The 70,909-nt window shown below is 51.2% G+C and overlaps 2 protein-coding genes across 2 annotated transcripts in view; both read left to right on the plus strand.

Annotated features, from left to right (window-relative positions):
- Positions 1-34,011: 34,011 nt before the first annotated feature.
- Positions 34,012-55,432, plus strand: LOC139828719 (olfactory receptor 14J1-like). The gene is made up of 3 exons (XM_071812857.1): positions 34,012-34,033; positions 52,360-52,939; positions 55,381-55,432. Exons 1-3 carry the CDS (start codon positions 34,012-34,014, stop codon positions 55,430-55,432), a joined length of 654 nt encoding a protein of 217 aa, XP_071668958.1.
- A 13,685-nt stretch (positions 55,433-69,117) lies between these two features.
- The window catches only part of LOC139828720 (olfactory receptor 14J1-like), a 3,044-nt gene continuing 1,252 nt past the window's right edge, over positions 69,118-70,909 (plus strand). Inside the window, exon 1 of the mRNA XM_071812858.1 lies at positions 69,118-69,668. Coding sequence (XP_071668959.1) covers positions 69,118-69,668 — 551 coding nt within the window. The remainder of the gene's footprint in view (positions 69,669-70,909) is intronic.

Below are 70,909 nucleotides of genomic sequence, written 5' to 3' on the forward strand. Positions count from 1 at the left end.
CAGAGGCAGCCGGGCACTCAGACAGCGTCACCCTTCCCCAGCTGTGCAGCCACCTCCCAGACACCAACATTGCCCGGCAGCTGCTCTCAGCCCCTGTGCTCTGCAGAGGAACTGGAGCTCTGGCTGCACAGGAGCTGCTCCATGCCTTGGAGCCCCCGGCCCTGAGGGCAGAGGCTTTGCTGGGAGGGACAGGAGGCCAGGGGGCTGCTCACAGGAGGGATCTGCACTGCAGGGGATCACAGGGACTTTTCTCTGTTCTCCCTCCCATAACAATTCCAGGTTTAGTTTCCTCTCATTTCTGATCATTTCCCTGCTGCCTGGAGATTCTCCCCCTGGGAGGTGTTTCCCTGTCCATGTCTCTTCCCTGTCAGTGCTCACAGACCCCATCCCACCCTCTGTGCCCTCCCCCTGGCCCTACAGATCCTGCCTGTTCACAGGGCACTGCCTGGGGGCATCTTCCTGTTTGCAGGCTGGAAAACAGGACAGGTCAGACTAGGCTGAGGGGTCCAGCCAAGGTGATGCAGGTGCTGTGCACAGGCAGAGGGGTGGTGAAGGGATGTTAGGAGCCTTCTGGCAGATGTGCTGATCGCTCAGAGTTGCAGTTCAGGAGTCTCAGTGACTTGTTTAAGCATGAGAACTCATTGTTATTTTATCCTTTCCTGCACCCCCCACCCATTGGGATAGGAAATTGAAAAGACAGGCTCAGGAAAGCTCCTTTTCTGTCTCGTAATCCTTGCATTGATCTTCTTGAGGCATCCCCTTGGAAAAATGCTGGGGGTGATCTGGAGCTGTGAGCAGTGCTGACCCACACAGCACCCTCTGCACAGCAGAAGCACCTTTCCTGCCCTGATAGGGGTCACTCCTTCCACCCTCAGCGCTGTGGGGATCTCCTTGGCAGGGACCCTGCTCTGCAGGACAGCCCTGGGCACCCCTGGGTGCAGAAACAGCTTCACACACCTGGAGTCATCCTCAGCAGGAGGCAGCTGCCGCTGATGGTTTATGGATGAATTCCCTGCTCTGCTGCATGTCCTCCTTAGCTATAGAAGAAAGTTTCTTATACTTTTACTTACCTGTCTCGTTTCTTGTACCAGCGTCAGGAAATCCCACCATGATTTGCAGATGCAATGACGTGCAGCCACAGACTTAATGTGTGTGAAGATTTTTCTCCTTGTGAACTCACAGCAAAACTCCCACCCAGACTGCATTTCCCCTCTCTCTGCCGTGCTCGTCTCCCATTGCAGGCAGAGCCCCCAGCCCTGCTGCGTGTGCAGAGGAGCTGCTCCTGGGCAGAGCTGTCTCTCTGCAGCGCTGCCGCTTGCCAGGAGCTCCCTCTGTCCCAGGAGCCCAGCCCAGCTCAGCAGCACAGGAGCAGCCCAAGGCCCTTTAAGGACCCCTCTGGTGGCTTTGGTGCTGAGTCCATGAACCTCAGACCCTGAGGGGAAGTTGAAGAAACTTCTGAAGAAGCCAAAGTCAGATTCAAACCGCAAAGTCTCTTGTGATGTTAATGGGTCCCACTGAGGGACACAACTGAGGAACTGACCCCAGGGTTGGTTAGAGCGGAAAACTGGAGGCAGTGATGACTGGTCAGGAAAAGCAAAGTAAATGTCTCTCTGATGCTGAATAAAGCTGGATGTGTTTCATTAACCAAAGGGCCAAGCCCTGACCCCCAGCCCTGGGAAGACAGATCCTGTCCCTCCCACGTTGCCCAGGGCCCTTCCTTGACAGTGTGATGTGGGGCTGTGCAAGGCCAAGGGCAGGACTATGGTCCCACACCTCCCAGGTTCCTGGCTGGGGACAAGGAGGCCATGAGGCCCCTGTGCTGGAAGGACAAGGTGTCTCCTCACAGGCATCAGAGGTGCAGACAACAGCCATAGCCAAGGGGAGAAGGAGCTCATGTCTGGTGGGGCTTTCAGCCTCTCTACATCCCTTGATCATCTCCACCACAGCCTGTCCTGTGCTGTGGCATCCCCTGCACCTCTTTCCCTGCAGGCTGCAGACATCCCCCCTGCTGCCCCACCTTGCTCTTGTCTGAGCATCTTCCTTCCTTTGCTGAGATCTCTGCATCCTCCCCAGCTGTTCCTTGGAGCACAAAGCCTTGGGCTGATGCAGACTCCCTCTGCTGACCTGCTCCACCACAGCACTGCCCTTCCAGTCACATTCCTTTCTGCTCATGTCCAGCCTGGACCTCCCCAGCTGCACTTTGGGCCATTATTTCTTTCTCATGCTCTTTCCCACTATGCAGAAAACCTCCACCACCTCTGAAACCACCCTTCTAACACTCTCAGGCTACTCCTGCACTGCTGCAGCCTCCCCAGCGCTGCTGGGCCAAAGCAGCCCAGGTCCCTCAGCATCCCACACCATGTGCACAAGGTGCTGAACCTGCCTTGGCAGAGCCCTGCACTCTCCAGTTCCTCCCTGCTTCTCCAAACTGGGAAGCCGCACACTGGCACACCCCCGTGTGTGTGGGGTCACACCAGTGCTGAACCGAATGGGATGAGAACTCCAGGTGTCTGGGTCCCCACGCTCCTCTTCATGCAGCCCCGTGTGCAGCTGCCTTGTTCATGGTGAGCGTGCACCACGGGCTGGTGTGGGGACCTTGGAGTGTCCAGGCCCTTCTCCTCTAGGGTCATTGCTCAGCGTGTCAGGTCCTGCTCTGTCCTGATGGACGGGGTTATTGTCCCACCCTGATACAGCACTGGTCACTTCTCTTTGTACAACTCCAGAGCTTTCTGCTGGTCAAATACCAGATATTCACAAGATCTGGACTCTCCCTGGACTGAAGCTCCATTTGCTCAGCTGTTAATGTTTTCATGCAGATGGTTTATCCTGATAAGGGTTTCTCTCCCAAAATAACAGGATAAGGAGTTACAGGACACTACAAATTCCATCTCCTGGAGAAACCGTGGGGTCTTGCGGGTCCGTTACTCATACTGTCAGAGATCTGGACTCACAGGGGTAGATTCCCCTCTTGTGAGAGAACAGCAGGAATGCATGAAATTCAGCCTGGGGACAGAAAATGTCAGCTGAAGGTTGAGGAGTCATCAGGAAAAGGCAGAACAACATGGACAATGTTGTGGTGACTGGACATCAGCTACAGACTCACTGATGAGGAAGATAAATTATATGAGGCCTCCTTCAAGACAAATGAAAGAAGCATCATGTTGTCGGGGCGGTGTCCTCGTGTCAGACCTGAGATATCCCAGTATCTGCAAGGTACCAGCCATCCAAGAGGGTTTGGAGTTCATTGACAACATCTTCCTGACACGGGTGACTGAGGAGTCAGTGGGGTGAGGTGCCCTGTGGGACTTCACACTTACAAACCACAAAGAGTTGGTCAGGATGGAACAGTCAGGGATGGGAAAGTGGAGCTGAGGCTCCTGGGAGATGATCACAAGGCCAAGAGCAGGATTTCAGGAGAGCAAGCTTTGGCCTGCTGAGGGACCTGCTTGGGTCCTATGGGACATGACCTTGGTGTCTGCAGTGCTTTTCTCTCACATTTCCTCCCTCCTCTCTCCCACCTGCTGTTGTGCAGCGTTTTTTACCCTTTCTCAAATACAATATCCCAGAGGTGCTGCCAACATCACTGAGTGGCTCAGATTTGGCAAGGCGTGGGTCCATCTTGGAGCAGCTGAAATTAGCTGACACGGCTTCATTTCCAGTAAAAGAACAGACAGGGTGAATGTGGAACTGCTGCTGAACTTTCTAAGAGTAGAATCAGACAGGACTGAGGTTCTTCATGTCTTCTCTGCCTCCATCTTCACCAGCAAGGTCTCCTGGGACTTTGTTCCTGAAGGCAGGAGTCTGGAGAACACCCAGCCGTGGATGGGGTTCAAGTCAGGGGTGACCTGAGCAAACTCAGACACCATTACAGAACAGGAGATGGGTCACTTGACCAGCTCCCTGAACACAAATATCACTGTGCTGTTCCACCTGAGATTCCCAGGAACACCCACCTCTTGGTCCAGAGTTGTGTGATTCCTCTTGAGGTGTCCTGGCCCGTCTCCTCGCTCAAGTGGTGATTTAGGCACCCACTTCTCTGACACATTCAGTCGTTCTCAGGAGATTCTCTACATCAATATTCATTGGAGATTGTTGATACCAGCTTTTGTGGAAATAAGGGTTTTGGGAGGGTGACGGAAATATTAGAGATTTGGTTTTATTACTCTTTATTATGGAAATGCTCACTGTTTGGCTACAATTCTGAAATCTCTGAAATCATCCACACCAGACTTGAAGCCTTTAGGAAAGTGCTGCAGAGAGCATCGTCTTGCAAGGGCATTTTGGATGATACTGAGCCCTCTGCTGCCACGATCCTGAACTGCAGGTACTGAAAGAATGAACAAACCTGACATGAACTGAAGGGCAGAAACAAACCCCAGGTTTCTGAGGGTGTTTGGTGTCGCGGTTGAGACGGACAAACGACATGGACCAAGTTCCTCCAAGATGAAAGTAGTAGATGCCATTTATTGCCACAAGTGCATTTTTATTTAGTTTTACCAATTCATGTGTCTCTTCACTATTGGTTACAAGTTACAGCAGTAACATCTCATTGGCTAATTTTGCTACCATCAGTGTTACTCTTCTACTCCCTTCTCTCTCACGGGTACATCCTTAATATCTCTGGATACTCCTTTACTCCCATCTTTCTCATGGGTAGGCCTTCATATCTTCAAGGCTAATTTCTGTTCCCATGCCCTCCGTCAGGGAATCCACGGACCCACCGTAGTCCCCCACAGTTTGGGACCCCGCAAAGGGCCATTGCTGACACAAGCAGTCCCTCTCCCTGGAGGCTTCTCAAGAAAGAGCCTGGAGACAATGGTCAGAGGTGGTAAAGGCGATGTGGAGGTGGCTCTGGTGCCACGTCAGCTCTTGATGTTGATTCATCATCAGAATGGCCAAGCCCTGACCCCAGGACCTGACAAAGGACACCTTTTCAGTCAAATGTTTCTCAGGCTCTGCCTGTGGTCACTGTGAGTGTTTTGTGTTTTGGGGGTGGGTTTGGTGCCAAGTGCTCTTGCTTTAACCACAAGGCTCTGGTTTTCTGAGGACTTGGCAATGCCTGTGAGGTCCCCCAAACCCGTTCAACTTCTTTTATAAACCTGGCAATGGTCACCAATCACCTGAGCTGTCCCAGTCCCAAACTTGCTTGAATCCTCTATTTGGATCCATACCCATCACTCCAGGAGGTTCATGCATCCACCAGGCTCATGGATGATTCCTTAGGTCCATCCAAGTGTGGGCAGTGTAAGAGAGGAGCAGAGCAGGGTCAGCTCATGGGCCATGACTGAGCACAGCCACCCCAGCAGCAGCCATTCCCCATCTCCCAGGCACAGCCAAGCCCACAGCATGCAAATGGCGCTGCCATATAGCATTAGTCCAAAAAAGCCTGCCTTCTTTCCAAAATCAACAACAATCTTTCTACCATTCCCCTTCGATCCCCAGATATCAGTCGCATTCCACTTGTGGCTCAGACATGGTTGTAAGGATTTGCTGAAGTCATCAGCCATTACCCTTTTCTACCCCACATCCCCTGACCCTCTCCCACACCACACATGGCCGGTCACTGCTGCTCAGGGCCTCGCACTCTACAGAAGAGGCCTCGAGATTCTTGGCTCTTCCTGGTGCTTGTTATAATCTTCCTTACTCCCTCCAGATCTCACAGTGAGATTTCTTGTTCATGACAGGGCCTTTGTAACCAACTCTTATGAAATGGTTGTCCTTCTGTGATCATCTGTGCAGAAGAAGTGATCAAAGCACCAAATATGTCAAATCTGATGCCGAGTGAAATGCAATAAAACCTTGTTGAGCCAGCCCCGTAGCTGTGTCTTTGCAGCAAGGAGTTTCTCCTGAGAAAGGGATCCAACCCCTGCCACTCTCTGCAGAGGCACATGAGCATTGTCCATGCACCTGGGGACACAAAGAGTGACTTTTGCAAGATCACCCTCTATCTGGACCATTTAGAAATGTACCTGTGGATGGGGTATCAAGCCTTATAGTACAGCAGAGACTGGAGTTCTGAGCTCCCTTCAACTCCCTGTGTGACAGTCTGTAAAATTAATTAACCCAGTGAAAAAGTTGGTTTTGATTCTCTTCACAGCCTGAAGCACCACATGGCTCAGGAGACAATCCAGGATACCCAACCAGCACTCACATGCCCTGAACTTAAAGTTCAGGTGTTCCCGGGAATCTCAGCAGAGACGTCACGCTGATATCGGGGTTCAAGGAGCTGGTCAAGAGCCTCGTCTGCATTTCTGTAACGGTGGCTTTGCTGCCTGACTGATGTGCGGACTCTGTACGTGGATGCTGACACCTCTTGAGCAACCTGCTCTGAAAGGATGAACAAGGTGGTGTTTTCTTTCTGGAAGGGTATTAGGACAGCAAACAAGAGGAAGCTGTGTTAGAGGAAATGAAAAAGGATACAAAGGTTGTGATTAGGGCTGTTTATGGTTACTTGTAAAGCAGCCTTCCACCTCATGTGAATTATTTCTGTGATCAGAGAGAACCTGAGAGCTTTCTCCAAATCAGAAACATGAAGGGGAAGGAAGGAAGGACAGTGTCATTCAGTCTCTAAGGCACCTCAAGAGGTGTCTTGACCAGCCTCCTCCTAAAAGCAGGGTCAGACCAGATTAGTGAGGGGTCTATACAAACACATCGTGTTAACTTTCTGAGGTAGAGTGGATGCGCACTGCTGGGAAACAGCTTCCAGTGCTTGACTGTCGTCAGGAATGGAAAGTTTCTCCCTTTATCTACTGTCCTTCTAAGCCAAACTATCCAGATTGCCTTTTACCCATCTACTTGCACACTGACACAGACCATAATATCCTACCTTGGACACAAGCACATTGTGGGGGATGACACTGAATGCCTTGCTGACTTCCAGGTAACAGACCACCCCTGCTCTGCCCACATCCAAACCCTGTCCTTTCCTCACAGAAAATAAAGAGGATGGACAGGCAGAACCTGCCCTGGGTAAACCCCATCACCTTCTCTTCCAGACACCCAGAAATGGGGTCCCAGTGGACATGTTCTGGGGCACAGCCCTTAGTTCCCCTGCTCACCCATTGGCCATTCTGAAAAGTGCACACACTGTGTGAGAGCTGCCAGTGGTCAGGGAGTCCCCCCAGTCTCCATGAGCTTTCCAGGATGGTGGAGAGTGGCCTCAATGTGACATCGTCCTGCTGTCTCAGCTCCTGGGATGCTGCCCCTGCTGTCCCATAGACTGGAAAGGATTGTGTTAGTTCCAGTGACCCCTGACTTGATCCCCATCCTCAGCTGATTGTTCTCCAGATTCCTGTCTCCAGTCACACAGTCCTGGGACACATTGCAGGTGAAGATGGAGGACAAGAGGACACAGGGATTCTCACCTCTTTCCCTTATTAAATTCATCAATGGCCACGCAGTGTCTTTGTTTCTCCTTCAACTGTTCCTGCAGTAGTAACAGCTCATTATGGGCCCTTGAATTGCCTTAGAGGTCCAGATTGAGTTCTGATCTGGGCTGTTCTGTGCTTGGAGGCTGCTGTCCTTGCAGACCAGATGGACTCACTTCTGCCACCCTGCCTGGCAGTTCATTCCACCCGTGTCACAGCTCTGTCTGCAGCACTGACAGCTCCAGCTCCCCAGTCAGGTCCCTGGCTGAGGCCATTGCCTCACATGTGGGCTGAACCACCCCAGCTGTGGCACCAGACAAGCTCTGACCTGCCACAAGAAACCTGGTACCAAGTGCCCAAGAGCCCATGTGTGCAAAGGCTTTGCCTCAGAGCACGGACATGACATGGCCAAAGACTGATGAATGTCCCTTTGCACCTTAGAGTATGAAACCAGAACAAAATGCCTAAGTTCATTCAACTGAAGATATTTCTCCCCCAGTTTGCAGAAATTAGATAATTTGCTGTAGCATTCCTCGTGTCCTATGTAAGGATGTGACAAGAAAATATGATTCTCATGGTGATTTATTTTTTAAAACTAAATATACGGTGCTGTAAAGAAGTGTCTCTGAAGAGGAGAGAGAATCAACATCACTGATTACTTCAACTTTGAAGATGTGCCCCTGGAGCCCCAGGGGCACCTGGAGGGAGCCCAGAGGGGACAGAGAAAGGGACATCATGGGCTGCTCATGTGCTGCTGAGCTGGGCTGGGCTCCTGGGACAGAGGGAGCTCCTGGCAAGCGGCAGCGCTGCAGAGAGACAGCTCTGCCCAGGAGCAGCTCCTCTGCACACGCAGCAGGGCTGAGGGCTCTGCCTGGAGATGCTGATGGGAGAGCACCCAGGCAGAGAGAGATTAAAGGTAATGTGGGGTGGTAGGTTGCTGAGGATCCAATGAGACATATCACAGGTCTAACACGGTAAGTCTCTGGCTGAAGGACAATGCAGCTGCATTTCCTGGAGGGAGACCCTAAGCTGGTACATCCCACAATTCACAGGATCTGTCAGGTGTCTCTCACAGTATCTCTGTTGAGGAGAAGAACACACTCCAGAGCAGGGCTCCCCTGCTGCACTGTCAGAGGGACAGTGAATGACGACAACTTCTGCTGAGAGTGAGTGCAGGGGGAGCACTCAGGGGTGCCCAGGGCTGTCCTGCAGAGCAGGTTCCCTGCACCCAAGGGCTGTGCTGGGGCAGGGACTCTGCCGCCTGCCAGGGTCAGCGCTCAGCCTGCCCGGGGAGATCCCCATGGTGCTGTGGGGAGAAGTGTGGGTGGAAGGAGTGACCCCCACAATGACAGGGTCCTTCTGCTGTGGAGAGGGTGCTGTGTGGGTCAGGGCTGCTCACAGCTCCTTATCACCCCCGAAATATTTACAAGACGTTTCAAGGAGAAAATCGAGACAAGGTGTCTTATAAAGTCAAGGAACATCCCTGAGTCTTTGTTTTCAGTCTCTTCCGCTTGGGGAATGCGTGGGGATAAATGCAAAAGGAGTCCTTAATGTATAACAAATATTTGAGAACTGCAACTCTGTGATCAGTAGGTCTTCCAGAGAATCCTCTCATGCCTTCAGCCACTCTGCCTATGCAACAACAGTATCACTTTTCCTGGACATCTTACACTTAATCTGACCTGTCCTGTTTTCCAGCCTGCAAACAGGAAGATGCCCCCAGGCAGTGCCCTGGGAACAGGCAGGATCTGTAGGGCCAGGGGGAGGGCACAGAGGGTGGGATGGGGTCTGTGAGCACTGACAGGGAAGAGACATGGACAGGGAAACACCTCCCAGGGGGAGAATCTCCAGGCAGCGGGGAAGTGATCAGAAATGAGAGGAAACTGAACCCGGAATTGTTATGGGAGGGAGAACAGAGAAAAGTCCCTGTGATCCCCTGCAGTGCAGATCCCTCCTGTGAGCAGCCCCCTGGCCTCCTGTCCCTCCCAGCAAAGCCTCTGCCCTCAGGGCCGGGGGCTCCAAGGCACGAAGCAGCTCCTGTGCAGCCAGAGCTCCAGTTCCTCTGCAGAGCACAGGGTCTGAGAGCAGCTGCCCGGCAATGTTGGTGTCTGGGAGGTGGCTGCACAGCTGGGGAAGGGTGACGCTGTCTGAGTGCCCGGCTGCCTCTGCCCTGGCCTCTCTCACACCCACCCTCACCGCATTGTCCTTCTTGCTCCCCTGCTCTGGGTCACTGCTGTTGGGATCTTGTTCTTGCTGTCAGGCTCTCTGGGGATGGCAGTTTCAGCTGCAGAGTCACAGCCTGATCTTGTGGGTCCTTTCCTGCAGCTGTGTCCATGGGAACACGTGTCCCAGCTTTGCTCTGCCCTGTGGGGTGTGGGCAATGCAGTCTGTGGGGCTGGGGAATGAGCTGAGTCTCCCTGAATGAAATGCCATCATTAGGACCCTTGACTGTTTCGTTGATGTTTCCTTCCAGAAGTGAGGTTCCATCCAGGATGGAAACCTGTCCTACAGCATCTGTGTGTTATCTGAAAGCCCCTCAGAGAAGTGCAGAGATGCTGCAACCAAGAAAATGCTTTTTAGGAAAGGATGAGACTTGTTTTGGTTCCATCCGACAAAGCTGAACCCCAGGACTGTCCCCTGCCCCCCGTTCCCATGCCCCCTGCTGCAGAGCAGGGCTGACTCCTCGGCAGCCAGCGGGCACAGGCCCTACTCCTCACGGCACCTCCAGCCAGCACCGCCCAGGGCTCAGACACGGAGCTGGAGGAAGGTCTGGGAAAGGACAAGGGGGTGTGGATGAGGGGAGGGTGTATGAGAAATGGCTTTGACTTTGCTCAGAGAAGTCTCCCCTAACTTGTCACTGCCTTTTCTTCTTTGGTCAGCGTCCTATGTCGAGAGGCAGCAAATGTCCAACAGCAGCTCCATCACCCAGTTCCTCCTCCTGCCGTTCACAGACACACGGGAGCTGCAGCTCTTGCACTTCTGGCTCTTCCTGGGCATCTACCTGGCTGCCCTCCTGGGCAACGGCCTCATCATCACCACCATAGCCTGGGACCAGCACCTCCACACCCCCATGTACTTCTTCCTGCTCAACCTCTCCCTCATCGACCTGGGCTACATCTCCACTACTGTACCCAAGTCCATGGCCACTTCCCTCTGGGACACCAGGGCCATCTCCCACACAGGATGTGCTGCACAGGTCTTTTTTCTCTTGTTCTGTGCTGCAGCAGAATTTTTTCTCCTCACCGTCATGTCCTATGACCGCTACGTTGCCATCTGCAAACCCCTGCACTACGGGACCCTCCTGGGCAGCAGAGCTTGTGTCCACATGGCAGCAGCTGCCTGGGCCACTGGGTTTCTCCATGCTCTGCTGCACACGGCCAATACATTTTCACTGCCCCTGTGCAAGGGCAATGCCCTGGGCCAGTTCTTCTGTGAAATCCCCCAGATCCTCAAGCTCTCCTGCTCAAACTCCTACCTCAGGGAACTTGGACTTCTCATGTTTAGTTGTTTTCTTTTTGAGGGATGTTTTGTGTTCATTGTGGTGTCCTATGTGCAGATCTTGAGGGCCGTGCTGAGGATCCCCTCTGAGCAGGGACGGCACAAAGCCTTTTCCACCTGCCTCCCTCACCTGGCCGTGGTCTCCCTGTTTGTCAGCACTGCCATGTTTGCCCACCTGAAACCCCCGTCCATCTCCTCCCCTATTCTGGATCTGCTGGTGTCTGTTCTGTACTCACTGATACCTCCAACATTTAACCCCCTCATCTACAGCATGAGGAACAAGGAGCTCAAGGATGCCCTGAGGAAACTAATGGCAGGATGCATTTAAAAAATAATAAAGTGTTCATCCTCTTCTCTTTAATGGATAACAGTTTTAATGGACCTTATTAGAGGCCCAGATCTGTGTGTGTGTGTGTGGTGGTAGTGGTTATTTTTTAAATAAATCCTTTTATATTTTTCATCCCCTTTCTAAATCACTGTCTGCTTTTCCTTCTCAACCCACTGGCTGTATAAATATGGAGCCATGCTCTCTGTGTATTTAAATGAAATAAAGGGCTCTGCAGTGATATGTTTCTCTGATATTGTTCTTCCAAGGCTTTTCTGGAGCTGCAGGGACAGTTACTGTGCGTGGGAGAAGGGTGAAAAATGTCCATCATGGCAGCCCTGCTAGGGAGCACCAGAGGTTGGTCTTCCAGAGCTGTTCTGGCTCCACTCACACAGTCCCCTTCTCATCCCGTGTGTTGGTGCAAGGCCTGAGTGCTCTGGCAGCTTGGTCCCCGTCCTGCTGTGTGTCAGTGCTGTGAGAGCAGGCAGGGACAGGCAATGGGCACTGCTGTGACAGAACTGGTCTTTGTAGAAGTACTTCTATAAAGAACAGTGATCTTCTTAGGGCAGTGTCAGAAGACTGAAGTCTTCCTGAAGTTTCTGTCAAGAACATGCCCACAAAAGTGGCCACAGATGAAACACGAATGTACATCTGAACAGTGTGTGTGTGCAGGCTGGCACACAGCAGTGTCCTCTCACAGCCAGGCCTCCTGCCAGAGACCTGCAGGACCAGCAGAGCAGGGGCTGGGCTGTGCCCCTGTGCACTGGACTCCCAGGGCAATCGTCATGGGCTGGCCCCTCACAACCATCATTTCACCCCTGGTCAGAGTTCTTTGTCCGTCCATGGAAGTACACTGAACGAACAGGTCTAAGGTCCATGTTTGCATTGTACAGACGAGATCTGAGCATGCATACCATGTACGTGAGGCGATATGAACCCAAGTCATTACAAACACCATCAGCTATCCCTTGTGGTTCCATGAAGGCCTGTGAGACAGAGTTTATTGAGGTCACATCATGTTGGGTTTCCCACAGGAAACCACCAGAATGCAGCACCTGGATGTGCTTCCTTGAGCCAATGTCCATTCCTGATGATGAGGGACATCAAAGATAAATGTAGAACATGGTGACACAACATGGGGCTGAGGTGCCTCCCATCCTTTGGGTGTAGGAACAGGAGCGCATAGGGACACTGTGACTCCTGCCTTTGTGTGTAAAAGGAAAAGTGTCTGGCCCTGAATATCTCAATGTGTTTAAGAGTCCATGAGGCCAGTTCAGATGTGGACACCTGACAGAACCCTGATATTTCTGTGTGTGACTCCAGGGACAAACCCCAGTGGCACAGTGAGATTCCTCTCAGCTGTCTTGGACAGGCTCATTGCAAGTGTCCCTGATTGCTATATCACCTTTGCCATCCTCATCCCATGCTGTTCTACACAGTCCTGCATCTGCCCCTCTTTCTCTGTGGGAAATTCTGGATTGTGGTCTCAAAAGTGCCAGAGAAATCAGAGAGGATCAGAGGTTCCCTCAGAAGGGCAGACGTCAAACCCATCTTCAGGAATGGCAGGAAGGAGAACTGGGAGAATGACAGGCTGGTCAGCCTACGGCTGTCCCTGGGAGGGTGACGAGTCACATTCTCCTGCAGCCATGTCCAGGCAGTTGTAGGACAAGGAAGGGATTGCTGAACCCAAATGGGCAGGGGAAAGAAAGGCACGTTGTGTACATGGAGTTTTGCAGGCCCCAGACATGGTGTCCTGTGGTGGCCTTAGAGCAGCTTGGGAAGATCTGGGATAAAGATACGGATGTTGTGATTGGTGGGAAGTTGGCTGGATGACCAATCCCAAAGATCATCAGTGGTGCAAAGTCCTGTGTTTAGTTGGTTTCTAGTGGCATCCCTCAGTGATGAGTACTGGGGCCAACACTGTTGAATGTCTTTATTCTGCCCCTTCATTGTGTCATGGAGCACATTTTCAGCTCCTTTGTGGATGATGCAAAGCTGGGCAGAGGCCTAGAACAACCTCACCTGGTGGACCCTGCCTTGAGCAGGAGAGTGAGACAAGATGATGTTCAGGGCTCTCTTTAAACCTGAGTTACTCTAGGATTCAATGAATCTTTACCTTGGAGAGGTGTTTGAAGACAGAAGGTGTAGTCCTTATCAGTGAAAAGAATGAATCCTGCCTGCAGTTGCTAACCTAAAATATGTAAATCCTCTCAGTTGTGGTCAGTCTGCTCCTGTAACAGAGATAAAAGTGACCTTTAAAACACCTAATCAGAACCTGCAAAGAATTCTGTCCTTGCAGCGCAGACACTCTGGAGCCTGCACAATTATTTGAGCCTTGTTTTAACATCTGTCTCAAGACTGTTACATAACGTGTCTTTTAGTGAACTTTACTCCTTATACACTCATTGTAGTACTAAAATACACATCCCCAGGATGGGAGACTGGGGTTAGCCCGGGACCCTTCCTCAACAAACATGTGTAGTTGTAAAATGATTATGTAACCAAGATGTCAATGTGTAAACACCTGGCTCTTTAGGGCTGCCGGGAGGGTCTGAATGTAGGGATAAGATTTTGGATATAATAGATGTTCCTTCTCTACCTGTTGTGCTGGTTTTATTCCAGCATCCAGACTTGCACAACTCTGGAATAAACAATATCTCATCTCCAGGTGTGAGATTGGCTTTTCATTTCAGTTAGTGAACATGCAATTAGCAACCAGGAAGAAGGAAAAAAAATAAAAAAATAAATGAGGCAGGAGAGGATGTAGAAAAGATGTCAACATTTCACATTCCCTTACAGAACGCTTCTCCACTGAGGTTTTTAGTAGGAAATAAATTTGATCAATTTGATAAAACAAGCATAGTTTTATCTAGTCAGGTCCTGGCCCATAAGGAGGGTGACGGATGGGTATGGGATTATGAGGTCACTTTTGGCTCAGAAACTCATAATGAGTTGGAAGACTATGGCTGTGAAGGGGACTGTGACGCTAGTTCTGTCTCTGGAGGTGACAGCCCAGCAGCAGGAATAGAGCTGGGAAGGTATCTCTGCCTAAGCACCCACAGGCCCTAGGAAGAGGCCTTGGAGACGGGTTGTCACGTCCTTTCCACTTGAGAACATGAAGGGACAGCAGCAGGGACATGGTCGTGTCTGTCAGAGAAGCTGAAACGCCAACAGCAGCCATGGGGTTCAGAACCTCATGATGAGGTTACATCTCACCTGTCAGGTAAAAGGCCACAAGAAATGCTGGGCTGAGAGCAGGTGGGGAAGCGAGATGGGTGTCTGCAGCCTGCGGGGAAAGAGGGGCAGGGGTAGGACCGTGTAGAACAGCCTGTGGTGGAGATGGCAAAGGGTGCTGGCAAGGCTGGAAGGGACCCACAGAACCCAGGTCTCTGTCCCCTTGGCCATGGCAGTTGTCTCTGCCACTGAGGCCCAGGAGAAGACGTTGTCCTCATGGCACTGGGGCCTCGGTGCCTCCTTGCAGCCCCTTGGGGAAGCTGGAAGTTGTTGTACCAGTGTTGTCCTTCCCTGGACCTTGCACACCCACATCCCACGGTCCCAGGAAGAGCCCTGAGCCGTGTGTGAGGGACAGGATCCCCCTTCCCATTTTCTGGAGGTCATGGCTTCTCCTTTCTGCTTCAGAAAGCAAGCCAAGGGTTTTTCACCATCAGAGCTGAACAAAAGTCTAAAAGGAGACCTCATGGTGGCTACAGCTTCCTCACAAGGGGAGAAGGAAGGGAAGGTACTGATCTCTTCTCTTTAGTGACCAGTGGCAGAACCCCAGTGGTGAGATGAACCCAAGCGAGCACAAATGCTGTCAGCTATTCCTTCGGGTGCCATGAAGGGCAGTGGGACAGAGATGGTGTTCAGGGGTCTCTTCCAGCATGTGTTACTGTAGGATTCCATGAATCTTTTCCATGGAGAGCTCTTTCAAGTCAGAATAGACAGAGGAAAGAGAAAAACATGAGGCAGAAGCAGAGGTATAAATGGCCCAGAGTAAATACAGCAGCTCCTCTGAGGAACGTTTCTCCACTCAAACCCTTGATAGGAAATCTATTGGATACATTTGATGAAAGCAGCTCAGTTTGATCTGCTCACACGCTGGAGCACAAGGAGGGTGATGGCTGGGTACGATGCCATGTGGTCACTTGTGTCTCAGGAACTCATAGTCCAGTAGGAAGCCAATGGCTGTGCAGGGCACTGTGAGGTCACTTCTGCCTCTGCAGGGGACAGGCCAACAGCAGGAACATGGCTGGGAAAGGACTGTGAGGTCACACACACCAGACGAGCAATCGGGCCCAATCAGCATGGCTTTGTGAAAGGCAGGTCCTGCTTGACCAGCCTGATCTCCTTCTATGACAAGGTGACCGGCTGAGCAGATGAGGGAAAGTCTGTCGTGGGGAGTGAATCCGCCACGCAGGCTGTGGGTGTTGTGTCCTTAGACTGCAGTAAAGCCTTTGACACCGTATCCCACAGCATCTCCTGGAGAAGCTGCAGCTCCTGGCCTGGATGGTGTATCTGCGATGGGTAAAGAACTGGCTGGAAGGCATTTTGTCCCCCTGGAGCCATTTGTTCCCTTCCTGTTCACAGGGGCATCCCATGAATGCATCACTGCTCTCTACCCCAGTGTAACCAGGCAGAGGGCCTTCTCCACCTGAACCTCTCACCAATGCCACTGTTTTGTATACCACCCCAATCCTTGGCCGTGGGATGCCCAGAACAGCCTTCCCGAGACAGTTTGACAAAGTCTTTTTTCAACACCATCCCCACATCCCTGCTCAATCCCTTCATGTACAGCTTAAGGACCAGAAAGGTTGGGTACAAGTAAGGCATTGAGAAAAATAGTCAGGAAAGCTTTGAGGTGCACAGAGAACTCCTCCACATGTTGATCTGCTGCTCTCTTCTGAACAAGCCCAGAAGACCTGGACAGGATTTGCTGTGTCCCAGAAATTCACCTGGAAGGTTGGGATATGGAGAAAAGGTTTGGTCTGGGAAGGAACAGACAGGTGCCGGTGGAACTGGCTGGTGTGACCGTGAGACATCTCTCAAGCACCTCAGAAAAGTCCTGGCTCTCAGGGAGGTTGCATGGTCCTCTGAGAAAGAAAATATCAAAAATGACTTATCATGGAATCATAGAATAATTGTGGTTGGAAGAGACCCTTAAGATCATCATTCCAACCATAACCTAAATCTGGCACTAAACCGTGTCCCTAAGAGCCCCATCTGTTTTAAACACCTTCAGTGATGGTGACTCCACAACCTCGCTGGGCAGTCTGTTCTGTTGCTTCTAAACCCTTTTCCCCAAAGAATTTTTTCCTGATATCCAATCTAAACCTCCCCGTGTGCAACTTGAGGCCATTTCCTCTTGTCCTATCACTTGCAACTTGGGAGAAGAGACCAACACCCACCATGATGAAACCTCCTTTCAGGCAGTTGTGGACAGCGACAAGGTCTCCCCTCAGCCTCCTTTTCTCAAGGCTGAACAGTCCGAGCTCCCTCAACCGCTCCTCACAAGACTGGTGCTCCAGACCCTTCACCAGCCTTGTCGCGCTCCTCCGAACTCTCTCCAGCACCTCAATGTTTTCCTTGCCATGAGGGGCCTAAAACTGACCCCAGGATTCAAGGTGTGGCCTCACCAGTGCCGAGTACAAAGGGATGATCACTTCTCTAGTCCTGCTAAAGCTCGGATTGGATCAAGGCTTGAACACCTTGGTGTGACCCAGTTGGTGACAGGTTGGACTGCAGACTCCTGAGGTCCCTTCAACCTCAGTTCTCTTACGAGCCCACTGTGATGTTGGGCTCTGTTTCTAACTGGAGCAGAGCAGACTATGATGGGGCAGGATCCACCTGTGCTGCAGGTGACCATCTAAACCAACATCTCAGCCAGGGAGGCAGCCAACACCTCACTGTGAATCGCTCTGGGCAACGTGTGAGGAGTCCTGGGCAGGGAAGGTTTAGAGGGCATGGGGCGCTATGCAAGACACAAAATGATCTTGGCTTCTTGCTTGTAGGCCCATCAGATGTCAGTTAATGTCAATGAAAATTAAAATAAGAAGAACTGAAGACAAAGATCCAAAAGAAAGGATGGTGTCAACATACTTCTATAAATCTATTTATTTATTTATTTACTGACTTAGTTATTTATTTATTTATTTATTTTAAGGTCCTTGTAGGGGAGTTTCTTTTTATTTGAATAGGAAAGAGTTTTCCAGAACTGGGCATGGATTTAGGACACAAATGTCCTCAGCTGCAGGGACACAAACACCTGGTGCCAGTGTAGATGCCCTGGGAACCCCTGCCCAGGATCCACCTGCATTGCAAGGTGCTCTGGTCTCCCCAGGTCCTGTGTGATAGATGCCAATCCCAGGCCAGCACCTCAGGTACAGTGGGGCCCTAAAATGGTACTGGCTGTTCATGGTGACACAACTGACGACTGATGTCTGCCTGGAAAGGTGCACTTCTTTGTTGTTGGTTTTTTGGTTTTGTGGGTTTGTTGTGGGGCTCTGTTTGTTAGTTTTTCTGTGTGTGTTTTTTGTGTTTGCTGTGGTTTTTTTGGTTTTTTTGGTGTGTGTTTTTTTGGTGTGATTTCTGGTCTTGTTTTATTGTTTTTGTGGTTGGTTTTTTTTTTTTTTTGTTTGTTTGTTTGTTTGTTTGTTTGTTTTTACTTAGTAACAAAAACAAAGGAAAAAAGAAAAGCCACAAAAGTGAATTACGGGAAGTGTACTAAGGATAGGAGAAGATATACTGGTCTTCCCCTGTACTTCTATTACCAACACTCTATTATTTCATCTCCCTCATCTTTCAGGAGTTCCCACCTCTCCTGATTAAATGTCCCTGTCAAAGGACAACTTTCCAGCACTGTCTGGACATTTCCCTTCCCAGTGCTCTCAGGTTTCTCCTCCACTTGCTCTTTGGTCATTCAGTTCCTCTCAACTGCCTGGTTTCTACTTCGAGCTTCAGGGAGTTACAAACTTGCCCCATGCTTCAGAGCTCTAATTAACATGGCAGACAACATGTTCATTGTGTTTATTTCTATCCTCTCCTATCTCTCTGTCTAAACCAGTTCTTGTGTGGATGTCCCTTGTGGATGGTGGACCTCACCAGATCCAGCTTACACACACAGCTGAGGAAAGTGTTTTACTGTTTATTAAACTGTGCAGTGTTTGCACAGGAGAGCAGGTGGAGCTGGTGCACAGGAGCTGCAGCATCTCCTGCAGAGCTCAGTGGAGAAGTCTGATGTGAGGAGAAGTGATGAAAGTCTCTGGTGGCCAATGAGGGAACCGGCAGACTGGGGGTGGGGGGTGAGGAGCGGGGTTGTCCATACAGTGTCCAGCCTCAAGGCACTGTTCTCCTGCCTGTCCAGATGTCTTCAGGAGACCCTCGGGATCAATGTCCAGTGTAGAATGCTGCTGTCACTTCTTCTATACACTGAAAAATGACAGAAAACACCCTTGAAAGAAAAAACCCTCCTTTATGAGATCTTTGAAATCTTCATCAGCAAGTGTCCCATTGAAACCTCTCCAGTTAGTTCTACAGGTCTGGAAGATTTGAATGAAATTACCAAAAGAAACATTGCTCGTTATGGCTTTCTGTGTTTTAATGAGCCCCATGGCGTATTTGGTGCTGAGTCCATGAACCTCAGATACCAAGCACAGACTGAAGAATCTGCTCAAGAAGTCCAAGTCAGAGAAAACTCCAAAGTACATTGAAGCATTAATGGGCCCCACTGAGGGCTGTTACTGACAAAGCTTCCCCGGGGACTCGTTAGAGCAGATAATTGGAGACTGTGATTGCATCAGGCAAAGGCAAAGTGCAGCAGCTCTGATGCTGAGAAAACCCTTGGTTTGTTTGATGAAGGACAATGGCCAAGCCTTGAGCCCCTGCCCCTAGGAAGGGAGATCCTGTCCCTCACGTGTGGCTCAGGGCTCTTCTTGGGGTGTGGGGAGTGTGATGCCCAGTGCAGGACGATGGTGTGACACTCCCTGGGGGTGCAAGGAGGCAATGGGTGCCATGGCCATGACAACCATGTGTCTCCTTTTAGGCCTCGCTGTCAGGGACATCAGCCATAGTCAAGGGGACAAAGACCTTGGGTCTTTCAGGGACCTTCAGCCTTGCCAGCGCCCTTGGCCATGTCCACCATGGTCCATCCTACACTGTCCCAGGCCTGTGGCTGTTTCCCCACAGGCTGCAGACACCCCATGTGCTTCCCCACCTAGTTCTCACCCCAGTGTGTCCCCACCTGTGCTGCTGTCTCTCCATCCTCACCAGCTGTTCCTGGAATCACAAAGTCATTGCTGATCCAGAGTCCTTCTGAATGACCACAGCACTGTGATTTGGAAAGTGATTTTCAAGTTTTCTGAAACTACTACTGCCCTTTCTTTTCATGATTTTACCACAACCACCAACTAAGACCATGACAGCTGCTCACATCCTGCTCGCAGTCCCGAGGTGGGACAAGGGAAAGAACTGAAAGGGAAGAGAGAAACTTGTGGGTTTAGAAAATAAAAATAATAAGACAATAAAAATAATACACTACTACTAATAATATACTAAAATATACATATTAAATTATACATAAAGTAAAATATATGATATTCAGTACAATCCCCCACGTAACTCCAGTTGTGCTGAACAGACAGCCCAAAAGAAAAGAGCACCCTGGTCCTGAAGAGCTGGTCCCAGCAACAGAAATTAGAAGTGAAAAAGGCAGGGAGGCCCAAGGACCAACTGAAAAACAGCAAAACATCGTAAAAATGAACTAACACTGAACTCCCAATAGAATGGAACTTCTGAACAGAGCTAACCAGACTAGCCGGAAAACCAAAACTAACTGGCTAGAAAAGGCATCTCCAGCTTTATATCAAGCATGATGCTAATGGTAGAGAATAGCTCGTTGATTGACCTGGATGTCAATCAAGGTGCTGTCCTGTCTGTGCCCCCTCCTACCAATTTGATCCTGCAGCTGGACACCAGAGAAGTCCTTGGTTTCATTGAAAACAGTCAAGGAAAATTAAGTAGAAATAGAGAAATGAAATTAAGAAAATATACTCAGTGCAATCCCTCGTGTAACTCCAGTCACACGGAACAGCCAGTCCTGCAGAAAGGAGCACCTTGGTCCTGAGCAGCCCATCCCAGCAAGAGAGAGCAAAAGGGCAACAGGCAGAAAGGCCCAAAGGCCAACTGCAGAATGGCAGAACGGCAAAAGGCCGAACTGACATCGAACTCCTGACAGAATGAAACTTGTGAATGGAACAACCAAACCAGCTGGAAAACCCAGAGTAACGGATGTAACAAGCTCTAAAAGCTGGCTCCAGCTTTAGACTGAGCATGATGCTAACCATAGGGAATATTTCATTGATCAGCCTGCATGTCAATCCAGGTGCTGTCCTGTCTGTGTCCCCTCCTGCCAATCTGCATCTGCAGCTGGATGGCCAAAGAAGTCCTTGGTTTCCCTGACAACAACAAAGATCTCAGTGAGTTCTGACATTCATTTCATAGCAAATGGCAAACACTGTGAAGCTGCTAAAAGAAAAAAATGAACTCTATCCCAGGGAATAAACAGCGTTATCTCACTATTCTCATAGTAAATCTAAACAAAAAACTGTACTGGATGTGAAGGAGAGAGGTTCAAAATGCATGAAGAAAATTAACTCAATTTCAGTAAAAACAGCACGTTTCCTCAGCCTCCCCTTCATGAGGTCAAGAAGTTTGGATCTCTCAACATCTCCACATGTGACCCAGAATTTCTCTGGCCACATGGCAGCTCCTCCCCGTTCCTCCAGAATGGGGAACCTCACACTGGGACACACCGCTCCAGATGTGACCACACCAGTGCTGAGTCAAGATGGGCAATAACTGCCCTTGACTGGGTGGCCACGCTCCTCCCAGTGCTCATGGGCATATTCCTGTTTAGCACCACTGAGAACTGGCTGAACATCCAGGCTCAGAGGGTTGTGAGCAGTGGCACAAAGCCCAGCAGGAGCTACCATGAGGAGCACTGAAGGACACCATATCTCTACCCAACATCTCCTCCCCTCTTGGGTCCCCTGGAACCATCGCAGTGATAATGGGAAGAGCACTGCCTGTATGGGGTGGAGGAGATGGGGTCTGGAATGAGGGTCCTGGGGCAGTTTCTCCAGGTTGTTCATGCAGCAACAATTCAGGCTGGATATTTGGAGAGAGGAACTCTTCCTAAGGGCCTCCAATGGGCATGGAGATGGTGTACGGTTTCCTGAATGCCTCCTTTTCTGGTGGAGATCACAGAGGCTGCCAGCCCTTTAGAGGACCCAGGACAGGCCTTGTCCTTCCTCTGGTCACAACTGGACCCCAGTTCTCAAGCTCAGACCCAGCTCAGGAGCCTTGTCTAGGTGTGACTTTTGGGGTAAGGTTGACAAGAGGGGTGCATAAGTTTGTCTTCAGGACATGTGATGAGCACCAGGACTGAAGTACCAGAGCAAAATGATGTGGCTCCTGGATGAATACTTTCTTCAGTGCAAATCCTGATACAGGGTCCCAGACTTGCTTTCTATGCCACCCTTCACAAGGGATGATGCACTAAGAGATGGCAAGTGGGGGACACCAATCCTTCTCCAGCTACTTCCCAGGCCTGGTGAAGCACCAGAACAGCAAGGACTTCTGACCCTGCACCCTAAACTCTGAATATTATCTTTGAGCAGCTGAACACCAGCATTTTTCTCTCTCTGGTGCTCCTGGCCCCTCCCCTGTGCTCCCCACAGCGCCCCAACCTGGCACTGATGCTCTGCAGAGCAGGTTGGCTGCAGAACCATGGAGTGACTGCAGACTGGTTGTGCTGCTCAGTGAGGGACACAGATGCAGCTGGATGGGCTGCACTGTCACTGAGCTCTTTCCTGGGGGTCTAAAGGTCTTGAATGGGTTCAGAGCATTTCTTGGGACTCATTGGATTTTCCACTCATTTCTGTTCAGCAATCCCTTCCTTGCCCTTCAGGTGCCTAGAGATTGGTGCAGGAAGATGTGGCACATCTTCTGCCATTCCCTCGGTTTCTCTCACTGTCATAGAGAGAATAGCTCAGCCCTGCCCCTCCTGCTCCCCTGCTGAGGAACCTGCAGCCCCATGAGCTCTGCCCTCAGTCTCCTCTACTCCAGCAGAGCGAACCCAGGGACTTCAGCCACTCCTCATACAGCTTCCCCACCAAACCCTCCACCAAATTTGCAGCCTCTTCTGGACAGTCTCCAGTAGCTTTATCTCCTGAGGTCAGCCCAGCGCAGAGCAGAGCGGGACAATCCACCCCCCCCTGCCCGGCTGCCCTGGCCGGCTGGCCATGCTGTGCTGGATGCACCAGGACACGGGTCCCTCTTGGCTCCAGGGACACTGGTAGCTCTTGTTCAATTTCCTGTCGACCAGAACTCCCTGATCCCTCTCTGCAGAGCTGCTCTCCAGCATCTCGTCCCAAAGTCTGTATGTACCGTAGGGACAAAGTACCTCTCTGAACTGTGGTGAGAAGTCTGGGCTAGAGAGATTAGTCCATGATGATTAGGACAGATTTGATGGGGTGTCCAGTGCACAGGGGCACAGCCCAGCCCCTGCTCTGCTGGTCCTGCAGGTCTCTGGCAGGAGGCCTGGCTGTGAGAGGACACTGCTGTGTGCCAGCCCTGCACACACACAATGTTCAGCTGTACAATGGTGTTTCATCTGTGGGTAACTTTCTTGGGCATGTTCTTGGGAGAAGAACCTAGGGAGAAGAACCTTCAGGCCCTACCCATAGGAGATCACCTTTCTATCTGGAAAGGCTGTTGTGAGGTCAGTTCTGTGACACAAGTGCCCATTGCCTGTCCCTGCCTGCGCTCACAGCACTGACACACAGCAGGACGGGGACCAAGCTGCCAGAGCACTCAGGCCTTGCACCAACACAAGGGATGAGAAGGAGAGTGTGGGAGTGGAACCAGAACAGCTCTGGAAGAACAAGAACTGATACTCCCTGGCAGTGCTTCCATGTGAGAGCTCTTTTCCCTTCCACCCATGCACACAGGAACTATCCCTGCAGCTCCAGAAAGGTCTTAGAGAAAGGATGTCAGCTAAAAAAATTTGGTGAAGGACCCTTTATTTTGCTTAAACACAGAGAACACAATTCCACATTGACACAGCCACTCAGTGTGAAAAGGAGGCAGAGAATTACAAAGGGAATTAAAAAAAGTCATAATAACAAAACCACAACTAGAGACAGAAAATACTGCACACATGATGATCCTGCAAGGACTTAGATTACAACTCTTATATAGAAGAAGACAGAGACAGTTTATAGCTTCAGAAGAAATCCAGTCATCCGTTTCCACAGGACATCCTTGAGCTCCTGGTTCCTCATGCTGTAGATGAGGGGGTTCACTGCTGGAGGAACCAAAGAGTACAGAACAGACACCAGCAGGTCCAGGGATGGGGAGGAGATGGAGGGGGGCTTCAGGTGGGCAAATATGGCAGTGCTGACAAACAGGGAGACCACGGCCAGGTGAGGGAGGCAGGTGGAAAAGGCTTTGTGCCGTCCCTGCTCAGAGGGGATCCTCAGCACGGCCCTGAAGATCTGCACATAGGACACCACGATTAACACAAAACAGCCAAATGCATAAGAAACACCAACCACAAGAAGTTCAAGTTCCCTGACGTAGGAGTTCGAGCAGGAGAGCTTGAGGATCTGCGGGATTTCACAGAAGAACTGGCCCAGGGCATTGCCCTTGCACAGGGGCAGTGAAAATGTATTGGCCGTGTGCAGCAGAGCATTGAGAAACCCAGTGACCCAGGCAGCTGCTGCCATGTGGACACAAGCTCTGCTGCCCAGGAGGGTCCCGTAGTGCAGGGTTTTGCAGATGGCAACGTAGCGGTTGTAGGACATGATGGTGAGGAGAGAACATTCTCCTGTAGCATAGAAAAAGAAAAAAAAGACCTGTGCAGCACATCCTGTGTAGGAGATGGCCCTGGTGTCGTAGAGGGAAATGGCCATGGACTTGGGGACAGTGGTGGAGATGAAGCCAAGGTCCAGGAGGGCGAGGTTGAGCAGGAAGAAGTACATGGGGGTCTGGAGGTGCTGGTCCCAGGCTATGGTGGTGATGATGAGGCCGTTGCCCAGGAGGGCAGCCAGGTAGATGCCCAGGAAGAGCCAGAAGTGCAAGAGCTGCAGCTCCCGTGTGTCTGTGAACGGCAGGAGGAGGAACTGGGTGATGGAGCTGCTGTTGGACATTTGCTGCCTCTCGACATAGGACGCTGACCAAAGAAGAAAAGGCAGTGACAAGTTATGGGAGACTTCTCTGAGCAAAGTCAAAGCCATTTCTCATACACCCTCCCCCCCGTCCACACCCCCTTGTCCTTTGCCAGACCTTCCTCCAGCTCCGTGTCTGAGCCCTGGGTGGTGCTGGCTGGAGGTGCCGTGAGGAGCAGGGCCTGTGCCCGCTGGCTGCCGAGGAGTCAGCCCTGCTCTGCAGCAGGGGGCATGGGAACGGGGGGCAGGGGACAGTCCTGGGGTTCAGCTTTGTCGGATGGAACCAAAACAAGTCTCATCCTTTCCTAAAAAGCATTTTCTTGGTTGCAGCATCTCTGCACTTCTCCAAGGGGCTTTCAGATAACACACACAGGCTATAGGACAGGTTTCCATCCTGGAGGGAAGCTCGCAGCTGGGAAGAAAACCTCAACGAGACAGACAAGGGTCCTAATGATGGCATTTGATTAAGGGAGACTCAGCTCATTCCCAGCCCCACAGACTGCATTGCCCACACCCCACAGGGCAGAGCAAAGCTGGGACACGTGTTCCCATGGACACAGCTGCAGGAAAGGACCCACAAGATCAGGCTGTGACTCTGCAGCTGAAACTGCCATCCCCAGAGAGCCTGACAGCAAGAACAAGATCCCGACAGCAGTGACCCAGAGCAGGGGAGCAAGAAGGACAATGCGGTGAGGGTGGGTGTGAGAGAGGCCAGGGCAGAGGCAGCCGGGCACTCAGACAGCGTCACCCTTCCCCAGCTGTGCAGCCACCTCCCAGACACCAACATTGCCGGGCAGCTGCTCTCAGCCCCTGTGCTCTGCAGAGGAACTGGAGCTCTGGCTGCACAGGAGCTGCTCCATGCCTTGAAGCCCCGGCCCTGAGGGCAGAGGCTTTGCTGGGTGGGACAGGAGGCCAGGGGGCTGCTCACAGGAGGGATCTGCACTGTAGGGGATCACAGGGACTTTTCTCTGTTTTCCCTCCCATAACAATTCCGGGTTTAGTTTCCTCTCATTTCTGATCATTTCCCTGCTGCCTGGAGATTCTCCCCCTGGGAGGAGTTTCCCTGTCCATGTCTCTTCCCTGTCAGTGCTCACAGACCCCATCCCACCCTCTGTGCCCTCCCCCTGGCCCTGCAGATCCTGCCTGTTCCCAGGGCACTGCCTGGGGGCATCTTCCTGTTTGCAGGTTGGAAAACAGGACAGGTCAGACTAGGCTGAGGGGTCCAGCAAAGGTGATGCAGGTGCTGTGCACAGGCAGAGGGGCGGTGAAGGGATGTTATGAGCCTTCTGGCAGATGTGCTGATAACTCAGAGTTGCAGTTCAGGAGTCTCAGTGACTTGTTTAAGCATGAGAGCTCATTTTCATTTTATCCTTTCCTGCACCCCCCACCCCGTGGGAGAGGAAACTGAAAAGACAGGCTCAGGAAAGCTCCTTATCTGTCTGGTAATCCATAGCCAAGGGGAGAAGGAGCTCATGTCTGGTGGGGGCTTTCAGCCTCTCTACATCCCTTGATCATCTCCACCACAGCCTGTCCTGTGCTGTGGCATCCCCTGCACCTCTTTCCCTGCAGGCTGCAGACATCCCCCCTGCTGCCCCACCTTGCTCTTGTCTGAGCATCTTCCTTCCTTTGCTGAGATCTCTGCATCCTCCCCAGCTGTTCCTTGGAGCGCAAAGCCTTGGGCTGATGCAGACTCCCTCTGCTGACCTGCTCCACCACAGCACTGCCCTTCCAGTCACATTCCTTGCTGCTCATGTCCAGCCTGGACCTCCCCAGCTGCACTTTGGGCCATTATTTCTTTCTCAAGCTCTTTCCCAATTTGTCCTTGAGGCATCCCCTTGGAAAAATGCTGGGGGTAATCTGGATCTGTGAGGAGCTCTGACCCACACAGCACCCTCTCCACAGCAGAAGCACCTTTCCTGCCCTGATAGGGGTCACTACTTTCCCCCACAGCTTCTCTACACAGACATGTAGGGATCTCCTTGGCAGGGACCCTGCTCTGCAGGACAGCCCTGGGCAACTCTGGGTGCAGAAACAGCTTCACACACCTGGACTCATCCTCAGCAGGAGGCAGCTGCCTCTGATGCTTTATGGATGAATTCCCTGCTCTGCTGCATGTCCTCCTTAGCTATAGAAGAAAGTTTCTGATAGTTTTACTTACCTATCTCGTTTCTTGTACCAGCGTCAGGAAATCCCACCATGATTTGCAGATGCAATGATGTGCAGCCACAGACTTAATGTGTGTGAAGATTTCTCTCCTTGTGAACTCACAGCAAAACTCCCACCCACACTGCATTTCCCCTCTCCCTGCCTTGCTCGTCTCCCGTTGCAGGCAGAGCCCTCAGCCCTGCTGCGTGTGCAGAGGAGCTGCTCCTGGGCAGAGCTGTCTCTCTGCAGCGCTGCCGCTTGCCAGGAGCTCCCTCTGTCCCAGGAGCCCAGCCCAGCTCAGCAGCACAGGAGCAGCCCAAGGCGCTTTAATGACCCCTCTGGTGGGTGTGGTGCTGAGTCCATGAACCTCAGACCCTGAGGGGAAGTTGAAGAAACTTCTGAAGAAGTCAAAGTCAGATTCAAACTGCAAAGTTTCTTGTGATGTTAATGGGTCCCACTGAGGGACACAACTGAGGAACTGACCCCAGGGTTGGTTAGAGCGGAAAACTGGAGGCAGTGATGACTGGTCAGGAAAAGCAAAGTAAAGGTCTCTCTGATGCTGAATAAAGCTGGATGTGTTTCATTAACCAAAGGGCCAAGCCCTGACCCCCAGCCCTGGGAAGACAGATCCTGTTCCTCCCACGTTGCTCAGGGCCCTTCCTGGACAGTGTGATGTGGGGCTGTGCAAGGCCAAGGGCAGGACTATGGTCCCACAACTCCCAGGGTCCTGGCTGGGGACAAGGACGCCATGAGGCCCCTGTGCTGGAAGGACAAGGTGTCTCCTCACAGGCATCAGAGGTGCAGACAACAGCCATAGCCAAGGGGAGAAGGAGCTCATGTCTGGTGGGGCTTTCAGCCTCTTTACATCCCTTGATCATCTCCACCACAGCCTGTCCTGTGCTGTGGCATCCCCTGCACCTCTTTCCCTGCAGGCTGCAGACATCCCCCCTGCTGCCCCACCTTGCTCTTGTCTGAGCATCTTCCTTCCTTTGCTGAGATCTCTGCATCCTCCCCAGCTGTTCCTTGGAGCACAAAGCCTTGGGCTGATGCAGACTCCCTCTGCTGACCTGCTCCACCACAGCACTGCCCTTCCAGTCACATTCCTTGCTGCTCATGTCCAGCCTGGACCTCCCCAGCTGCACTTTGGGCCATTATTTCTTTCTCAAGCTCTTTCCCACTATGAAGAAACCTCCACCACCTCTGAAGCCACCCTTCAAGCACTCTCAGGCTACTCCTGCACTGCTGCAGCCTCCCCAGCGCTGCTGGGCCAAAGCAGCCCAGGTCCCTTAGCATCCCACACCATGTGCACAAGGTGCTGAACCTGCCTTGCCAGAGCCCTGCACTCTGCAGCTCCTCCCTGCTTCTCCAAACTGGGAAGCCGAACACTGGCACACCCCCGTGTGTGTGGGGTCACACCAGTGCTGAACCGAATGGGATGAGAACTGCAGGTGTCTGGGTCCCCACGCTCCTCCTCATGCAGCCCCGTGTGCAGCTGCCTTGTTCATGGAGAGCGTGCACCACGGGCTGGTGTGGGGACCTTGGAGTGCCCAGGCCCTTCTCCTCAGGGTCACTGCTCAGCGTGTCAGGTCCTGCTCTGTCCTCATGGATGGGGTTATTGTCCCACCCCGATACAGCACTGGTCACTTCTCTTTGTACAACTTCAGAGCTTTCTGCTGGTCAAATACCAGATATTCACAAGGTCTGGACTCTCCCTGGACTGAAGCTCCATTTGCTCAGCTGTTAATGTTTTCATGCAGATGGTTTATCCTGATAAGGGTTTCTCTCCCAAAATAACAGGATAAGGAGTTACAGGACACTACAAATTCCATCTCCTGGAGAAACCATGGGATCTTGGGGGTCTGTTACTCATACTGTCAGAGATCTGGACTCACAGGGGTAGATTCCCCTCCTGTGAGAGAACAGCAGGAATGCATGAAATTCAGCCTGTGGACAGAAAATGTCAGCTGAAGGTTGAGGAGTCATCAGGAAAAGGCAGAACAACATGGACAATGTTGTGGTGACGGGACATCAGCTACTGAATCACTGATGAGGAAGATAAATTAGATGAGGCCTCCTTCAAGACAAATGAAAGAAGCCTCATGTTGTCAGGGCGGTGTCCTCGTGTCAGACCTGAGATATCCCAGTATCTGCAAGGTACCAGCCATTCAAGAGGGTTTGGAGCTCATTGACAACATCTTCCTGACACGGGTGACTGAGGAGTCAGTGGGTTGAGGTGCCCTGTGGGACTTCACACTTACAAACCAGAAAGAGTTGGTCAGGATGGAACAGTCAGGGATGGGAAAGTGGAGCTGAGGCTCCTGGGAGATGATCACAAGGCCAAGAGCAGGATTTCAGGAGAGCAAGCTTTGGCCTGCTGAGGGACCTGCTTGGGTGCTATGGGACATGACCTTGGTGTCTGCAGTGCTTTTCTCTCACATTTCCTCCCTCCTCTCTCCCACCTGCTGTTGTGCAGCGTTTTTTACCCTTTCTCAAATACAATATCCCAGAGGTGCTGCCGGCATCACTGAGTGGCTCAGATTTGGCAAGGAGTGGGTCCATCTTGGAGCCAGCTGAAATTAGCTGACACGGTTTCATTTCCAGTAAAAGAACAGACAGGGTGAATGTGGAACTGCTGCTGAACTTTCTAAGAGTAGAATCAGACAGGACTGAGGTTCTTCATGTCTTCTCTGCCTCCATCTTCACCACCAAGGTCTCCTGGGCCTTTGTTCCTGAAGGCAGGAGTCTGGAGAACACCCAGCCGTGGATGGGGTTCAAGTCAGGGGTGACCTAAGCAAACTCAGATACCATTACAGAACAGGAGATGGGTCACTTGACCAGCTCCCTGAACACAAATATCACTGTGCTGTGGCACCTGAGATTCCCAGGAACACCCACCTCTTGGTCCAGAGTTGTGTGATTCCTCTTGAGGTGTCCTGGCCCGTCTCCTCGCTCAAGTGGTGATTTAGGCACCCACTTCTCTGACACATTCAGTCGTTCTCAGGAGATTCTCTAGATCAATATTCATTGGAGATTGTTGATACCAGCTGTTGTGGAAATAAGGGTTTTGGGAGGGTGACGGAAATATTAGAGATTTGGTTTTATTACTCTTTATTATGGAAATGCTCACTGTTTGGCTACAATTCTGAAATCTCTGAAATCATCCGCACCAGACTTGAAGCCTTTAGGAAAGTGCTGCAGAGAGCATCGTCTTTTAAGAGCATTTTGGATGATACTGAGCCCTCTGCTGCCACGATCCTGAACTGCAGGTACTGAAAGATTGAACAAACCTGTCATGAACTGAAGGGCAGAAACAAACCCCAGGTTTCTGAGGGTGTTTGGTGTCGCGGTTGAGATGGACAAACGACATGGACCAAGTTCCTCCAAGATGAAAGTAGTAGATGCCATTTATTGCCACAAGTGCATTTTTATTCAGTTTTACCAATTCATGTGTCTCTTCTCTATTGGTTACAAGTTACAGCAGTAACATCTCATTGGCTAATTTTGCTACCATCAGTGTTACTCTTCTACTCCCTTCTCTCTCACGGGTACATCCTTAACATCTCCGGATACTCCTTTACTCCCATCTTTCTCATGGGTAGGCCTTCATATCTTCAAGGCTAATTTCTGTTTCCATGCCCTCCGTCAGGGAATCCACGGACCCACCGTAGTCCCCCACAGTGTGGGACCCCGCAAAGGGCCATTGCTGACACAAGCAGTCCCTCTCCCTGGAGGCTTCTCAAGAAAGAGCCTGGAGACAATGGTCAGAGGTGGTAAAGGCGATGTGGAGGTGGCTCTGGTGCCACGTCAGCTCTTGATGTTGATTCATCATCAGAATGGCCAAGCCCTGACCCCAGGACCTGACAAAGGACACCTTTTCAGTCAAATGTTTCTCAGGCTCTGCCTGTGGTCACTGTGAGTGTTTTGTGTTTTGGGGGTGGGTTTGGTGCCAAGTGCTCTTGCTTTAACCACAAGGCTCTGGTTTTCTGAGGACTTGGCAATGCCTGTGAGGTCCCCCAAACCCGTTCAACTTCTTTTATAAACCTGGCAATGGTCACCAATCACCTGAGCTGTCCCAGTCCCAAACTTGCTTGAATCCTCTATTTGGATCCATACCCATCACTCCAGGAGGTTCATGCATCCACCAGGCTCATGGATGATTCCTGAGGTCCATCCAAGTGTGGGCAGTGTAAGAGAGGAGCAGAGCAGGGCCAGCTCATGGGCCATGACTGAGCACAGCCACCCCAGCAGCAGCCATTCCCCATCTCCCAGGCACAGCCAAGCCCACAGCATGCAAATGGCGCTGCCATATAGCATTAGTCCAAAAAAGCCTGCCTTCTTTCCAAAATCAACAACAATCTTTCTACCATTCCCCTTCGATCCCCAGATATCAGTCGCATTCCACTTGTGGCTCAGACATGGTTGTAAGGATTTGCTGAAGTCATCAGCCATCACCCTTTTCTACCCCACATCCCCTGACCCTCTCCCACACCACACATGGCCGGTCACTGCTGCTCAGGGCCTCACACTCTACAGAAGGGGCCTCGAGATTCTTGGCTCTTCCTGGTGCTTGTTATAATCTTCCTCACTCCCTCCAGATCTCACAGTGAGATTTCTTGTTCATGACAGGGCCTTTGTAACCAACTCTTATGAAATGGTTGTCCTTCTGTGATCATCTGTGCAGAAGAAGTGATCAAAGCACCAAATATGTCAAATCTGATGCCGAGTGAAATGCAATAAAACCTTGTTGAGCCAGCCCTGTAGCTGTGTCTTTCCAGCAAGGAGTTTCTCCTGAGAAAGGGATCCAACCCCTGCCACTCTCTGCAGAGGCACATGAGCATTGTCCATGCACCTGGGGACACAAAGAGTGACTTTTGCAAGATCACCCTCTATCTGGACCATTTAGAAATGTACCTGTGGATGGGGTATCAAGCCTTATAGTACAGCAGAGACTGGAGTTCTGAGCTCCCTTCAACTCCCTGTGTGACAGTCTGTAAAATTAATTAACCCAGTGAAAAAGTTGGTTTTGATTCTCTTCACAGCCTGAAGCACCACATGGCTCAGGAGACAATCCAGGATACCCAACCAGCACTCACATGCCCTGAACTTAAAGTTCAGGTGTTCCCTGGAATCTGAGCAGACACGTCACGCTGATATCTGGGTTCAAGGAGCTGGTCAAGAGCCTCGTCTGCATTTCTGTAACGGTGGCTTTGCTGCCTGGCTGATGTGCAGACTCTGTACGTGGATGCTGACACCTCTTGAGCAACCTGCTCTGAAAGGATGAACAAGGTGGTGTTTTCTTTCTGGAAGGGTATTAGGACAGCAAACAAGAGGAAGCTGTGTTAGAGGAAATGAAAAAGGATACAAAGGTTGTGATTAGGGCTGTTTATGGTTACTTGTAAAGCAGCCTTCCACCTCATGTGAATTATTTCTTTGATCAGAGGGAACCTGAGAGCTTTCTCCAAATCAGAAACATGAAGGGGAAGGAAGGAAGGACAGTGTCATTCAGTCTCTAAGGCACCTCAAGAGGTGTCTTGACCAGCCTCCTCCTAAAAGCAGGGTCAGACCAGATTAGTGAGGGGTCTATACAAACACATCGTGTTAACTTTCTGAGGTAGAGTGGATGCGCACTGCTGGGAAACAGCTTCCAGTGCTTGACTGTCGTCAGGAATGGAAAGTTTCTCCCTTTATCCATTGTCCTTCTAAGCCAAACCATCCAGATTGCCTTTTACCCATCTACTTGCACACTGACACAGACCATAATATCCTAACTTGGGCACAAGCACATTGTGGGGGATGATGCTGAATGCCTTGCTGACTTCCAGGTAACAGACCACCCCTGCTCTGCCCACATCCAAACCCTGTCCTTTCCTCACAGAAAATAAAGAGGATGGACAGGCAGAACCTGCCCTGGGTAAACCCCATCACCTTCTCTTCCAGACACCCAGAAATGGGGTCCCAGTGGACATGCTCTGGGGCACAGCCCTTAGTTCCCCTGCTCACCCATTGGCCATTTTGAAAAGTGCACACACTGTGTGAGAGCTGCCAGTGGTCAGGGAGTCCCCCCAGTCTCCATGAGCTTTCCAGGATGGTGGAGAGTGGCCTCAATGTGACATCGTCCTGCTGTCTCAGCTCCTGGGATGCTGCCCCTGCTGTCCCATAGACTGGAAAGGGTTGTGTTAGTTCCAGTGACCCCTGACTTGATCCCCATCCTCAGCTGATTGTTCTCCAGATTCCTGTCTCCAGTCACACAGTCCTGGGACACATTGCAGGGGAAGATGGAGGACAAGAGGACACAGGGATTCTCACCTCTTTCCCTTATTAAATTCATCAATGGCCACGCAGTGTCTTTGTTTCTCCTTCAACTGTTCCTGCAGTAGTAACAGCTCATTATGGGCCCTTGAATTGCCTTAGAGGTCCAGATTGAGTTCTGATCTGGGCTGTTCTGTGCTTGGAGGCTGCTGTCCTTGCAGACCAGATGGACTCACTTCTGCCACCCTGCCTGGCAGTTCATTCCACCCGTGTCACAGCTCTGTCTGCAGCACTGACAGCTCCAGCTCCCCAGTCAGGTCCCTGGCTGAGGCCATTGCCTCACATGTGGGCTGAACCACCCCAGCTGTGGCACCAGCCAAGCTCTGACCTGCCACAAGAAACCTGGTACCAAGTGCCCAAGAGCCCATGTGTGCAAAGGCTTTGCTTCAGAGCACAGACATGACATGGCCAAAGACTGATGAATGTCCCTTTGCACCTTAGAGTATGAAACCAGAACAAAATGCCTAAGTTCATTCAACTGAAGATATTTCTCCCCCAGTTTGCAGAAATTAGATAATTTGCTGTAGCATTCCTCGTGTCCTATGTAAGGATGTGACAAGAAAATATGATTCTCATGGTGATTTATTTTTTAAAACTAAATATACGGTGCTGTAAAGAAGTGTCTCTGAAGAGGAGAGAGAATCAACATCACTGATTACTTCAACTTTGAAGATGTGCCCCTGGAGCCCCAGGGGCACCTGGAGGGAGCCCAGAGGGGACAGAGAAAGGGACATCACGGGCTGCTCATGTGCTGCTGAGCTGGGCTGGGCTCCTGGGACAGAGGGAGCTCCTGGCAAGCGGCAGCGCTGCAGAGAGACAGCTCTGCCCAGGAGCAGCTCCTCTGCACACGCAGCAGGGCTGAGGGCTCTGCCTGGAGATGCTGATGGGAGAGCACCCAGGCAGAGAGAGATTAAAGGCAATGTGGGGTGGTAGGTTGCTGAGGATTCAATTAGGCAAATCACAGGTCTAACACGGTAAGTCTCTGGCTGTAGGACAATGCAGCTGCATTTCCTGGAGGGAGACCCTAAGCTGGTACATCCCACAATTTACAGGATCTGTCAGGTGTCTCTCACAGTATCTCTGTTGAGGAGAAGAACACTCTCCAGAGCAGGGCTCCCCTGCTGCACTGTCAGAGGGACAGTGAATGACGACAACTTCTGCTGAGAGTGAGTGCAGGGGGAGCACTCAGGGGTGCCCAGGGCTGTCCTGCAGAGCAGGGTCCCTGCACCCAAGGGCTGTGCTGGGGCAGGGACTCTGCCGCCTGCCAGGGTCAGCGCTCAGCCTGCCTGGGGAGATCCCCATGGTGCTGTGGGGAGAAGTGTGGGTGGAAGGAGTGACCCCCACTATGACAGGGTCCTTCTGCTGTGGAGAGGGTGCTGTGTGGGTCAGGGCTGCTCACAGCTCCTTATCACCCCCGAAATATTTACAAGACGTTTCAAGGAGAAAATCGAGACAAGGTGTCTTATAAAGTCAAGGAACATCCCTGAGTCTTTGTTTTCAGTCTCTTCCGCTTGGGGAATGCGTGGGAATAAATGCAAAAGGAGTCCTTAATGTATAACAAATATTTGAGAACTGCAACTCTGTGATCAGTAGGTCTTCCAGAGAATCCTCTCATGCCTTCAGCCACTCTGCCTATGCAACAACAGTATCACTTTTCCTGGACATCTTACACTTAATCTGACCCGTCCTGTTTTCCAACCTGCAAACAGGAAGATGCCCCCAGGCAGTGCCCTGGGAACAGGCAGGATCTGTAGGGCCAGGGGGAGGGCACAGAGGGTGGGATGGGGTCTGTGAGCACTGACAGGGAAGAGACATGGACAGGGAAACACCTCCCAGGGGGAGAATCTCCAGGCAGCGGGGAAGTGATCAGAAATGAGAGGAAACTGAACCCGGAATTGTTATGGGAGGGAGAACAGAGAAAAGTCCCTGTGATCCCCTGCAGTGCAGATCCCTCCTGTGAGCAGCCCCCTGGCCTCCTGTCCCACCCAGCAAAGCCTCTGCCCTCAGGGCCGGGGGCTTCAAGGCATGGAGCAGCTCCTGTGCAGCCAGAGCTGTTTCGTTGATGTTTCCTTCCAGAAGTGAGGTTCCATCCAGGATGGAAACCTGTCCTACAGCATCTGTGTGTTATCTGAAAGCCCCTCAGAGAAGTGCAGAGATGCTGCAACCAAGAAAATGCTTTTTAGGAAAGGATGAGACTTGTTTTGGTTCCATCCGACAAAGCTGAACCCCAGGACTGTCCCCTGCCCCCCGTTCCCATGCCCCCTGGTGCAGAGCAGGGCTGACTCCTCGGCAACCAGCGGGCACAGGCCCTGCTCCTCACGGCACCTCCAGCCAGCGCCACCCAGGGCTCAGACACGGAGCTGGAGGAAGGTCTGGGAAAGGACAAGGGGGTGTGGATGAGGGGAGGGTGTATGAGAAATGGCTTTGACTTTGCTCAGAGAAGTCTCCCCTAACTTGTTACTGCCTTTTCTTCTTTGGTCAGCGTCCTATGTCGAGAGGCAGCAAATGTCCAACAGCAGCTCCATCACCCAGTTCCTCCTCCTGCCGTTCACAGACACACGGGAGCTGCAGCTCTTGCACTTCTGGCTCTTCCTGGGCATCTACCTGGCTGCCCTCCTGGGCAACGGCCTCATCATCACCACCATAGCCTGGGACCAGCACCTCCACACCCCCATGTACTTCTTCCTGCTCAACCTCTCCCTCATCGACCTGTGCTACATCTCCACTACTGTACCCAAGTCCATGGCCAATTCCCTCTGGGACACCAGGGCCATTTCCCACACAGGATGTGCTGCACAGGTCTTTTTTCTCTTGTTCTGTGCTGCAGCAGAATTTTCTCTCCTCACCGTCATGTCCTACAACCGCTACGTTGCCATCTGCAAACCCCTGCACTACGGGACCCTCCTGGGCAGCAGAGCTTGTGTCCACATGGCAGCAGCTGCCTGGGCCACTGGGTTTCTCCATGCTCTGCTGCACACGGCCAATACATTTTCACTGCCCCTGTGCAAGGGCAATGCCCTGGGCCAGTTCTTCTGTGAAATCCCCCAGATCCTCAAGCTCTCCTGCTCAAACTCCTACCTCAGGGAACTTGGACTTCTCATGTTTAGTTTTTTTTTTTTGAGGGATGTTTTGTGTTCATTGTGGTGTCTTATGTGCAGATCTTCAGGGCCGTGCTGAGGATCCCCTCTGAGCAGGGACAGCACAAAGCCTTTTCCACCTGCCTCCCTCACCTGGCCGTGGTCTCCTTGTTTGTCAGCACTGCCATGTTTGCCCACCTGAAACCCCCCTCCATCTCCTCCCCCATTCTGGATCTGCTGGTGTCTGTTCTGTACTCACTGATACCTCCAACATTTAACCCCCTCATCTACAGCATGAGGAACAAGGAGCTCAAGGATGCCCTGAGGAAACTAATGGCGGGATGCATTTAAAAAATAATAAAGTGTTCATCCTCTTCTCTTTAATGGATAACAGTTTTAATGGACCTTATTAGAGGCCCAGATCTGTGTGTGTGTGTGGTGGTAGTGGTTATTTTTTAAATAAATGCTTTTATATTTTTCATCCCCTTTCTAACTCACTGTCTGCTTTTCCTTCTCAACCCACTGGCTGTATAAATATGGAGCCATGCTCTTTGTGTATTTAAATGAAATAAAGGGCTCTGCAGTGATATTTTTATCTGATATTGTTCCTCCAAGGCTTTTCTGGAGCTGCAGGGACACTTACTGTGCGTGGGAGAAGGGTGAAAAATGTCCAGCATGGCAGCCCTGCTAGGGAGCACCAGAGTTGGTCTTCCAGAGCTGTTCTGGTTCCACTCACACAGTCCCCTTCTCATCCCTTGTGTTGGTGCAAGGCCTGAGTGCTCTGGCAGCTTGGTCCCCGTCCTGCTGTGTGTCAGTGCTGTGAGCGCAGGCAGGGACAGGCAATGGGCACTGCTGTGACAGAACTGGTCTTTGTAGAAGTACTTCTATAAAGAACAGTGATCTTCTTAGGGCAGTGTCAGAAGACTGAAGTCTTCCTGAAGTTTCTGTCAAGAACATGCCCACAAAAGTGGCCACAGCTGAGCAGTGTGTGTGTGCAGGGCTGGCACACAGCAGTGTCCTCTCACAGCCAGGCCTCCTGCCAGAGACCTGCAGGACCAGCAGAGCAGGGGCTGGGCTGTGCCCCTGTGCACTGGACTCCCAGGGCAATCGTCATGGGCTGGCCCCTCACAACCACCATTTCCAGCACTGGCCTCTCACCCCAGCTCAGAGCTCTTTGTCCCTCCATGGAATTACACTGAATGAATAGGTCAGAGGTCCATGTTTGCATTGTACAGATGAGATGTGAGCATGCACATCATGTACGTGAGGCGATATGAACCCAAGTCAGTACAAACACTATCAGCTGTTCCTTGTGGTTCCATGAAGGCCTGTGAGACAGAGTTTATTGAGGTCACATCATGTTGGGACTAATATCCCATAGGAAACCACCAGAATGCAGCACATGGATGTGCTTCCTTGAACCAATGTGCATTCCTGATGATGAGGGACATCAAAGATAAATGTAGAACATGGTGACACACCTTAGGGCTGAGGTGCCTCCCATCCTTTGGGTATAGGAACAGGAGCGCATAGGGACACTGTGACTCCTGCCTCTGTGGTTAAAGCGAAAGTGTCTGTCCCTGAATATCTCAATGTGTTTTAAGAATCCATGAGGCCAGTTCAAATGTGGACACCTGACAGAACCCTGATATTTCTGTGTGTGACTCCAGGGACAAACTCCAGTGGCACAGTGAGATTCATCTCATCTCCCTTGGACAGGCTCATTGCAAGTGTCCCTGTTTGCTGTATCACCTTTGCCATCTCCATCCCATGCTGTTCTACACAGTCCTACACCTGCCTCTCTTTCTCTCTGGGAAATTCTGGATTGTGTTCTCAAAAGTGCCAGAGTAATCAGAGAGGATCAGAGGTTCCCTCAGAAAGGCAGACGTCAAACCCATCTTCAGGAATGGCAGGAAGGAGAACTGGGAGAATGACAGACTGGTCAGCCTACGGCTGTCCCTGGGAGGGTGACGAGTCACATTCTCCTGCAGCCATCTCCAGGCAGTTGTAGGACAAGGAAGGGATTGCTGAACCCAAATGGGCAGGGGAAAGAAAGGCTTGTTGTGTACATGGAGTTTTGCAGGCCCCAGACATGGTCTCCTGTGGTGGCCTTAGAGCAGATTGGGGAGACCTGGAATAAAGATGCGGATGTTGTGATGGGTGGGAAGTTGGCTGGATGACCAAGCCTAAACATCATCAGTGGTATAAAGTCCTGTGTTTAGTCGGTTTCTAGTGGCATCCCTCAGTGATGAGTACTGGGGCCAACACTGTTGAACGGCTTTATTCTGCCCCTTCATTGTGTCATGGAGCACATTTTCAGCTCCTTTGTGGATGATGCAAAGCCGGGCAGAGGCCTAAAACAACCTCATCTGGTGGACCCTGCCTTGAGCAGGAGAGTGAGACAAGATGATGTTCAGGGCTCTCTTCAAACCTGAGTTATTCTAGGAGTCAATGAATCTTTACCTTGGAGAGGTGTTTGAAGACAGAAGATGTAGTCCTTAACAGTGAAAAGAATGAATCCTGCCTGCAGTTGCTAACCTAAAATATGTAATACTAAAATACACATCCTCAGGATGGGAGACTGGGGTCGGCCGGGGACCCTTCCTGAACAAGCATGTGTAGTGATAAAATGATTCTGTAACGCATATGCCAATGTGTAAACTCCTGGCTCTTTAGGGCTGCCGGGAGGGTCTGAATGTAGGGATAAGATTTTGGATATAATAGATGTTCCTTCTCTACCTGTTGTGCTGGTTTTATTCCAGCATCCAGACTTGCACAACTCTGGAATACACAGTATCTCATCTCCAGGTGTGAGATTGGCTTTTCATTTCAGTTAGTGAACATGCAATTAGCAACCAGGAAGAAGGAAAAAAATAAAAAAATAAATGAGGCAGGAGAGGATGTAGAAAAGATGTCAACATTTCACATTCCCTTACAGAACGCTTCTCCACTGAGGTTTTTAGTAGGAAATAAATTTGATCAATTTGATAAAACAAGCATAGTTTTATCTAGTCAGGTCCTGGCCCATAAGGAGGGTGACGGATGGCTATGGGATTATGAGGTCACTTTTGGCTCAGAAACTCATAATGAGTTGGAAGACTATGGCTGTGAAGGGGACTGTGACGCTAGTTCTGTCTCTGGAGGTGACAGCCCAGCAGCAGGAATAGAGCTGGGAAGGTATCTCTGCCTAAGCACCCACAGGCCCTAGGAAGAGGCCTTGGAGATGGGTTGTCACGTCCTTTCCACTTGAGAGCACGAAGGGACAGCAGCAGGGACATGGTCGTGTCTGTGAGAGAAGCTGAAACGCCAACAGCAGCCATGGCGTTCAGAAGCTCATGATGAGGTTACATCTCACCTGTCAGGTAAAAGATAACAAGAAATGCTGGGCTGAGAGCAGGTGGGGAAGCGAGATGGGTGTCTGCAGCCTGCAGGGAAAGAGGGGCAGGGGTAGGACCGTGTAGAACAGCCTGTGGTGGAGATGGCAAAGGGTGCTGGCAAGGCTGGAAGGGACCCACAGAACCCAGGTCTCTTTCCCCTTGGCCATGGCAGTTGTCTCTGCCACTGAGGCCCAGGAGAAGACGTTGTCCTCATGACACTGGGGCCTCGGTGCCTCCTTGCAGCCCCTTGGGGAGCTGGAAGTTGTTGGACCAGTGTTGTCCTTCCCTGGGCCTTGCACACCCACATCCCACGGTCCCAGGAAGAGCCCTGAGCCGTGTGTGAGGGACAGGATCCCCCTTCCCATTTTCTGGAGGTCATGGCTTCTCCTTTCTGCTTCAGAAAGCAAACCAAAGGTTTTTCACCATCAGAGCTGAACAAAAGTCTAAAAGGAGACCTCATGGTGGCTACAGCTTCCTCACAAGGGGAGAAGGAAGGGAAGGTACTGATCTCTTCTCTTTAGTGACCAGTGGCAGAACCCCAGTGGTGAGATGAACCCAAGGGAGCACAAATGCTGTCAGCTATTCCTTCGGGTGCCATGAAGGGCAGTGGGACAGAGATGGTGTTCAGGGGTCTCTTCCAGCGTGTGTTACTGTAGGATTCCATGAATCTTTTCCCTGGAGAGCTCTTTCACGTCAGAATAGACAGAGGAAAGAGAAAAACATGAGGCAGAAGCAGAGGTATAAATGGCCAGAGTAAATACAGCAGCTCCTCTGAGGAACGTTTCTCCACTCAAACCCTCGATAGGAAATCTATTGGATACATTTGATGAAAGCAGCTCAGTTTGATCTGCTCACACACTGGAGCACAAGGAGGGTGATGGCTGGGTACGATGCCATGTGGTCACTTGTGTCTCAGGAACTCACAGTCCAGTAGGAAGCCAATGGCTGTGGAGGGCACTGTGAGGTCACTTCTGCCTCTGCAGGGGATAGGCCAACAGCAGGAACATGGCTGGGAAAGGACTGTGAGGTCACTCACACCAGACGAGCAATCGGGCCCAATCAGCGTGGCTTTGTGAAAGGCAGGTCCTGCTTGACCAGCCTGATCTCCTTCTATGACAAGGTGACCGGCTGAGTAGATGAGGGAAAGTCTGTGGTGGGGAGTGAATCCGCCACACAGGCTGTGGGTGTTGTGTCCTTAGACTGCAGTAAAGCCTTTGACACCGTATCCCACAGCATCTCCTGGAGAAGCTGCAGCTCATGGCCTGGATGCTGTATCTGCAATGGGTAAAGAACTGGCTGGAGGGCCTGGCCCAAAGAGTTGTGGTGAATGGAGCCAAATCCAGTTGGTGGCCAGTCACAAGTGGTGTCTGCAGGGCTCAGTATTGGTGCCAGTTGTGTTTAATCTCTTTATCAAATGATCTGGACGAGGGGGTCGGGTGCACCCTGGATATGTTTTCAGATGACACCAATTTGGGTGAGATTGTTGATCTGCTGGAGGGTATTAAGTCTCTACAGAGGGATCTGGAGCTACTGGTTCATTAGGCTGATGCCAATTGTCTGAAGTTTAACAAGGCCAAGTGTCAGGTCCTGCACTTGAGTCATAACAACCCCCTGCAACACTGCAGGCTTGGGGAAGAGTGGCTGGAAATCTGCTTGTTGGAAAAAGACCTGGGGGTGTTGATTAACAGCAGCTGAACATGAGCCAGTGTGTGCCCAGGTGGCCGAAAAGGCCAATGACCTCCTGGTGTGCATCAAGAATAGTGTAGTAGGCAGAACAGGGCAGCGATCATTCCCTTGTACTCGATGTGGGTGAGGCCACAACTCGAATACTTGGTTCAGTTTTGGGCCCCTCACTATAGGAAAGACCCTGAGGTGCTGGAGTGAGTGCAGAGGAGGGGAACAAGGCTGTTGAGGGTCTGGAACACAAGTCAGCTGAGGAGAAGCTGGGGGTTCTGAGGGTGTTTATCCTGGAAAAAAAGGATGCTCAGAGGAGACCATTTTGCTCTCTACAATTCTCTGAAAAGAGGTTGTAGCATGGAGGGTGTTGGTCTCTCCTGCGTAGCAACTGCCAGGATGAGAGGAAATGGCCTCAGCTTGTGCCAGAGAAGGTTCAGAGTTGATATTAGGAAACATTTCCTCATGGAAAAGGTTGTGAAGCAGTGGAACAGGCTGCCCAGGGAAGTGGTTGAGTCACGATTCCTTGTTCCTTAGCACAGCTTCTAGGAGGATCTGTGCCATGATCTTCCCAGGCACAGCTAAGAGGCTGACAGGTCAGTAGTTTTCAGGGAGAAACACTGCCACACAGCACAGCTTGGAACGTGGAGACTGGACATGAGGAGGGAGAAATGTCACTCAAAGGAAGAAGCTGTGGTACGAGAAATCATGCAGAAGGAGCATGAGATCAGTCCATGTCCTTGTGTTTCAAGGAACAGAGCATGAGAATGGAGACACATCAGTCAACGTATGGAAATACCAGGGTGAGAGCAAGGGGAGGAAGCGAGATGGGTGTCTACAGCCTGCAGGGAAACAGAAGCAGCTGTGGGACAGTGTAGGACAACCTGTGGTGGAGATGGCAAAGGGCACTGGCAAGGCTGGATGTCACCAAGAGGACCCAAGTCTTTGTCCCCTTGGCTATGGCCATCGCCTCTGCCACCAAGGCCTGTAAGGAGACGTTGTCCTGAGGCACTGGGGCACCTCATGGCCTCCTTGCACACCCCCAGTAAGGCTGGGAGCTGTCACAGCATTGTCCTTCACTCAGCACCACACAGCCCACATCCCCCTGGCCCAGGAAGAGCCCTAAGCAATGTGTGAGGGACAGGATCTGCCTTCCCAGGGGCTGGGGGTCAGGCCTTGGCCTCTCTGCTTCACCCAACTAAACCAGGCTTTTCTCAGCACCTCAGCTGCCTGCACATTTCCCTTTGTTTTTCTGCCACCATGGCCTCCAATTCTCTGCTCTAACGAGTCCCAGGGGAGGCTTTGCTGGTACTTGCCCTCAGTGGAACTCATTAATACTTCAAGGTACTTAGTACTTTTTTCTTCTGGCTTTGAATTCTGGAAAGGTTTGTGCAATCTCCTCTCAGCCCCTGAGTAATGTTCAAGGACTCAGCACCAAATGCACCATGGGGCTCATTACACAGAAGAAAGCTCTAACAAACCATGTATTTTCCTGCAATCATCTTCTAGTCTTGTACAGTGAATTAAAGAGTGTTCTTTGTGTAATTATGGAGAAAGATTTCAAAAAGCTACTGATAAAAATGTCTTTCTATTGAAAAGGGTGTATTTTATTACTGTTCAGTTTGGAGAAGTGCTGACTGCAGCATTGTCTGATGTTGATCCAGGGTCTCTCCTAAGCAGGTCTGGACTGGATGGGGATGCTGTCCCTTGAGGTCTCACACCGTGTGCACAACCTTGCTCCTCACCTCCCCAACCCCCTCGTTTCTCTCATGGCCCCCTGGGCCTTGCACCCCTTTTCCTTACACCAGACTTCTCCCCTGCAGTCTGCAGCTGGATGTGCCAGCAAACAGGGCCTTTGCTTTACCTTTGAACAAACAAAATACAACTGATGAGTGTCATGATTAAAAGAAAACACATCCTCAACTGTACACCACGGACAAACTGCCACCACTGAGGTTCACCCTCTCCAAGGCAGAACCGTGCAAGAGATGTTGTAGACAGGAAGGTAATTATAAAATAAACACAATGAAAGAGTTGGCTAAAGACAGAATTAGACAGAGTACTGAAAGACAAGAAAACTTCTAACTCCTTGAAACTGAAAGCAGCAACTGGATTGTGGAAAAGTGTCTGAGTGATCAAACAGTAAGAGGAAGGGAACCCCAGAGAGCAATGGCAAGCGCTTGTGTGCAGATCAGCTGCTGGAAACGGGACTTCAGACATGGTCGGTTTAGTTAGGGCAGGAGGAAATACCTGGAGGATGAGGGAGATCAGATGCGCAGCCTGATAGAGAGAGTGCTGAGAAGGCAAATCTAGTGGAAGATCAGTAGTTCTCCTGTTGCTCTTCATGCACATGCTGAATAGTCTCATTTTGATCTCATGGGAAAACACTGGTATTTAAAATATTCAAAACAAAGAAAGGAGAAATAAAACACCAACAATATGTGATGCTTAAAGTTGCAAGAAGACAGTTCCTTCACTCTACATCTTTCATTTGATTTCTTTTTCTCTTCAGTTTTTAAAAATGTTCTCTAGATTTCTGTCCTGCCAAAGCATCCAGCATTAAAAAGATAATCCTTTTTCTTTCGTGGAGTCGAAGGCACCAAACAATCCACTGCCATGGACTGTCAGTGCCACTTTTTACCCTTGGCACAGAGTGAGTCCTGCTGGAAGCTGTTGGCCACTCTTGCCTGACGGAGGGAAGAAGGAGAAAAAGGTTAATTGAACTGCTCTCTTTTTAGATGGCCATGTTGACATTCATCTTAAGACACCTGTGTTATATGTCTTCCTATGTGGTCATGAGCTCCCTTTGAGCCTGAATGACACTGCCCTTCCTTCCCCTTCATGTTTTCAGTTTAGAGAAAGCTCTCAGATTCTCCCTGACCACAGGAATAATTCACATGAAGTGCAGGGCTGCTTTACAAGTACCCCTGAACAGTCCTGACCACTGAACAGTCCTGACCACATTCCTTTTCGTTTGACCCAACCCCACTTGTTCTTTTTTGCTATACTAATGCTCTTCCAGAAAGCACTGCATATTTTGTTAATCCTCTCAGAGCAGGTTGTTCAAGAGGTGTCAGCATCCATGTGCAGAGTCTGCACATCAGCCAGGCAGCAAAGCCACCACTGCAGAAATGGAGACAAGGAACTTGACCAGCTCCTTGCACCCAGATATCAGCGTGAGGTGTCTGCTGAGACTGCAGTGAACATCTGAACTTGAAGAGCAGAGCATGTGAGTCCCCATTGGGTATCCTGGCTTGTCTCCTGACCCATGGGTGCTTCAGGGTGTGAAGAGAACCAAAAAAGCCATTTGACTGGGGTAGTTCCATTTTACAGGTGTCACACTGGGCAGGTGAAGGGAGCTCAGAACTCCAGACTCTGCTGCACAGTTGGGACTTGAGAGACTGGATACGCACGTAAAAGTGTTGTGTAAGTGTACATCACATAAACATTCTGGCTTCCTTTGTGCCTTTGCACTGACCTGGGATCTGTTCCTTGGCCTTCTTTGCCTCAAAAAGAAACTGTTCTCATATGCCACCTCCACATCACACCAGGGAAAATAAAAAAGGAGGAAAGTTATGAAAGAAGCATGATTTTGGGGTAATTCTTTCCAACAGGTGTAATCTTTAAATGATTAAAATAAAGGTGAGACAAAAGACATTGCTCCAAGAACTTATTTCAGGATACAACTACTGAGGCGTAGTAGATGTTTTGAAAAGTAAGAATGACTGTTAGGAATGCAATTAAAGAGCTTTAGTTCATAACCATCATCAGTGAGAATAAGGAGTTCCCTGTTACTGTTTTTAGTGATAGCACCACTGTTCAAAACCATCTTTCAGAGCATCTCTGTTGCCCCTCGGCTCCAAAGCTCAGCCTGCTCAGATTTTGAAGGGATTGCTTCAAACCCCTGTGACCCAAATCTCTACAACTGTCTCTCCTCAACAGCCCTTTACCCCTGGAAGGGGAAAACTCCCAATGCAGGCACCAAACCAGTGCCCAACCTGCCTGGAGAGCCAGGACAGCTGTGCCACACAACAGAGGCTGCTGAGGGAAGCTGGAGATGATGGAACTGAAATGGTTTCAACCCAAATCATAGACATAGCACCCATCGGCTGGAAAAGACCCTTAAGAACATGGAGTCCAACTGTAAATCAAACAGTGCCAAGGCCACCACTAAACCATATCCCTAAACACCACATCTCCAGGCCTTTTCAACACCTCCAGCAATGGAAGCTCCAGCCCTGAGCTGGCAGGACACCACTGGCTGCAGTTGGACATAAGATACTGGTCATGACTGTGAGTTCAGCCCTCGCTGGCAGAATGTCTCACACCCTCACTGAGGAGGGCAGGGGGTGGGAGATGGGAGCACGTTTCAGTTTCCAGATCCCAGCACAGAGCCCAAACCATCCTGCCCTTGAACTCTGGCATCCCACTTCCTGAGATGCAAAGCTGGTGGGCCTTCTGTGGATAATCGTGTTAAAAGGCATCAATAATCCTTCAAGTGTTTGTGTATTTGTCTAGGAATGTGAGTTTTTAAAGGAAAAAAAAAAAGTTTAATACGCTTATATTTAAATATCCGTAAAATAGCACTCTGCATCAGTGGTAGTCCCTCTGGCAATGATACCTAAATAGGTATTTGCACTATAAGGCTTCGTACCTCATCCACAAGCACACATCTAAGTGGTTCAGATGAAGGGTGGTCTGGCAAACGTCACCTTTGTGTCCCCAGGTGCACGGACACTGCTCATGTGCCTCTGCAGAGAGTGGCAGACGCTGGATCCCCTTCTCGGGACAGACTCCTTCCAGGAGAGACACAGACACAGGGGGAACTCATCAGGTCTTTAGGGGATTTCACTTGGCATCAGTTTTGACACATTGGGTGGTGTCCTGTGACTGCCCTTTCTGCACAAATGATCATACAAAGACAACCATTTAGTAAGACATGGCCATAAAGGGGCTGTTATGGACAAGAAAGCTCACCATGAACTCTGGAGACAGCGAGGAAGTTTATAACAAGCACCAGGAAGAACCAAGAAGCTCGAGGCCTCTTCTGAAGAGCGGGAGGCCCTGAGCAGCCGTGATTGTCCATGTGTGGGTGTGGGAGAGGGTCAGGGCATGTCAGGGAGAAGCAATGAGATGGCTGATGGCTTCAGTGAACCCTTCCAGCCATGTCTGAGCCCAGAAATGGAAAGCAGTTGATGTCTGCAGGTGGAGGAGGAACAGGAGGAAGATTTTCCTGGGAATGTGGAAGGAAGAAAGGCCTCTCTTGGGCTAATCATGTATGGCAGTGTCATTTGCATGCTGTGGGCATGGCTGTGCCTGGGAGATGGGGAATGGCTGCTGCTGGGGTGTTTGTGCTCAGTCACGGCCCATGAGCTGGCCCTGCTCTGCTCCTCTCTTACACTGCCCACACTTGGATGGGCCTCAGGAATCATCCATGAGCCTGGTGGATCCATGAACCTCCTGGAGCGATGGGGTATAGATCCAAATAGAGGATTCAAGCAAGTGTGGGACTGGGACATTGAGGTGATTGGTGACCATTGCCAGGTGTATGAAAGAAGCTGGGTGAGTTGTGAGGAACTCACAGGCATTTCCAGCTCCACAGAAAACCAGAGCCTTGCACTTAAAACAACAGCACAGAAAGCCCACCCCAAAACACAAAACACTCACACTGACCACAGGAAAATCCTTGAAAAACACTGGAGAAAAATCTACCAGGTCGAGGGGTCAGGGCTCAGCCATTCTGGAGATGAACAAGCATCAAGGGCTGACGTGGCATCAGAGCCACCTCCACATGGCCCTCACCACCTGTAACCAGTGTCTCCAAGTCTTTCCTTCACCGGTCTCCAGGGACAGGGACCTGCACTGGTTGTTTCCTTCACAGCTGTGTCAGTCATGGCCCTTCATGGGGTCCCAAACACCCTCAGAATCTTGTGTTTTGCTTCTGCCTTTCACTTCATCAGAGGTTTGTTCATTGTTTCAGTAGCTGCAGTTCAGGATCATGGCAGCAGAGGGCTCATTAACATCGAAAATGCTCTTACAAGCCAAGCCACTGTGCAACATTTTCCTAAAAGCTTCAAGTCTGGTGTGCATGATTAGAGAGCTTTCAGTCCAGGACACCTCAAGAGGAATCACACAGCTCTGGACCAAGAGGTGGGTGTTCCTGGGAATCTCAGGTGCCACAGCACAGTGACAGTTCAGGGAGCTGGTCAAGTGACCCATCTCCTGTTCTGTAATGGTGTCTGAGTTTGCTCAGGTCACCCCTGACTTGAGCCCCATCCACTGCTGGGTGTTCTCCAGACTCTTGCCTTCAGGAACAAAGGCCCAAGAGACCTTGGTGGTGAAGATGGAGGCAAAGAAGCCATGAAGAACCCCAGTCCTGTCTGATTCTACTCTTATGAAGTTCACCAGCAGTTCCACATTCACCCTGTCTGTTCTTTTACTGGAAATGAAGCAGTGTCAGCTCATCTTGCTGCCCTCAGCCTCCCCTTCTGGGATCAAGTCCGAGGCAGCTTTGTCATCATCCCCACATCCATGGAAAAGGTTTCTAAATTCCTCCTTTGCAGCTTCCCCTGCTTCCACCTCCTGTCTGCTGCCTTTTTGCCCTGAAGTTCCATCAGTTCAGACAAGCAGCCTCATGAGATAAATGCTTCTTTTCATGGGTACTTGGAGAGATCATTCTTGTGCTTGGAGCAGCCTGTCCTGTAAGGCTTCTCAGATTTCCTGAGCTCCTTCACCCTTCAGACCGACTTCCATGTCACCACCTCACCCACCATCCCCCAGTATGTCAAAGTCTTCTCCTCTGGAGCCCACCAGCCTGTGCTCTGCTGCTGGCCTCCCTCCCTCCCCTCTGCTGCCTGGGACCCCACTGTGTCCTGGTCACAACAGCCAAGGTGGACACTGATGTTCACATCCCCCACCAGCCTTTCTTTTTTTGCCAGTTCCAGATCCAGGTGAGCATCACCCTTGTTGGCCCATCAGGCATCTCTCTTAAGCAGTTGGCCCAAGATCCTCTGGACTGTTAGCACCTGCCACTTTGTCTGGCAAATGAATGTCAGGGCAATTACAGTTCCCCACAGGAATCTGCTCATTGACTGGCGACTTACTTGCCTTGCTGACAGAAGTTGTTTTCCATTTCTTCTCCAGTATCAAGTAGTTCACAACACCCAACACGTTGTGACCCTCTAATGGGTTTACATGGCAAAATCTTGGAACTGGGGGTGAGTGTGAGTGTGCTACAGTTGTCACCTCTCTGAGAAGACAACAGGAGTTTGACCAACGTCAGACAGAGCCGATTTCAGCTGCTCCAAGATGGACCCACTCCTTCCAAATCTGAGCCACTCAGTGATGCCGGCAGCACCTCTGGGATATTGTATTTGAGAAAGGGTAAAAAACGCTGCACAACAGCAGGTGGGAGAGAGGAGGGAGGAAATGTGAGAGAAAAGCACTGCAGACACCAAGGTCATATCCCATAGGACCCAAGCAGGTCCCTCAGCAGGCCAGAGCTTGCTCTCCTGAAATCCTGCTCTTGGCCTTGTGATCATCTCCCAGGAGCCTCAGCTCCACTTTCCCATCCCTGACTGTTCCATCCTGACCAACTCTTTGTGATTTGTAAGTGTGAAGTCCCACAGGGCACCTCACCCCACTGACTCCTCAGTCACCCGTGTCAGGAAGATGTTGTCAATGAGCTCCAGTAGCTCCTGGATGGCTGGTTCCTTGTAGATATTGGGATATCTCAGGTCTGCCATGAGGATACTGCCCTGGAAACAGGAGGCTTCATTCATTTGTCTGAAGGAGGCCTCATCTAATTCTTCTACCTGATCAGTGAGTCTGTAGCTGATGTCCAGGCACCACAACACTGCCCATGTTGTTCTGCCCTCTCATGCTGACAAAACCTTAGGCTGATATTGTCTGTCCCCAGGCAGAGCTCCACCCATTCCTACTGCACAAAGGGAAACTTCAGAAACTCCAGACCCCAGGCATTATGAGTATCAGACCCCCAAGACCCCACAGTATCTCTGGGAGATGGTATTTATACTGACCCCTAAGTAGAGGGGCTGCAGCTGCAGCAAATGGAGAGTCCAGACCTTGAGAAAATTTGGGGTTCCACCATTACAGATTTCTGAAGTCTCTCAAGATGAAGTGTCCATTTTTTTATCAGGGCAGGAAAACAACGTCCTGCATCAGGACAGAGCAGGACCTGACACGCTGAGCAGTGACCCTGAGGAGAAGGGCCTGGGCACTCCAAGGTCCCCACACCAGCCCGTGGTGCACGCTCACCATGAACAAGGCAGCTGCACACGGGGCTGCATGAGGAGCAGCGTGGGGACCCAGACACCTGGAGTTCTCATCCCATTCGGTTCAGCACTGCTGTGACCCCACACACACGGGGGTGTGCCAGTGTGCGGCTTCCCAGTCTGGAGAAGCAGGGAGGAACTGGAGAGTGCAGGGCTCTGCCAAGGCAGGTTCAGCACCTTGTGCACATGGTGTGGGATGCTGAGGGACCTGGGCTGCTTTGGCCCAGCAGCGCTGGGGAGGCTGCAGCAGTGCAGGAGTAGCCTGAGAGTGCTTGAAGGGTGGTTTCAGAGGTGGTGGAGGTTTTCTGCATAGTGGGAAAGAGCTTGAGAAAGCAATAATGGCCCAAAGTGCAGCTGGGGAGGTCCAGGCTGGACATGAGCAGCAAGGAATGTGACTGGAAGTGCAGTGCTGTGGTGGAGCAGGTCAGCAGAGGGAGTCTGCATCAGCCCAAGGCTTTGTGCTCCAAGGAACAGCTGGGGAGGATGCAGAGATCTCAGCAAAGGAAGGAAGATGCTCAGACAAGAGCAAGGTGGGGCAGCAGGGGGGATGTCTGCAGCCTGCAGGGAAAGAGGTGCAGGGGATGCCACAGCACAGAACAGGCTGTGGTGGAGAAGAGCAAGGGATGTAGAGAGGCTGAAAGCCCCACCAGACATGAGCTCCTTCTCCCCTTGGCTATGGCTGTTGTCTGCACCTCTGATGCCTGTGAGGAGACACCTTGTCCTTCCAGCACAGGGGCCTCATGGCCTCCTTGTCCCCAGCCAGGAACCTGGGAGGTGTGGGACCATAGTCCTGCCCTTGGCCTTGCACAGCCCCACATCACACTGTCCAGGAAGGGCTCAGGACAACATGGGAGGGACAGGATCTGTCTTCCCAGGGGTGGGGCTCAGGGCGTGGCCCTTTGGTTAATGAAACACATTCAGGTTTATTCAGCATCAGAGCCACCTTTCACTTCGTTACCCTTTGTTCTGCTTCAAGTTTTCTGTCCCAGCCGCCCTGGGGATGGTTTCTCAGCTGTGTCCCTCAGTAGGATTCATTAACGTTACAAGAAACTTTGAAGTTTAGATCTGAGTTTGACTTCTTCAATTTGCCCTCAGGATCTGAGGTTCATGGACTCAGCACAAAAGCCATCATTAAAGCACCTTGGGCTGCTCCTGTGCTGCTGAGCTGGGCTGGGCTCCTGGGACAGAGGGAGCTCCTGGCAAGCGGCAGCGCTGCAGAGAGACAGCTCTGCCCAGGAGCAGCTCCTCTGCACACGCAGCAGGGCTGAGGGCTCTGCCTGGGGATCTCAGGGAGACGAGCAAGGCAGAGAGAGATGAAAGGTGGTCAGGACTGGGAGGATGACTGAGAGCTCACTGGAGGAGAAACCTTTGCAGCCATTGCCATGGTAAGTCTCTGGGTGCAGGGCAATGCAGCTGTAGCTCCTGGAGGCATCTCCTAAAACTGGCACAGGCACAGCTGGTGGGATCTGTCAGGGCAGGGATCTTTTTCAGCAGCTTTGAAAATCTGAGAATCAAGTTGTGCACCCAGGGGTGCCCAGGGCTGTCCTGCAGAGCAGGGTCCCTGCACCCCAGGGCTGTGCCGGGAGAGGGACTCTGCCGCCTGCCAGGGTCAGCGCTCAGCCTGCCCGGGGAGATCCCATGGCAGCAGCTGTGGGTGGAAGGACCGACCCCCGGCAGGGCAGGCAGGGAGCTTGTGGGGTTGAAGGGTGCTGTGTGGGTCAGGGCTGCTCACAGCTCCAGATCAACCCCACAGACACGGCAGAGGGTCCTTCTGAACAAGGACATCAAGACAGGAACAGCTGCAAGGGAAGGAGTCTGTGCTTTCAGTTTTCCACTCTTGGTTGTCTGGGTGTGCAGTGGGAGATGGGGATTTATTTCTTTGCTTTGGAGAAGACACTGAGACCCCAGTTCTCGTTAGGACTTGTCTGAGCTGCTCCTGAGACCCTGCACACACAGAGCTGCCCCTGGGCAGTGCCAGGAGGTGTGAGCAGGACAGAGCTGAGCACACAGCGGGTGGGACGGGGTCTGTGACACTGACAGGGAGCAGACCCAGGGACAGAGACACAGCTGCAGGAGCACAGGCATGGGCAGGAAGAGTTAACTGCTACCAGAAATGCTGGGGGCAGGATTTAGGAACTTCTCTCACATCCCCTGCAGTGCAGACACATTTCCCAGTGCAAACCCCTGATCTCCTCTCCTCTCCAGCAGAACCTCTGCCCCGAAGCCATGGGGTCCAGGTCACGAGTCCACCTCAGCAGCTGGACCTCCAGGGGAAAGGTTCCTGGAACGTGGTACACAAAAAAGGTGCTAAAAGTACTTGCTCTACAGTGTCATTAAGTGAGTGGCAGCAGCACAGCCAGGTAAGGAGAAGGTTCCACAGCATGCCCGTCTGGCTTTCTGTCCTTGCTTTATTTTCTGGTAGCACTGCAGTGTCCTTCCCTGTTTCTCCACCTGTCCCTGGTGCTCTTGCTCTCTGGAGGTGGGGTGGGAGAGTGGGTCAGTTTTTGTTCTGACACCAACTCAAGGGGTCTTGCCCCCGAAGTGTGTTCATGGAAACTGCATGCCCAACTGCATTTTAAACTGTGATGAACTGTTTTTCTCACTTGGTAGAAAGAGAGAATGAGCAGAAACATCCCTCCATTGTGGACGGGGTTTTCCATGAGAAACAGCCCATTTATTTTCTTCAGAGAAGTCTCCCCTAACTTGTCACAGTCTTTTGCTCCTTGCACAGGTCCTCACGCCCACAGGCAGCAAATGTCCAACAGCAGCTCCATCACCCAGTTCCTCCTCCTGGCGTTCACAGACACACGGGAGCTGCAGCTCTTGCACTTCTGGCTCTTCCTGGGCATCTACCTGGCTGCCCTCCTGGGCAACGGCCTCATCATCACCACCATAGCCTGGGACCAGCACCTCCACACCCCCATGTACTTCTTCCTGCTCAACCTTGCCCTCCTCGACCTGGGCTCCATCTCCACCACTGTCCCCAAGTCCATGGCCAACTCTCTGTGGGATACCAGCGTCATTTCCTATGCAGGGTGTGCTGCACAACTCTTTCTGTTTCTCTTTTTAGCTTCAGCAGAGTTTTATCTTCTCACCATCATGTCCTACGACCGCTACGTTGCCATCTGCAAACCCCTGCACTACGGGACCCTCCTGGGCAGCAGAGCTTGTGTCCACATGGCAGCAGCTGCCTGGGCCACTGGGTTTCTCAATGCTCTGCTGCACACGGCCAATACATTTTCACTGCCCCTGTGCAAGGGCAATGCCCTGGGCCAGTTCTTCTGTGAAATCCCCCAGATCCTCAAGCTCTCCTGCTCACACTCCTATCTTAGGGAAGTTTGGCTTCTAGTAGTCAGTGTCTGTTTAACTTTCGGATGTTTTGTGTTCATCGTGGTGTCCTATGTGCAGATCTTCAGGGCCGTGCTGAGGATCCCCTCTGAGCAGGGACGGCACAAAGCCTTTTCCACCTGCCTCCCTCACCTGGCCGTGGTCTCCCTGTTTGTCAGCACTGGTGTGTTTGCCTACATGAAGCCCCCCTCCATCTCCTCCCCATCCCTGGGTCTGGTGGTGTCTGTTCTGTACTCGGTGGTTCCTCCAGCAGTGAACCCCCTCATCTACAGCATGAGGAACCAGGAGCTCAAGGATGCCCTGTGGAAACTGATGACTGGATTTCATCTGAACCTATAAACTGTCTCTGTCTTCTTCTACATAAGAAGACATTCTCATTGCAGGTTCATATTGTGTAGTATTTTTTGTCTCTAGTTGTGATTTTTTTTTTAATGATAATATTTTTATTCCCTTTGTAATTCACTGCATGCTTTTCACTTCTCAGTGAGTGACTGTGTCAATGTGGAATTGTTTTCTCTGTGTTTAAGCAAAATAAAGGGTCCTTCACCAATATTTTTACTGACATTCTTTCTCCAACACCTTTCTGGAGCTGCAGTGATAGTTCCCATGTTCATGGGTCGAAGGGAAAAGAGCTGTCTCATGGCAGCACTGCCGGGAAGCACCAGTGCTTGTTCTTCCAGAGCTGTTCTGGTTCCACTCCCACACTCTCCTTCTCACCCCTTGTGTTGGTGCAAGGCCTGAGTGCTCTGGCAGCTTGGTCCCCGTCCTGCTGTGTGTCAGTGCTGTGAGCGCAGGCAGGGACAGCCAATGGGCACTGCTGTGACAGAGCTGGGCTCACAACAGCCTTTCCAGATAGAAAGGTGATCTCCTATGGGCAGGGCGTGAAGGTTTAGGTCTTGTTATAAACCTTCTCTCAAGAACATGCCCACAAAAGTGGCCACAGATGCAAACCCCAGGGCACAGCTGAACAGTGTGTGTGTGCAGGGCTGGCACACAGCAGTGTCCTCTCACAGCCAGGCCTCCTGCCAGAGACCTGCAGGACCAGCAGAGCAGGGGCTGGGCTGTGCCCCTGTGCACTGGACACCCAGGGCAATCGTCATGGGCTGGCCCCTCACAGCCACCATTTCCAGCACTGGCCTCTCACTCCAGCTCAGAGCTCTTTGTCCCTCCATGGAATTACACTGAATGAATAGGTCAGAGGTCCATGTTTGCATTGTACAGGTGAGATGTGAGCATGCACATCATGTACGTGAGGCGATATGAACCCAAGTCAGTACAAACACCATCAGCTGTTCCTTGTGGTTCCATGAAGGCCTGTGAGACAGAGTTTATTGAGGTCACATCATGTTGGGACTAATATCCCATAGGAAACCACCAGAATGCAGCACTTGGATGTGCTTCCTTGAACCAATGTGCATTCCTGATGATGAGGGACATCAAAGATAAATGTAGAACATGGTGACATAGGGCTGAGGTGCCTCCCATCCTTTGGGTATAGGAACTGGACCGCATAGGGACACTGTGACTCCTGCCTCTGTGGTTAAAGCGAAAGTGTCTGTCCCTGATTATCTCAATGTGTTTTAAGAATCCATGAGGCCAGCTCAGATGTGGACACCTGACAGAACCCTGATATTTCTGTGTCTGACTCCAGGGACAAACTCCAGTGGCACAGTGAGATTCATCTACGCTCACTTGGACAGGCTCATTGCAAGTGTCCCTGTTTGCGGTATCACCTTTGCCATCCTCATCCCATGCTGTTCTACACAGTCCTACACCTGCCCCTCTTTCTCTCTGGGAAATTCTGGATTGTGGTCTCAGAAGTGCCAGAGTGATCAGAGAGGATCAGAGGTCCCTCAGAAGGGCAGACGTCAAACCCATCTTCAGGAATGGCAGGAAGGAGAACTGGGAGAATGACAGGCTGGTCAGCCTACGGCTGTCCCTGGGAGGGTGACGAGTCACATTCTCTTGCATCCATGTCCAGGCAGTTGTAGGACAAGGAAGGGATTGCTGAACCCAAATGGGCAGGGGAAAGAAAGGCTTGTTGTGTACATGGAGTTTTGCAAGGCCCCAGACATGGTCTCCTGTGGTGGCCTTAGAGCAGCTTGGGAAGATCTGGGATAAAGATGTGGATGTTGTGATGGGTGGGAAGTTGGCTGGATGACCAAGCCCAAAGATCATCAGTGGTGCAAAATCCTGTGTTTAGTCGGTTTCTAGCGGCATCCCTCAGTGATGAGTACTGGGGCCAACACTGTTGAATGTCTCTATTCTGCCACTTCATCGTGTCATGGAGCACAGTTTCAGCTCCTTTGTGGATGATGCAAAGCCGGGCAGAGGCCTAGAACAACCTCACCTGGTGGACCCTGCCTTGAGCAGGAGAGTGAGACAAGATGATGTTCAGGGCTCTCTTTAAACCTGAGTTATTCTAGGATTCAATGAATCTTTACCTTGGAGAGGTGTTTGAAGACAGAAGATGTAGTCCTTACCAGTGAAAAGAATGAATCCTGCCTGCAGTTGCTAACCTAAAATATGTAATACTAAAATACACATCCTCAGCATGGGAGACTGGGGTCAGCCGGGGACCCTTCCTGAACAAGCATGTGTAGTGATAAAATGATTATGTAACGCATATGCCAATGTGTAAACTCCTGGCTCTTTAGGGCTGCCGGGAGGGTCTGAATGTAGGGATAAGATTTTGGATATAATAGATGTTCCTTCTCTACCTGTTGTGCTGGTTTTATTCCAGCATCCAGACTTGCACAACTCTGGAATACACAGTATCTCATCTCCGGGTGTGAGATTGGCTTTTCATTTCAGTTAGTGAACATGCAATTAGCAACCAGGAAGAAGGAAAAAAATAAAAAAATAAATGAGGCAGGAGAGGATGTAGAAAAGATGTCAACATTTCACATTCCCTTACAGAACGCTTCTCCACTCAGGTTTTTAGTAGGATATAAATTTGATCAATTTGATAAAACAAGCCTAGCCTTATCTAGTCAGGTCCTGGCCCATAAGGAGGGTGACAGATGGGTATGGGATTATGAGGTCACTTTTGGCTCAGAAACTCATAATGAGTTGGAACACCATGGCTGTGAAGGGGACTGTGACGCTAGTTCTGTCTCTGGAGGTGACAGCCCAGCAGCAGGAATAGAGCTGGGAAGGTATCTCTGCCTAAGCACCCACAGGCCCTAGGAAGAGGCCTTGGAGACGGGTTGTCACGTCCTTTCCACTTGAGAACACGAAGGGACAGCAGCAGGGACATGGTCGTGTCTGTCAGAGAAGCTGAAACCCCAACAGCAGCCATGGGGTTCAGAAGATCATGATGAGGTTACATCTCACCTGTCAGGTAAAAGGCCACAAGAAATGCTGGGGTGAGAGCAGGTGGGGAAGCGAGATGGGTGTCTGCAACCTGCAGGGAAAGAGGGGCAGGGGTAGGACCGTGTAGAACAGCCTGTGATGGAGATGGCAAAGGGCGCTGGCAAGGCTGGAAGGGACCCACAGAACCCAGGTCTCTGTCCCCTTGGCCATGGCAGTTGTCTCTGCCACTGAGGCCCAGGAGAAGACGTTGTCCTCATGGCACTGGGGCCTCAGTGCCTCCTTGCAGCCCCATGGGGAAGCTGGAAGTTGTTGTACCAGTGTTGTCCTTCCCTGGGCCTTGCACACCCACATCCCACGGTCCCAGGAAGAGCCCTGAGCCGTGTGTGAGGGACAGGATCCCCCTTCCCATTTTCTGGAGGTCATGGCTTCTCCTTTCTGCTTCAGAAAGCAAACCAAGGGTTTTTCACCATCAGAGCTGAACAAAAGTCTAAAAGGAGACCTCATGGTGGCTACAGCTTCCTCACAAGGGGAGAAGGAAGGGAAGGTACTGATCTCTTCTCTTTAGTGACCAGTGGCAGAACCCCAGTGGTGAGATGAACCCAAGGGAGCACAAATGCTGTCAGCTATTCCTTCGGGTGCCATGAAGGGCAGTGGGACAGAGATGGTGTTCAGGGGTCTCTTCCAGCGTGTGTTACTGTAGGATTCCATGAATCTTTTCCCTGGAGAGCTCTTTCACGTCAGAATAGACAGAGGAAAGAGAAAAACATGAGGCAGAAGCAGAGGTATAAATGGCCCAGAGTAAATACAGCAGCTCCTCTGAGGAACGTTTCTCCACTCAAACCCTTGATAGGAAATCTATTGGATACATTTGATGAAAGCAGCTCAGTTTGATCTGCTCACACCCTGGACCACAAGGAGGGTGATGGCTGGGTACGATGCCATGTGGTCACTTGTGTCTCAGGAACTCATAGTCCAGTAGGAAGCCAATGGCTGTGGAGGGCACTGTGAGGTCACTTCTGCCTCTGCAGGGGATAGGCCAACAGCAGGAACATGGCTGGGAAAGGACTGTGAGGTCACACACACCAGACGAGCAATCGGGCCCAATCGGCATGGCTTTGTGAAAGGCAGGTCCTGCTTGACCAGCCTGATCTCCTTCTATGACAAGGTGACCGGCTGAGCAGACAAGGGAAAGTCTGTCGTGGGGAGTGAATCTGACACACAGGCTGTGGGTGTTGTGTCCTTAGACTGCAGTAAAGCCTTTGACACCGTATCCCACAGCATCTCCTGGAGAAGCTGCAGCTCATGGCCTGGATGGTGTATCTGCGATGGGTAAAGAACTGGCTGGAGGGCCGGGCCCAAAGAATTGTGGTCAACGGAGCCAAATCCAGTTGGTGGCCGGTCACGAGTGGTGTCTGCAGGGCTCAGTATTGGTGCCAGTTGTGTTTAATCTCTTTATCAAATGATCTGGACGAGGGGGTCAGGTGCACCCTGGATATGTTTTCAGATGACACCAATTTGGGTGAGATTGTTGATCTCCTGGAGGGTATTAAGTCTCTACAGAGGGATCTGGAGCTGCTGGTTCATTAGGCTGATGCCAATTGTCTGAAGTTTAACAAGGCCAAGTGTCAGGTCCTGCACTTGAGTCATAACAACCCCCTGCAACACTGCAGGCTTGGGGAAGAGTGGCTGGAAATCTGCTTGTTGGAAAAAGACCTGGGGGTGTTGATTAACAGCAGCTGAACATGAGCCAGTGTGTGCCCAGGTGGCCAAAAAGGCCAATGGCGGCCTGGTGTGCATCAAGAATAGTGTAGTAGGCAGAACCAGGGCAGCGATCATTCCCTTGTACTCGATGTGGGTGAGGCCACAACTCGAATACTTGGTTCAGTTTTGGGCCCCTCACTATAGGAAAGACCCTGAGGTGCTGGAGTGAGTGCAGAGGAGGGGAACAAGGCTGTTGAGGGTCTGGAACACAAGTCAGCTGAGGAGAAGTTGGGGGTTCTGAGGGTGTTTATCCTGGAAAAAAAGGATGCTCAGAGGAGACCATTTTGCTCTCTACAATTCTCTGAAAAGAGGTTGTAGCATGGAGGGTGTTGGTCTCTCCTGCGTAGCAACTGCCAGGATGAGAGGAAATGGCCTCAGCTTGTGTCAGAGAAGGTTCAGAGTTGATATCAGGAAACATTTCCTCATGGAAAAGGTTGTGAAGCAGTGGAACAGGCTGCCCAGGGAAGTGGTTGAGTCACGATTCCTTGTTCCTTAGCACAGCTTCTAGGAGGATCTGTGTCATGATCTTCCCAGGCACAGCTAAGAGGCTGACAGGTCAGTAGTTTTCAGGGAGAAACACTGCCACACAGCGCAGCTTGGAACGTGGAGACTGGACATGAGGAGGGAGAAGTGTCACTCAAAGGAAGATGCTGTGGTACGAGAAATCATGCAGAAGGAGCATGAGATCAGTCCATGTCCTTGTGTTTCAAGGAACAGAGCATGAGAATGGAGACACATCAGTCAATGTGTGGAAATACCAGGGTGAGAGCAAGGGGAGGAAGCGAGATGGGTGTCTACAGCCTGCAGGGAAACAGAAGCAGCTGTGGGACAGTGTAGGACAACCTGTGGTGGAGATGGCAAAGGGCACTGGCAAGGCTGGATGTCACCAGGAGAACCCAAGTCTTTGTCCCCTTGGCTATGGCAATGGCCTCTGCCACCAAGGCCTGTGAGGAGACGTTGTCCTGAGGCACTGGGGCACCTCATGGCCTCCTTGCACACCCCCAGTAAGGCTGGGAGCTGTCACAGCATTGTCCTTCACTCAGCACCACACAGCCCACATCCCCCTGGCCCAGGAAGAGCCCTGAGCAATGTGTGAGTGACACGATCTGCCTTCCCAGGGGCTGGGGGTCAGGCCTTGGCCTCTCTGCTTCACCCAACTAAACCAAGCTCTTCTCAGCACCTCAGCTGCCTGCACATTTCCCTTTGTTTTTCTGCCACCATGGCCTCCAATTCTCTGCTCTAACGAGTCCCTGGGGAGGCTTTGCTGGTACTTGCCCTCCGTGGAACTCATTAATACTTCAAGGTACTTAGTACTTTTTTCTTCTGGCTTTGACTTCTGGAAAGGTTTGTGCAATCTCCTCTCAGCCCCTGAGAAATGTTCAAGGACTCAGCACCAAATGCACCATGGGGCTCATTACACAGAAGAAAGCTCTAACAAACCATGTATTTTCCTGCAATCATCTTCTAGTCTTGTACAGTGAATTAAAGAGTGTTCTTTGTGTAATTATGGAGAAAGATTTCATAAAGCTACTGATAAAAATGTCTTTCTATTGAAAAGGGTGTATTTTATTACTGTTCAGTTTGGAGAAGTGCTGACTGCAGCATTGTCTGATGTTGATCCAGGGTCTCTCCTAAGCAGGTCTGGACTCGATGGGGACGCTGTCCCTTGAGGTCTCACACCGTGTGCACAAACTTGCTCCTCACCTCCCCAGCCCCCTCGTTTCTCTCATGGCCCCCTGGGCCTTGCATCCCTTTTCCTTACACCAGACTTCTCCACTGCAGTCTGCAGCTGGATGTGCCAGCTCCTTTGCACCAGCTCCCACCTGCTCTCCTTGGAGACCTGGCTGCACACAGCAAAGAGGGACTTTGCTTTACCTTTGAACATACAAAATACAACTGATGAGAGTCATGATTAAAAGAAAACACATCCTCAACTGTACATCAAGGACAAACTGCCAGCACTGAGGTTCACCTTCTCCAAGGCAGAACCATGCAAGAAATGTTGTAGACAGGAAGGTAATTATAAAATAAACACAATAAAAGAGTTGGCTAAAGACAGAATTAGACAGAGTACTGAAAGACAAGAAAACTTCTAACTCCTTGAAACTGAAAGCAGCAACTGGATTGTGGAAAAGTGTCTGAGTGATCAAACAGTAAGAGGAAGGGAACCCCAGAGAGCAATGGCAAGCGCTTGTGTGCAGATCAGCTGCTGGAAACGGGACTTCAGACATGGTCGGTTTAGTTAGGGCAGGAGGAAATACCTGGAGGATGAGGGAGATCAGATGCGCAGCCTGATAGAGAGAGTGCTGAGAAGGCAAATCTAGTGGAAGATCAGTAGTTCTCCTGTTGCTCTTCATGCACATGCTGAATAGTCTCATTTTGATCTCATGGGAAAACACTGGTATTTAAAATATTCAAAACAAAGAAAGGAGAAATAAAACACCAACAATATGTGATGCTTAAAGTTGCAAGAAGACAGTTCCTTCACTCTACATCTTTCATTTGATTTCTTTTTCCCTTCAGTTTTTAAAAATGTTCTCTAGATTTCTGTCCTGCCAAAGCATCCAGCATTAAAAAGATAATCCTTTTTCTTTCGTGGAGTCGAAGGCACCAAACAATCCACTGCCATGGACTGTCAGTGCCACTTTTTACCCTTGGCACAGAGTGAGTCCTGCTGGAAGCTGTTGGCCACTCTTGCCTGACGGAGGGAAGAAGGATAAACAGGTTAATTGAACTGTTCTCTTTTTAGATGGCCATATTGACATTCATCTTAAGACACCTGTGTTATATGTCTTCCTATGTGGTCATGAGCTCCCTTTGAGCCTGAATGACACTGCCCTTCCTTCTCCTTCATGTTTTCAGTTTAGAGAAAGCTCTCAGATTCTCCCTGACCACAGGAATAATTCACATGAAGTGCAGGGCTGCTTTACAAGTACCCCTGAACAGTCCTGACCACTGAACAGTCCTGACCACATTCCTTTTCGTTTGACCCAACCCAACTTGTTCTTTTTTGCTATACTAATGCTCTTCCAGAAAGCACTGCCCATTTTGTTAATCCTCTCAGAGCAGGTTGTTCAAGAGGTGTCAGCATCCATGTGCAGAGCCTGCACATCAGCCAGGCAGCAAAGCCACCACTGCAGAAATGGAGACAAGGAACTTGACCAGCTCCTTGCACCCAGATATCAGCGTGAGGTGTCTGCTGAGACTGCAGTGAACATCTGAACTTGAAGAGCAGAGCATGTGAGTCCCCATTGGGTATCCTGGCTTGTCTCCTGACCCATGGGTGCTTCAGGGTGTGAAGAGAACCAAAAAAGCCATTTGACTGGGGTAGTTCCATTTTACAGGTGTCACACTGGGCAGGTGAAGGGAGCTCAGAACTCCAGACTCTGCTGCACAGTTGGGACTTGAGAGACTGGATACGCACGTAAAAGTGTTGTGTAAGTGTACATCACATAAACATTCTGGCTTCCTTTGTGCCTTTGCACTGACCTGGGATCTGTTCCTTGGCCTTCTTTGCCTCAAAAAGAAACTGTTCTCATATGCCACCTCCACATCACACCAGGGAAAATAAAAAAGGAGGAAAGTTATGAAAGAAGCATGATTTTGGGGTAATTCTTTCCAACAGGTGTAATCTTTAAATGATTAAAATAAAGGTGAGACAAAAGACATTGCTCCAAGAACTTATTTCAGGATACAACTACTGAGGCGTAGTAGATGTTTTGAAAAGTAAGAATGACTGTTAGGAATGCAATTAAAGAGCTTTAGTTCATAACCATCATCAGTGAGAATAAGGAGTTCCCTGTTACTGTTTTTAGTGATAGCACCACTGTTCAAAACCATCTTTCAGAGCATCTCTGTTGCCCCTCGGCTCCAAAGCTCAGCCTGCTCAGATTTTGAAGGGATTGCTTCAAACCCCTGTGACCCAAATCTCTACAACTGTCTCTCCTCAACAGCCCTTTACCCCTGGAAGGGGAAAACTCCCAATGCAGGCACCAAACCAGTGCCCAACCTGCCTGGAGAGCCAGGACAGCTGTGCCACACAACAGAGGCTGCTGAGGGAAGCTGGAGATGATGGAACTGAAATGGTTTCAACCCAAATCATAGACATAGCACCCATCGGCTGGAAAAGACCCTTAAGAACATGGAGTCCAACTGTAAATCAAACAGTGCCAAGGCCACCACTAAACCATATCCCTAAACACCACATCTCCAGGCCTTTTCAACACCTCCAGCAATGGAAGCTCCAGCCCTGAGCTGGCAGGACACCACTGGCTGCAGTTGGACATAAGATACTGGTCATGACTGTGAGTTCAGCCCTCGCTGGCAGAATGTCTCACACCCTCACTGAGGAGGGCAGGGGGTGGGAGATGGGAGCACGTTTCAGTTTCCAGATCCCAGCACAGAGCCCAAACCATCCTGCCCTTGAACTCTGGCATCCCACTTCCTGAGATGCAAAGCTGGTGGGCCTTCTGTGGATAATCGTGTTAAAAGGCATCAATAATCCTTCAAGTGTTTGTGTATTTGTCTAGGAATGTGAGTTTTTAAAGGAAAAAAAAAAAGTTTAATACGCTTATATTTAAATATCCGTAAAATAGCACTCTGCATCAGTGGTAGTCCCTCTGGCAATGATACCTAAATAGGTATTTGCACTATAAGGCTTCGTACCTCATCCACAAGCACACATCTAAGTGGTTCAGATGAAGGGTGGTCTGGCAAACGTCACCTTTGTGTCCCCAGGTGCACGGACACTGCTCATGTGCCTCTGCAGAGAGTGGCAGGAGCTGGATCCCCTTCTCGGGACAGACTCCTTCCAGGAGAGACACAGACACAGGGGGAACTCATCAGGTCTTTAGGGGATTTCACTTGGCATCAGTTTTGACACATTGGGTGGTGTCCTGTGACTGCCCTTTCTGCACAAATGATCATACAAAGACAACCATTTAGTAAGACATGGCCATAAAGGGGCTGTTATGGACAAGAAAGCTCACCATGAACTCTGGAGACAGCGAGGAAGTTTATAACAAGCACCAGGAAGAACCAAGAAGCTCGAGGCCTCTTCTGAAGAGCGGGAGGCCCTGAGCAGCCGTGATTGTCCATGTGTGGGTGTGGGAGAGGGTCAGGGCATGTCAGGGAGAAGCAATGAGATGGCTGATGGCTTCAGTGAACCCTTCCAGCCATGTCTGAGCCCAGAAATGGAAAGCAGTTGATGTCTGCAGGTGGAGGAGGAACAGGAGGAAGATTTTCCTGGGAATGTGGAAGGAAGAAAGGCCTCTCTTGGGCTAATCATGTATGGCAGTGTCATTTGCATGCTGTGGGCATGGCTGTGCCTGGGAGATGGGGAATGGCTGCTGCTGGGGTGTTTGTGCTCAGTCACGGCCCATGAGCTGGCCCTGCTCTGCTCCTCTCTTACACTGCCCACACTTGGATGGGCCTCAGGAATCATCCATGAGCCTGGTGGATCCATGAACCTCCTGGAGCGATGGGGTATAGATCCAAATAGAGGATTCAAGCAAGTGTGGGACTGGGACATTGAGGTGATTGGTGACCATTGCCAGGTGTATGAAAGAAGCTGGGTGAGTTGTGAGGAACTCACAGGCATTTCCAGCTCCACAGAAAACCAGAGCCTTGCACTTAAAACAACAGCACAGAAAGCCCACCCCAAAACACAAAACACTCACAGTGACCACAGGAAAATCCTTGAAAAACACTGGAGAAAAATCTACCAGGTCGAGGGGTCAGGGCTCAGCCATTCTGGAGATGAACAAGCATCAAGGGCTGACGTGGCATCAGAGCCACCTCCACATGGCCCTCACCACCTGTAACCAGTGTCTCCAAGTCTTTCCTTCACCGGTCTCCAGGGACAGGGACCTGCACTGGTTGTTTCCTTCACAGCTGTGTCAGTCATGGCCCTTCATGGGGTCCCAAACACCCTCAGAATCTTGTGTTTTGCTTCTGCCTTTCACTTCATCAGAGGTTTGTTCATTGTTTCAGTAGCTGCAGTTCAGGATCATGGCAGCAGAGGGCTCATTAACATCGAAAATGCTCTTACAAGCCAAGCCACTGTGCAACATTTTCCTAAAAGCTTCAAGTCTGGTGTGCATGATTAGAGAGCTTTCAGTCCAGGACACCTCAAGAGGAATCACACAGCTCTGGACCAAGAGGTGGGTGTTCCTGGGAATCTCAGGTGCCACAGCACAGTGACAGTTCAGGGAGCTGGTCAAGTGACCCATCTCCTGTTCTGTAATGGTGTCTGAGTTTGCTCAGGTCACCCCTGACTTGAGCCCCATCCACTGCTGGGTGTTCTCCAGACTCTTGCCTTCAGGAACAAAGGCCCAAGAGACCTTGGTGGTGAAGATGGAGGCAAAGAAGCCATGAAGAACCCCAGTCCTGTCTGATTCTACTCTTATGAAGTTCACCAGCAGTTCCACATTCATCCTGTCTGTTCTTTTACTGGAAATGAAGCAGTGTCAGCTCATCTTGCTGCCCTCAGCCTCCCCTTCTGGGATCAAGTCCGAGGCAGCTTTGTCATCATCCCCACATCCATGGAAAAGGTTTCTAAATTCCTCCTTTGCAGCTTCCCCTGCTTCCACCTCCTGTCTGCTGCCTTTTTGCCCTGAAGCTCCATCAGTTCAGACAAGCAGCCTCATGAGATAAATGCTTCTTTTCATGGGTACTTGGAGAGATCATTCTTGTGCTTGGAGCAGCCTGTCCTGTAAGGCTTCTCAGATTTCCTGAGCTCCTTCACCCTTCAGACCGACTTCCATGTCACCACCTCACCCACCATCCCCCAGTATGTCAAAGTCTTCTCCTCTGGAGCCCACCAGCCTGTGCTCTGCTGCTGGCCTCCCTCCCTCCCCTCTGCTGCCTGGGACCCCACTGTGTCCTGGTCACAACAGCCAAGGTGGACACTGATGTTCACATCCCCCACCAGCCTTTCTTTTTTTGCCAGTTCCAGATCCAGGTGAGCATCACCCTTGTTGGCCCATCAGGCATCTCTCTTAAGCAGTTGGCCCAAGATCCTCTGGACTGTTAGCACCTGCCACTTTGTCTGGCAAATGAATGTCAGGGCAATTACAGTTCCCCACAGGAATCTGCTCATTGACTGGCGACTTACTTGCCTTGCTGACAGAAGTTGTTTTCCATTTCTTCTCCAGTATCAAGTAGTTCACAACACCCAACACGTTGTGACCCTCTAATGGGTTTACATGGCAAAATCTTGGAACTGGGGGTGAGTGTGAGTGTGCTACAGTTGTCACCTCTCTGAGAAGACAACAGGAGTTTGACCAACGTCAGACAGAGCCGATTTCAGCTGCTCCAAGATGGACCCACTCCTTCCAAATCTGAGCCACTCAGTGATGCCGGCAGCACCTCTGGGATATTGTATTTGAGAAAGGGTAAAAAACGCTGCACAACAGCAGGTGGGAGAGAGGAGGGAGGAGATGTGAGAGAAAAGCACTGCAGACACCAAGGTCATATCCCATAGGACCCAAGCAGGTCCCTCAGCAGGCCAGAGCTTGCTCTCCTGAAATCCTGCTCTTGGCCTTGTGATCATCTCCCAGGAGCCTCAGCTCCACTTTCCCATCCCTGACTGTTCCATCCTGACCAACTCTTTGTGATTTGTAAGTGTGAAGTCCCACAGGGCACCTCACCCCACTGACTCCTCAGTCACCCGTGTCAGGAAGATGTTGTCAATGAGCTCCAGTAGCTCCTGGATGGCTGGTTCCTTGTAGATATTGGGATATCTCAGGTCTGCCATGAGGATACTGCCCTGGAAACAGGAGGCTTCATTCATTTGTCTGAAGGAGGCCTCATCTAATTCTTCTACCTGATCAGTGAGTCTGTAGCTGATGTCCAGGCACCACAACACTGCCCATGTTGTTCTGCCCTCTCATGCTGACAAAACCTTAGGCTGATATTGTCTGTCCCCAGGCAGAGCTCCACCCATTCCTACTGCACAAAGGGAAACTTCAGAAACTCCAGACCCCAGGCATTATGAGTATCAGACCCCCAAGACCCCACAGTATCTCTGGGAGATGGTATTTATACTGACCCCTAAGTAGAGGGGCTGCAGCTGCAGCAAATGGAGAGTCCAGACCTTGAGAAAATTTGGGGTTCCACCATTACAGATTTCTGAAGTCTCTCAAGATGAAGTGTCCATTTTTTTATCAGGGCAGGAAAACAACGTCCTGCATCAGGACAGAGCAGGACCTGACACGCTGAGCAGTGACCCTGAGGAGAAGGGCCTGGGCACTCCAAGGTCCCCACACCAGCCCGTGGTGCACGCTCACCATGAACAAGGCAGCTGCACACGGGGCTGCATGAGGAGCAGCGTGGGGACCCAGACACCTGGAGTTCTCATCCCATTCGGTTCAGCACTGCTGTGACCCCACACACACGGGGGTGTGCCAGTGTGCGGCTTCCCAGTCTGGAGAAGCAGGGAGGAACTGGAGAGTGCAGGGCTCTGCCAAGGCAGGTTCAGCACCTTGTGCACATGGTGTGGGATGCTGAGGGACCTGGGCTGCTTTGGCCCAGCAGCGCTGGGGAGGCTGCAGCAGTGCAGGAGTAGCCTGAGAGTGCTTGAAGGGTGGTTTCAGAGGTGGTGGAGGTTTTCTGCATAGTGGGAAAGAGCTTGAGAAAGCAATAATGGCCCAAAGTGCAGCTGGGGAGGTCCAGGCTGGACATGAGCAGCAAGGAATGTGACTGGAAGTGCAGTGCTGTGGTGGAGCAGGTCAGCAGAGGGAGTCTGCATCAGCCCAAGGCTTTGTGCTCCAAGGAACAGCTGGGGAGGATGCAGAGATCTCAGCAAAGGAAGGAAGATGCTCAGACAAGAGCAAGGTGGGGCAGCAGGGGGGATGTCTGCAGCCTGCAGGGAAAGAGGTGCAGGGGATGCCACAGCACAGAACAGGCTGTGGTGGAGAAGAGCAAGGGATGTAGAGAGGCTGAAAGCCCCACCAGACATGAGCTCCTTCTCCCCTTGGCTATGGCTGTTGTCTGCACCTCTGATGCCTGTGAGGAGACACCTTGTCCTTCCAGCACAGGGGCCTCATGGCCTCCTTGTCCCCAGCCAGGAACCTGGGAGGTGTGGGACCATAGTCCTGCCCTTGGCCTTGCACAGCCCCACATCACACTGTCCAGGAAGGGCTCAGGACAACATGGGAGGGACAGGATCTGTCTTCCCAGGGGTGGGGCTCAGGGCGTGGCCCTTTGGTTAATGAAACACATTCAGGTTTATTCAGCATCAGAGCCACCTTTCACTTCGTTACCCTTTGTTCTGCTTCAAGTTTTCTGTCCCAGCCGCCCTGGGGATGGTTTCTCAGCTGTGTCCCTCAGTAGGATTCATTAACGTTACAAGAAACTTTGAAGTTTAGATCTGAGTTTGACTTCTTCAATTTGCCCTCAGGATCTGAGGTTCATGGACTCAGCACAAAAGCCATCATTAAAGCACCTTGGGCTGCTCCTGTGCTGCTGAGCTGGGCTGGGCTCCTGGGACAGAGGGAGCTCCTGGCAAGCGGCAGCGCTGCAGAGAGACAGCTCTGCCCAGGAGCAGCTCCTCTGCACACGCAGCAGGGCTGAGGGCTCTGCCTGGGGATCTCAGGGAGACGAGCAAGGCAGAGAGAGATGAAAGGTGGTCAGGACTGGGAGGATGACTGAGAGCTCACTGGAGGAGAAACCTTTGCAGCCATTGCCATGGTAAGTCTCTGGGTGCAGGGCAATGCAGCTGTAGCTCCTGGAGGCATCTCCTAAAACTGGCACAGGCACAGCTGGTGGGATCTGTCAGGGCAGGGATCTTTTTCAGCAGCTTTGAAAATCTGAGAATCAAGTTGTGCACCCAGGGGTGCCCAGGGCTGTCCTGCAGAGCAGGGTCCCTGCACCCCAGGGCTGTGCCGGGAGAGGGACTCTGCCGCCTGCCAGGGTCAGCGCTCAGCCTGCCCGGGGAGATCCCATGGCAGCAGCTGTGGGTGGAAGGACCGACCCCCGGCAGGGCAGGCAGGGAGCTTGTGGGGTTGAAGGGTGCTGTGTGGGTCAGGGCTGCTCACAGCTCCAGATCAACCCCACAGACACGGCAGAGGGTCCTTCTGAACAAGGACATCAAGACAGGAACAGCTGCAAGGGAAGGAGTCTGTGCTTTCAGTTTTCCACTCTTGGTTGTCTGGGTGTGCAGTGGGAGATGGGGATTTATTTCTTTGCTTTGGAGAAGACACTGAGACCCCAGTTCTCGTTAGGACTTGTCTGAGCTGCTCCTGAGACCCTGCACACACAGAGCTGCCCCTGGGCAGTGCCAGGAGGTGTGAGCAGGACAGAGCTGAGCACACAGCGGGTGGGACGGGGTCTGTGACACTGACAGGGAGCAGACCCAGGGACAGAGACACAGCTGCAGGAGCACAGGCATGGGCAGGAAGAGTTAACTGCTACCAGAAATGCTGGGGGCAGGATTTAGGAACTTCTCTCACATCCCCTGCAGTGCAGACACATTTCCCAGTGCAAACCCCTGATCTCCTCTCCTCTCCAGCAGAACCTCTGCCCCGAAGCCATGGGGTCCAGGTCACGAGTCCACCTCAGCAGCTGGACCTCCAGGGGAAAGGTTCCTGGAACGTGGTACACAAAAAAGGTGCTAAAAGTACTTGCTCTACAGTGTCATTAAGTGAGTGGCAGCAGCACAGCCAGGTAAGGAGAAGGTTCCACAGCATGCCCGTCTGGCTTTCTGTCCTTGCTTTATTTTCTGGTAGCACTGCAGTGTCCTTCCCTGTTTCTCCACCTGTCCCTGGTGCTCTTGCTCTCTGGAGGTGGGGTGGGAGAGTGGGTCAGTTTTTGTTCTGACACCAACTCAAGGGGTCTTGCCCCCGAAGTGTGTTCATGGAAACTGCATGCCCAACTGCATTTTAAACTGTGATGAACTGTTTTTCTCACTTGGTAGAAAGAGAGAATGAGCAGAAACATCCCTCCATTGTGGACGGGGTTTTCCATGAGAAACAGCCCATTTATTTTCTTCAGAGAAGTCTCCCCTAACTTGTCACAGTCTTTTGCTCCTTGCACAGGTCCTCACGCCCACAGGCAGCAAATGTCCAACAGCAGCTCCATCACCCAGTTCCTCCTCCTGGCGTTCACAGACACACGGGAGCTGCAGCTCTTGCACTTCTGGCTCTTCCTGGGCATCTACCTGGCTGCCCTCCTGGGCAACGGCCTCATCATCACCACCATAGCCTGGGACCAGCACCTCCACACCCCCATGTACTTCTTCCTGCTCAACCTTGCCCTCCTCGACCTGGGCTCCATCTCCACCACTGTCCCCAAGTCCATGGCCAACTCTCTGTGGGATACCAGCGTCATTTCCTATGCAGGGTGTGCTGCACAACTCTTTCTGTTTCTCTTTTTAGCTTCAGCAGAGTTTTATCTTCTCACCATCATGTCCTACGACCGCTACGTTGCCATCTGCAAACCCCTGCACTACGGGACCCTCCTGGGCAGCAGAGCTTGTGTCCACATGGCAGCAGCTGCCTGGGCCACTGGGTTTCTCAATGCTCTGCTGCACACGGCCAATACATTTTCACTGCCCCTGTGCAAGGGCAATGCCCTGGGCCAGTTCTTCTGTGAAATCCCCCAGATCCTCAAGCTCTCCTGCTCACACTCCTATCTTAGGGAAGTTTGGCTTCTAGTAGTCAGTGTCTGTTTAACTTTCGGATGTTTTGTGTTCATCGTGGTGTCCTATGTGCAGATCTTCAGGGCCGTGCTGAGGATCCCCTCTGAGCAGGGACGGCACAAAGCCTTTTCCACCTGCCTCCCTCACCTGGCCGTGGTCTCCCTGTTTGTCAGCACTGGTGTGTTTGCCTACATGAAGCCCCCCTCCATCTCCTCCCCATCCCTGGGTCTGGTGGTGTCTGTTCTGTACTCGGTGGTTCCTCCAGCAGTGAACCCCCTCATCTACAGCATGAGGAACCAGGAGCTCAAGGATGCCCTGTGGAAACTGATGACTGGATTTCATCTGAACCTATAAACTGTCTCTGTCTTCTTCTACATAAGAAGACATTCTCATTGCAGGTTCATATTGTGTAGTATTTTTTGTCTCTAGTTGTGATTTTTTTTTTAATGATAATATTTTTATTCCCTTTGTAATTCACTGCATGCTTTTCACTTCTCAGTGAGTGACTGTGTCAATGTGGAATTGTTTTCTCTGTGTTTAAGCAAAATAAAGGGTCCTTCACCAATATTTTTACTGACATTCTTTCTCCAACACCTTTCTGGAGCTGCAGTGATAGTTCCCATGTTCATGGGTCGAAGGGAAAAGAGCTGTCTCATGGCAGCACTGCCGGGAAGCACCAGTGCTTGTTCTTCCAGAGCTGTTCTGGTTCCACTCCCACACTCTCCTTCTCACCCCTTGTGTTGGTGCAAGGCCTGAGTGCTCTGGCAGCTTGGTCCCCGTCCTGCTGTGTGTCAGTGCTGTGAGCGCAGGCAGGGACAGCCAATGGGCACTGCTGTGACAGAGCTGGGCTCACAACAGCCTTTCCAGATAGAAAGGTGATCTCCTATGGGCAGGGCGTGAAGGTTTAGGTCTTGTTATAAACCTTCTCTCAAGAACATGCCCACAAAAGTGGCCACAGATGCAAACCCCAGGGCACAGCTGAACAGTGTGTGTGTGCAGGGCTGGCACACAGCAGTGTCCTCTCACAGCCAGGCCTCCTGCCAGAGACCTGCAGGACCAGCAGAGCAGGGGCTGGGCTGTGCCCCTGTGCACTGGACACCCAGGGCAATCGTCATGGGCTGGCCCCTCACAGCCACCATTTCCAGCACTGGCCTCTCACTCCAGCTCAGAGCTCTTTGTCCCTCCATGGAATTACACTGAATGAATAGGTCAGAGGTCCATGTTTGCATTGTACAGATGAGATGTGAGCATGCACATCATGTACGTGAGGCGATATGAACCCAAGTCAGTACAAACACCATCAGCTGTTCCTTGTGGTTCCATGAAGGCCTGTGAGACAGAGTTTATTGAGGTCACATCATGTTGGGACTAATATCCCATAGGAAACCACCAGAATGCAGCACTTGGATGTGCTTCCTTGAACCAATGTGCATTCCTGATGATGAGGGACATCAAAGATAAATGTAGAACATGGTGACATAGGGCTGAGGTGCCTCCCATCCTTTGGGTATAGGAACTGGACCGCATAGGGACACTGTGACTCCTGCCTCTGTGGTTA

Source organism: Patagioenas fasciata, chromosome 10, assembly GCF_037038585.1.
Source record: "Patagioenas fasciata isolate bPatFas1 chromosome 10, bPatFas1.hap1, whole genome shotgun sequence".
Lineage (NCBI taxonomy): Eukaryota > Metazoa > Chordata > Aves > Columbiformes > Columbidae > Patagioenas > Patagioenas fasciata.

Coding starts and splice junctions, on each gene's coding strand:
- LOC139828719 (XM_071812857.1), top strand. CDS start 34,012: ATGACGACAACTTCTGCTGAGA. Junction 34,034..52,359: donor GACGACAACTTCTGCTGAGA/GTGAGTGCAGGG, acceptor TTCTCTTTTTAG/CTTCAGCAGAGTTTTATCTT. Junction 52,940..55,380: donor CAGGAGCTCAAGGATGCCCT/GTGGAAACTGAT, acceptor GTTTTATTCCAG/CATCCAGACTTGCACAACTC.